The following is a 64,080-nucleotide window of genomic DNA, read 5'->3' as shown; positions in this document are numbered from 1 at the left end:
CATTTACATATAAATAGTCTACGAAAATGCCACGAATTTAGTGAACATGATTTAAGTGAAATTCACGTTCTTATTTTCATAATTCATTCGATTTTCTCTTTCAATAGAACACTGTTATGGTATTAGAATGCAATTGAACTTTGTATAAATTACGTTTACCACAAAACGACCTTAATTTTACTATATAAATGTATGGTGCATGAAAATCACACGCCTTAGTGATTTCATCGGTTTGGATAAACGACCCAATGCTCCATTAATCCATCGGAAGGATGACGGAAGGATTTGGTATGATTTAAGTAACAAGCAAACGCTTGACAATGACATGAACTCCCAGATAAGACATGTCAGCGATAGTTTGATACTTGTCATCCACTTTCCTTGTGCCATTTATAAAAAATATGCATACTCAAATTGTTAAGTATCGGCCGCGTGAATCTTACCATGAAAAAGGGCTGAAATAATATATTATTCAGGTAGATCGAATAATTATTTTAGCCTTTCAATATTTACCGGTAATTATTAACTTTTAATAATAATGTAAAGGTAGTTCACAGTGTAACAAATTTTCAAAAACGGTCACATTTTAAAAATATTGTGTTTTATGTATATGCAAATAAGCGAAATTCTGCTCTTGGCAAATAACTATGTTCAAAATATCGTTTCTTTTATTGATGATCATCAAACCACCTATGACAAATAAATAAGCATTTGTAATCTTTTTCATCGAGAGTTAAACAAAAAGCGTGAATAACCAACGTTACGTTTTAACTCCCATCACAATCAAAATAAATTTACTTACTTTTTAGATTGAGTCCATATACTGCAACGATGTACAGGTACTTACCTTTTACCGCCGTTTTTCTCCGACGCGTCGTCGGTCAACAGCTCTGTGACAACACTTTCGTCATGTTCCTCTGTTGGCGTCGTCATAACGTCACCGACGTCCTCAGTGCGTTCTTTAACAACGCTGTCCTCTGTCGCCATATCTGCACCTTTCATGCCGTCCGATAATGCCACTTGTCTCGCAAATGACCGCTCATTAACGACACTTTTTACGTCAAGTCCAGACGATTTTGCGCTGTCGATTACGTCATTTGCAGACGATTTTGCGCTGTCGATTAAGTCATTTGCAGACGATTGAGCGCTCATGCTTAACTCCGTCACATCGTTCGATAGTGCCGCAGGGTCCTCCATCTTTTCACCGAAATTCCAATTAAACAGTAATGTTAATGTTTACGTATACTGGATAACTTTCAAAGTTTAAGATAAATGAAGATCCGCTTGAAATTAAATTTAAAGTGTAAACGCAAATACGAGTGTAATATTTTTCTAATCGATGCTATTTGTCTCGAAATAGTATCTTATAATTGCAGACTTAAATGCATTTATCCCAATCTGTAGTTAAAATGTAACTGTTCATAAATGTTCGATTCAGTAATTAAACCGAACTTAAAATGAAACTTAAACATGTATTCGTTGCTTTATTGCAGTCAGTAACCATTCACGACCAGCAAACACTCATCTCGTCTCGAAGTAAGAGTTGAACAGTTTACTAACATATTACTTTCGTGCCATTAATTCCGATTGTGTTTGTCACTTTCTTTTGATTGCTATGAGTAGCTACGACATCCCTTCTTTTGTATACAATAGCTACATGAGTATTCACATTAATTAACTCGAGCATAGGCTTATCATCCCTTCCTTCCTCTGAATACAATATAACTCGAAAGAAACATCTGCCTTGAAAACCAAATAATAAAGTTGAAGGCTGTTAGCAGCGAAGAGACCGGAGTTAAGAGCATAATACTACCTTTTATCAGTTAATGACACCGCCTTTGAAAACGGCAGTAAATTGCGATCTTTACACACATACTTAAATATTCAGCAGTTGTGTGATAGCTGGCCCATCGACAAGAGCACTTTTGTTTATAGTGACACCTTTATTCGTTTGAACCTAATACACCCTCGTTTCAAATATTGTAAAAGGAAAATCAACATCGTTTTGTGTACAAATCTGGCTTTTGAACAGCTATGTAAAGTAAATTAGCTTTGAAGTCTCTTTGTGTATTTAAAGCTGTTACTCATTGAGTGAACGTATTTAGTTTGGTCTACTGAAAATTTGAAAAAAGTGCTGGATTTGATCGTATGAAAGAAAATATTATTGTTAAGAACGCAAACATTTGTGCATGGTGCCAAAAAGCACTGGTCTTCATATTTGTGTATGGCCTTAGAGACAATGAATAATGTGACATGTCTGATAAACGCGTTTAATCCTCGTATTACATTTATGACTCCACGCGCAAGAGCAAGCTCGAAGGTTTGTTTAAAACCCATTTATGCCCAGCGCCTAGAATAAAGGCCTTCGCAAACAGCGTAGAGCCAGATGAGACGCCGCACGATGTGGCGTCTTATCAGGGACTGCGCTGTTTGCTTAAAGGAATTTCTTTTAGAAATATTCTAAAAATAGATATAAATACACTAGGAATCCCTAATTTTGGAAATAAATTGATCCATTGTAGAAGGATTGGAAAGTCCACTGGGCATAAATGGGTTAACAGAAAGAGAGGTTTGTTAACAACCGTACCACACGAAGTAGTGCTTAGTTCTTGAAGAAATCGACTTGTTACATACTTTAAATGACATGCACAAAGTTATATTACCAATTAATTTGGATTAAAACGCAAACGTAACAAGAGGGCCTGAAAGGCCCAAAATCGCTCACCTGAGATTCAAAGGAACTGACCTGTTCTGTGCAGCCCAAGATGTCATTAGAACAAAATGTTCTTACCAACTTTCATGACTAGTGAACACCCTGTCAGCCACGTTTTTTAACAGACCAGAACCATGTTCATACACATCCAAGATATCATTTAAACAAATATACTGACAAAGTTTCATGAAGATTCATATGTCCATATATAGAAAAATGCCCCGCCCACTGGTTGCCATGTTTTTCAAGCAAATGCAACCATTTTCGAACTTATTCAAGATAACATTGGGACAAATCATCTGACCAAGTTTCATGATGATCGGACAATAAATGTGGCCTCTAGAGTGTTAACAAGGTTTTTACAAAAGCATGATATATAGCCATATTAGGAAAAATGCCCCGCCCCCAGGTTACCATGTTTTTTTTAAGCAACCGAAACAATTTTCCAACTCATCCAAGATACCATTAGGAAAAATCTTCTGACCAAGAAGCCATATATAGCCATATAAGGAAAAATGCCCCGCCCCTTGGCAGCCATGTTTTTGAAGCAAACGTAACCATTTTCGAACACATCCAAGATATCATTAAGTCCAATCTTCTGACCATATTTCATGAAGATTGGACAATAAATGTGGCCTCTAGAGTGTTAACAAGGTTTTAATATAGCCATATTAGGAAAACTGCCCCGCCCCATGGCGGCCATGTTTTTTCCACCGATCTGGACCATTTTCAAACTCGTCCGAGATATCAATAAAACCAATGTTTTGACCAAGTGTCATGATGATGGGGCAAAAATTGTGATTTCTAGAGTGTTCACAAGGTTTCTCTATAGCCATATAAGGAATACTGCCCCGCCCCCTGGCGGCCATGTTTTTCAACGGACCGAAACCTTTTTTGAACTCAACCAACATATCATTTAGACAAACATTTTGACAAAGTTACATGAAGATTGGGCATCAAATGTGACTTTACAGTGTTCACAAGGTTTCTCTTTTTTTTTTGACCTAGTGACCTAGTTTTTGACCCAGCATGACCCAGTTTCGAACTCAGTCGAGGTATCAATGGGACAAATGTTCTGACCAAATTTCATGAAGATCAGAAATAAATGTGGCCTCTAGAGTGTTCACAAGGCAAAATATTGACGACGCACGACGCACGACGGACAAAACGCGATCACAATAGCTCATCATGAGCACGTTGTGCTCAGGTGAGCTAAAAAGTAAATTTATCGATCCTGCGTCAATCGGGACCAGATCACAGTCGCCCCTTAACCATGGGCCATGAGGAAGAACACAAAAAGACACGTTTCCACACACATTTATTACTTTGCTCGAAGAAAAACTCTTAAATCGCTAGATACGATTTCATCTACTTGACATGTAAAATGACTTCACAAAAAATTATAGGATTTGTCGGTCAATATTATAGTACTTATTTTGTTTGTTTTTTTACACATTTACGTTGAAACGACATATTTGACACCAATTACGACCGACATTTTTTGTAAAGAGAATCCTGCTAAAAAGCAAGTCAAATTGTTATTTAAAACATCTCATATTTTTCATATTCATCCCAAGTTATCTAAAAGGCAGTCGGTGCTCATTTGTCAGTGGCGATCAACAGTAATCCGTATGGCAAGCATGTGGAGCAAAGAGATAAGACATTTTTCTAAATCTATCGTTCAGATATTCGCCATCTGACCCTTGTACACCGAAGCAACTGCCCTGTTTATACATATTATGCATGCAAGTTTAGCGCGAACTCATTAGGTTAATGGGTTACTTTTACACGAGCACGTTAACAAAACATAACCGTTAATTGGGTTCTTCTTTATCTCGCCCAACGCACCCGGATACACAATATACTGTTGTTGATTTGCCAAACACATGTGTCCGATTTGAAATCCATGCATATGCACAGATAACGCCAGCCGCAATTCGCCCGTCAATATGGGGATATAAACCAGTGTATTTCATTAATACGAACGCCTGTCTTCCATTGTGTCCTGATGGTAATGACCTGCATGCCCTTGTAGTACAGTATTATTAGCACCAAATACATCACACACAATATTGGCTAGTTTTATTAATTTCTACATATAGAAACATATTCGTAATTTGAAACTGGTATTTGACTGTTTCAAGCAGTTAAAAACAACGTTCATACTTTTGACATTGAAATCTCAAATTTACCGATGCCCATCATTATCCCCTGAAATGTAATGGAATAGCAAACATAAGCAAAACTAAAGACGAAGCGAAATCACCATTTTAAGGTGGACTTCAATAACATTGTTTAAAATGGCAGTGTTTGTAAATGCGTGTCTACATCTAACTCGGATTAAGAAGCTTTTGCATGAGTTTCACAAGATGGCCAGTCGATTTAAGTTTTTCAGTTCGGTTTGTTATAAATATACACAAAATATACATGATCTACACGAAAATAACAATAACCAACTTACCAAGTCTAAAATCATAATGCTACACGACCTTAACTCACTTATTAGATTGTAATTGGCAAAACACTTTCTTTTTCCAAAAAAAGATACAAATTTTATTGGCTTAAAGGCGATAATAAATAACTTTTTTAAATGCATATGTTATGCGACACTTTAAGAAATCTCTTACCAAAAAAACGACTGAATATATCATTTTGCAAATTTGCAAATTATCTTAAGAACATGTAAATTTATTGTCTCGTTTTTCATAAAACGTACATTTACTCTTTTCTTTCTGTTTGTAAAAATATTGTCATTGTTTTGTTAAAGTGATATAATGGGCATTTTTCACTGTTGAATTGAGCTGAAAAGAATTAACATGTCAAAAGAATTAGTTAAAATGTGGTAACTGACCAATTATCTACAACTCATCTCGCTACCAGTTGTTTATAAAAAATATAATATATTATATTATTTTCGATATTTTACATGACTCACCCAGTCCTCTTAGCCGAAATGATTCGTTTAACAAAATTGTGTCTTTGTGTCATATGAACGAATCTGCATGAAAACTACATTTAGACATACATCGTACATTGAATCATTTCTGTCGTCAGTTGTCAAAACGAAAGAACGGTTGGTATTTAAATTGATTATTTATCTCTTTCCGGGATATTGTTTTAGTATGTTGATGCTGCATTAACAAAATTAATATAAGTGTTTATGAAGTGAATACACCAAAAATAAACAACGGTTGCGATAAACACCTTTATACTGTTAGATGCCCATAATATCACTTTAAGGTCTTTTCCGTCATGGCTACATTGGTCAGCGTCAATAAAATGGATCAAACAAATGTGTGGACTTTATATGCAATTCCCCTTACACACCCATTACATTTGGCGCCCAACGTGCGACGGAAGGACCAGGTTGGCCTATGGTCCAGGTTTTAGGAGGACTGAAAGGTCGGAACCACGTGCGTTAAGGACGGGCCCAAGCTGTCGGAGCGGTGTTAGATTCGGGAGCCCGACAACCCCAAAGAGGCGCATTGACTTCCTTCCAGCTCCAATGATCGTTTCGGCAGGTCCCCCATTACTTTCGGCAAGGACAACTGAATTTGTGTTTTAACAATGCAATTTCTCGTTAGTGAAATCCGAGTGCTTCAGTGCTGTGTTTATGTTACGTTTGGTTTGCAATAAGTGACTTCCGTACTTGTAATTATTGTGAATTTCGTCACCAGTTACTTCCGTAACCGTGCTTTGTAGACGTTTTTTGTGGTTGTGTTAATGTAAATATTTTCTCAACTATGAGTAATTGTATTGATCAAGTAAGTTTTTATGAACTTATTCCTTTTTTTTTTATTTATGACACACTGCTTATCACGTGTGCGCATGTGCACCGAAAATAGTTCCTTTGGTATCGTGTAAACATTTCGTACGAAATACCTCCTGTATTTCAGATCGGTATTATTGCAGTCTTTGATTATATTGTATTTATTTAATCATGATACTTTTCTGTAAGTAATTGAGTAATTGTTTGTAGCTAATTTTCTTGATGTTAATAATTTGCAGTTCACGTTGATGACAATTATATTATATGTTTTCGTGACCGCTAGATGTCATTCTCTAGCCTTTATTTTAAATTTCAAATAAAAACCGTCATGCTATAGTTAGTTAGTGATGTTGTTAACTTGTATTTCATTTGAATTTTAATATACTTTCAATCATGTTATGGTTGAAATGGTTTGGCAATCATGAAGTTTTTTCATAAATTATTGCAGAAATAGATTAAATTTGGTCGTGACCGCTTGTCATTGTAAATTTCTATTTAGAGTTTATACGCATTATACAATTGTGATGGTATTGTTCATGAATATTTTGAGCTTGTAATGCTATAGTTTGTGGATACGGGTTTAGGTTTAACAGTTTTACAAATGCTGATTGTATGTGGAGTTTTGGTACTTATAAACATATCTTTGTGATTTAGTCATTTCCGTTCTAAGTATGTGTCATAACAATCCAGTGTCTTGATTGTTCATGAATAGTACATACATTTATTGTAAATGTTCTAAACCTAATGCTCTTTTAAAAAATAAAAGGTAATGCTCATTCCTATATTATGTATTTGTTTAGGGTGTTAACGTGTGTGAAGTTTTTGTGGTTCGCAGTGTGTGTACTTTTATTTAGTTTTTTGACTGTACTACTTTTTTCTTGTATGTTTGTTTCATGGCCAGTAATCAATATACGGGTGAATTATTATTGAAAGTTAATATGGGTGGTCATAATGCCATTATGGAATGTTAGTTGATTTAAGTATGTTTACTTACGCTTTCAACGACATAGATTTTGTGTTGTTCTCAAAAGATCAGTGCAAGCTATGATAAGGAATTGATTTGGTCATGTTTCATAAAGCATGTCCATGTTAACCGTTATTTGGCATTGGCATTTCCAGATTTAATAAATCCGAATACGTTCATAAGTAATTATGCAAATATTACTTCATAAGTAATAATGCAAATATTACATAAATATAAGGGCTCTTTACAAAGACATGTGATGTGTTATTGATGTTTGTTTTCTTTGCAAATTATTTGAAATTGTAATAGTCTATTTGATAAATGTTGAGACCAATTAAGACGTGTTTAAAGTAAGGTGTTATTTGTTGCTATGCTGTGTGTCATGTTTTTACAGTACTTTTACCAGTTGATAGCATTAATTTTAATTTAGTTTCATAGTGCCCATGTTTTAGACAGGACATAACTTTAATCTTGCTTATTTTGAAACAAATAGATTTGGGCCGTGCTCTGTGAACATAGGGTTTAATGCATGTGCGTAAAGTGTCGTCCCAGATTAGCCTGTGCAGTCCACACAGGCTTATCAGATACGACACTTTACGTCTAAACTTGCTATTTGCCAAGAAGATACTATCTTGAAACGAAACATATCATACAAGCGGAAAGTGTCGTCCCTGATTAGCCTCTGCCGACTCAACAGGCTAATCTGGCACGACACTTATCGCACATGCATTATACCCCTAATGACAGTGCACGGCTAATCTGGCACGACACTTATCGCACATGCATTATACCCCTAATCACAGAGCACGGCAAATATGGCTTCAGTAAAAAGTATATAACAAATAAACAGGCTTTCAATGGCATGTAGCAGGGAAATATTTTGCTGTGTGCATAATAGTTAAATTTAAGCTTTTTAAACATTTCATACATACAAAACTGTTTTGATTTTGTCCAAAGTTATTTTAAGATACGTAAATGATTATACAGTTCAATTTAATTACTAACGATCGCTTTACAGTGTTTTAATATTTTTCAAGGCTATGCTAATCAATTGCATAAATGTATAACGTTAATTTCAAATTTTAAGCAAATTAGTTTATTTCAAATATTTATATCAAGGGAAACAACTATACTTTCAACAAAACAAATCATTACGAGAGTTAACTGTAGTAGAAAAACGTATTAGACCAGGGCAATCTAAGTTGATACCAAAATCGATTGGGTACTTGACTAAAATATGAACAGAAGCATGTTTACATTTAAGTTATTCAAACGAAGATATGAAATTGAATATAACCGATGGATCTGAAGTTTAATTTCCGTATACATTCTTAGAAACCGGATGCCTAAAACGGTCTTTTTCACAAATGTTCAATTATCTTAAAGTTTTCTACCTAAGGGTTGAACACTGCTTGATTAACATTAAATGTTGGATTAATTTGCAGTGATTTTCATGAAAACATTCCAATACAACAGAATATTTGCATTCGTTGAGGTGCATAAATACATTTTAAACCGAGTTCGAGAAGAAAAAAAACACACTAAGAATCTGATTTCATTCCTATATCAATAGTCACTTTATGAAAATTATGACACGACATTTTTATATAATAATGTCAGGCTGTGTTCCTTAATCAAACGACGCATTTTGTCACGAGACGCTTTCACTGAGACACGAGGTGTTCAATGTGTCAAGTTGCGTTTAAACATTAAACAACATCTCATTTTATGGAAAGAAATTGCTGAATGGTTCAGATTGCTTTTCTACATAAAACTACAATCTGTGCCATCTTATTGATAAATGTGTCTGGCTTTGTTCGTTCGCCAAACGACATTCTATGAGTCGAAAATGTTTACAGTTTGCCTTGTTGTTTTTATCTTTCATCAAATGACGCTCTTTTACGACTCACTACTTTTCTATGAACTGATTTGGCTCCAACAAAAGTATATCAATTTTGTTTCCTCGATTGACACGACCGTTAATCACGGGCGTCACCTCCTTTTGCGATGCATTACTAAATTATCAAATGCTACTTCTGAGATGGCGCTTAGGACAAGGTGTTTGAAATTTAACGGATATACTAGTATCTGAAAGGGGGAATAAGTTTTTACATGTTTGTCAAACATATTTCACATTATCCTATAAAAATCGGGCGATGTAGCGTGATTAAGCGAATATTAATTCATCAAGAAATGCACATAAACATGCAATCACAACCAATATCGGCACGTGAGGATATTTATAAGTTGTGGCATGGTTGAGTTTTTGAAAGCACCTCGACGTCTTTTGCCCGTGTGACGAGCAAATTTCCACCCGATTGATACGCGAACGACATCAAACTATTGCTTTCAACATAAACAAGTTGCTAAATGCAATAACAAAGTGGCTTCTTGAAGATCTCATAGATAATTTTGCATTTTTGCTAAAGAGACGAAGTCGATGCCAATGAGGTGGTGCTAATTACACGAGGTGGCGCTTATGCACAATATATCAATTACATGACTTACATTTGCTAGATTAAAAAAAATTCTTTCTTTTAATTTTCAAAGCAAATAATTAAACCCAATCTAGAAAGAGATATACACATTTTATAAAAAAGCAAGACTAACTATGTTAATATATAATTAACCAACTCAATTAACCCTTTCCCCATCGGAAGCAAAGTGAAAATGGCTTTTGCAACCAGCATTTAACCAGAACAGCCTGTGATGAACTTGCAGTCTGTCTAGGTTTTATGCTGTTTGCTGTTCAATCTGAGGGTTTGAAATCAACCTTTTAAAACTTGAATATTTGAAGAAAACTCTTAATTTAATATAACTTTATAAGTGACGTCAAAATACGTATCTAAGTGGTAATGGGTTAAGAAGTCAATAACCTCAAAATCATAGTGCACGATATAAATCCTAAATGTTTTATATTCAATGTTGAAATTATGTACCTTCGTGTCATCTTATCAAATAAGTTTTACACGTTGATATATTTTATATGTAATATGATGTGTTCTCAACTTCAAACATGTATTATGTTGTGGGTAAAATACTGTGTACTTTGGGTACACGGCATTGATTAACTTCATAAAATTGGATGCGATGTGTTGATTTATATAGAAGCTTAAGCGAATTATGGGACTTAAGTTATAAGCAAGTCTGTACAAAACGATGTAACAAAGTTTCACGGCATCAATACCAAACACTGGTGGTTAGCGTGTTGCTATGATAATAATTAGTAAACACATCATTTTGAATGAAAAATAGTCAAATTATAAAGAACAATCAACTTCTCTGAAAAAATGTGATTTGTCAAGTCCTCATGAATAACTGCACAGAGAGATTCTATTTATAATGTGGATAATAATTCGCTGTTGTTAGCAAACGGTTTTGTTGTTTATTTTAGGCAGGGGGTGAGGAAGGGACTTTGACATTTCTGCGTATGGTGTGTTTGTTATGTATGCCCGTACTGAAGCATGTGCGTGGGATTATTTGCTAAGCTTAACCTTCTTTTATTCCGTGTGTACACATCATTTGTAATTTAAGAATGTGAGCATTTGGAAAGAAAATTAAATGCACGCATTTCGTGTTTTGCAATCACTTTGATGCGCCCTAATAGCCTTTACACGTACCAATTGCTGACTATAGTTTACTGACTAGGTCTTAGGCAACAATCCAAAGTCATCTGCTTCTAATACATCCGTATGTTTCACATCTTTGTTTTATCAGCTAGGAACAGTTTTGTACATAGCGAAACCTTTTTGTACGCGATTGATCCACATACATAACTATGGCGCACCAAAGGGGTCGAAACTTTAACTTCTGCTCGAGCAGAAAAAAATGCTGCTCGAGCAGCATTTAAATGCTGCTCGGGCAGCATATTGCTGCTCGAGCAGAAATTTACTGGTCGAGCAGCATTTAAATGCTGCTCGAGCAGCAATATTCCTGCTCGAGCAGCAATATGCTGCTCGAGCAGCATTTATTTTTAGAACAAGCCATTGAACCCGTCAGCCAATCAAATTTGAGCTTACAAACGGACGACATTAGCTATCTCTACGGAAACGAAATAGACCGGTGTAGCGTTAATATTGTCAGATCGTGAGATCTGACGATTTTCACAGTACCCCCGTGATATTGCTCCGATCAGTCGCCGTAAAAAATGTCAGATTGATGAAAAATAATATTTAACGCATTGTTGTTTCAATTCAACTTAATTTCGCGTTTTAACAGCTTGCAGTTATTTTCGGACATCTTGCTTTCGGACGTTGAACCTAAACACATTGTTCACAACAAAGATATCAAAACAGTAGTTCTAACGCCATGCAAACATTTGAATTTTAAAACGATTTTGTTTTAAATGTTATATATATCGATGATGTACATGCATTACGTTGTAAAGAAATATGGTTATGCCTAATTTACAGTCCTGAGTGTTGCAGTTTTTTAATACAAAGATACAACATTGATTTAAGAAAATATTTTCAGATTATAATATATATATATATATATATATATATATATATATATATATATATATATATATATATATATATATATATATATATATATATATATATTATTTCAGCTTAAAAAAGAAAAAAGTTAAAAACTGATTATGAACCAATATGAGCTAATTTATTACCATCAATGCAAACACTCCACAGCTGTTTCCATGGCGCTGTTTGGTGCAAGGTGGCGCTTTGAACTCTGAACTGAATTTTTCCAAACCACCTTTCACAATTTGCGCTCGTTGACACATGAACTGGCTGCAACAAATATTGTGTTGGTAAAAATCAACAAAAATCATGTGCCTATATACTTAAGTGGTACTTTATCTATACCAAATTGTTTTGGTAATCAGTTTTCAAACATATATATATATGTGAAGATATTAACACATTATTTGAAACACATAAGTGTGAGAGAAAGGACACAATAATAAATAAGAATGAACTAAGAAAGCAAGCTTAAATTTATATATAGCCTATCATTTTTAAAGTGTTGGTGGTCATTACAAGTTAATATTTAAGATAAAGATCCAAATATAGAAAACAAATAAGATTTCCAAAGTTTTTTGAATATCTTGTTTTAGGTATATTGCCTGAGGAATGATAACTGGAACTGGCCAAAAAAGCTCCCTTAATGTGACCTTTGATCTCTTGTTAACGCATGCGCTGCAGCTTCTCTACATGGAGAACATATGTGGTAAGCTATATTAAAAATGGCATATTCAATTATCGAATCACAGTTTGGATAAGCTCAGAGACACACATTAAATGCACAAACACCAACTGCTACTGTGACTGCTATATCAAGCAGGTAAGACAAAAAATGAATTACAGCTTTGAACCTTACCAGAACAAATCGAACAAGGCCTTGTTGTTACCACCCAACGAGTCATAAATGAATACAGTCCTGGACATAACACTTGCAACCAGCAAAACCCAGTGATTGTTGCCTTTACATTATGGCAGCATAACTAGATCATACATATTGAAGTCCACCTACAATTATAAATTATAATGTAACTTAAACAATGTATACATTACTAAACAGTGAGAAATTTGCTCAAATTACTACCCATGAAGTTTCATGATCCTAGGCATATGCATTCTTGAGTTATCATCCGGAAACCATTTTACTATTTCGGGTCACCGCGACCTTGACCTTTGACCTAGTGACCTCAAAATCAATAGGGGTCATCTGCGAGTCATGATCAATCTACCCATGAAGTTTCATGATCCTAGGCGTATGCGTTCTTGACTTATCATTAAAAAAACATTTTACTATTTCGGGTCACCGTGACCTTGACCTTTGACCTAAAAATCAATAGGGGTCATCTGCGAGTCATGATCAATGTACCTATGAAGTTTCATGATCCTAGGCCCAAGCGTTCTTGAGTTATCGTCTGACACCACCTGGTGGACGGACCGACCGACAGACCGACATGAGCAAAGCAATATACCCCCTCTTCTTCGAAGGGGGACATAAAACTTATGGAAACAAGATGCGTTTGTGAAACACAATGTCCCCCTATATGACGTTTGACTTTGAAGGATGACCTTGACCTTGTGAAGGATGACCTTGACCTTTCACCACTCAAAATGTGCAGCTCCATGAGATACACATGCATGTCAAATATCAAGTTGCTATATTCAATATTGCAAAAGTATTCATAAAATAAGCTTTTTGGGCCACATATATTTGACCTCTGACCTTGAAGGATGACCTTGACCTTTCACCACTCAAAATGTGCAGCTCCATGAGATGCACATGCATGCCAAATATCAAGTTGCTATCTTCAATATTGCAAAAGTATTTATAAAATAAGCGATTTGGGCCACATATATTTGACCTCTGACCTTGAAGGATGACCTTGACCTTTCACCACTCAAAATGTGCAGCTTCATGAGATACACATGCATGCCAAATATCAAGTTGCTATCTTCAATATAGCAAAAGTTATTGCAAAATGTTAAAGTTGGCGCAAACAGACAGACCAACAGACAGACCAACAGACAGACCAACAGACAGGGCAAAAACAATATGTCCCCCACTACCATAGTGGGGGACATAAAAATTGAAATGTTCATGTTTTTTAACACATATTTTTCAAAACTATACCCCTAAAAGTATTTTTTCCTGGCCTCAAAGCAGTGTATCTTAAAGTAAAAACTCAGGTTTATCAAAATATAGGATGGCCTTCAAATATATGTGAAGTTTCTTTTTTATTATATAAGAAAATCTGCAAAAACTAGCTTTTGCCAAAACTGTATACAATTTTCAAACATTTGTACACTTAATTGGGACACTTACATGACTTTTATATACAAGTTAAATAAGCAAACCATTCAACATATATAAATACTTTTTAAATTTTTTATTACATTTGACTATACAAAATAATGTTTCCCCAAATAATGTTCTGTGCTAGAAGGTCCGTTTGATGATTTAAGGTTGATGTTTAGAGATTTAAGGTTATTTGTACTTGACAACTTTAGATTTCATTTATTCTAAAAAATACCCAAACAGTCAGTAATATAGAATACAAATTAAATTGACATAAAATATTCTGATAAAATTATAAGATAAGTTACAGGGAACTTGAATTGTTTGCTGAAAGGATCTAGCATGATTTAAGGCCAAACCTGTACACTTGGGACATTTTCAAAATGGATGAAAATCTGAAGAAAAATAGAATAACTTTTATATGTATTTTATTTTAGGTATTTTTGTGGCCCTTAGTATGTTTATAACCGATGGGATATCAGAGGCATAAGGAATCTCCATAATTATGCAGTGTGTCATAGATCTGTATTTCCCATAAAAAAACACATATATTTCACAAATTGTAGATACATTTGACCTGGTTTTCAATATATTTCACATAGTTGTATATATTTGACTTTGGTTTCATAATTTTTCTTGTTCTACAGCGATTTTCCTTGTCCAATTGGGAAAAGTACCCGTACCGGTCCAATTGGGAAAAATCGAGTCGTGAAAACCTCAAAATTGGGAAAAATCGAGTCGTAAAAACCTCAAATTGGGAAATTGGTGTATTTGATTTTTTGCTCCCAAATACTTTAAAATTGATAAACAAGTGTTTTCAAGCTGTCAATATTATATAAACCTAGGTTCAAGCTATAGAGCTGCAAAGGGAAACTAACTAAATTTTTTTTTTTTTTTATAACTTTAATTGGGAATTTAAGGAAAGCAATTGGGAAATTAGTATTTTTTTCGTCATTGGGAAAGTGCCGTTTACCGGTACTTTATAAAGAAGGAGGAAAATCGCTGTTCTATATAATAAAGATCTATTTGACATTGCTCTCTATATGCTGGAGATCTATATGCTGGGCACTGTTCTCTATACAAATGGATAGCATACCTTGTTCTCTAAATATCAAATGATGTTCTCTACATATTAAACATTGTTCTCTATGGCATTGACCTTGATCTTTAAATATAAGACATTATGCCTCTTCTATATGTTGGAATTTGATATCTATATATAAGACATTGCTCTCTATACTTGAAGTTGAACTTATATTGTGTTCTCTATATATTGGGCGCTTTTCTATAAATATTGAACATGGTTCTGTATACAAAATACATGTTTATATTTTTTTATAATATTTGACCTCTTTTTCTATATAAATATGTGTCTTGTTCTAATAAAACTGGGCTAAATTCATGTGCGTAAAGTGTCGTCCCAGATTAGCCTGTGCAGTCCGCACCGGCTTATCAGGGACGACACTTTCCGCTTAAACTTGATTTTCGGTAAGAAGGGACTTCCTTCAAACTAAAAATACCATTAAAGCGGAAAGTCTCGTCCTTGATATGACATGAATTAAGCCCAGTTTTCTCAGAACAAGACACATATAATTCACTGTTCTATATTTAGACCTTGCTCTCTATATATTAAACATTATATTCTCTATATATTGGACCTTGTTCTTTATAAATTAGACCTTGTTCTTTTTATACTTTATACATTAAACACGATGTCCTCTTACTTGACCTTCCTCTGTAATACAATATATCCTCTATATATTTTGGTAATGTGTCATTAAAAATGAATGAAATAATAATAAGTGCTGTACCGTTGTTTATCGAAGGTTTTAACATGGTTTTTAGTTTAGATGTGTAGGAATTGTACCACAAGGGTGACAGTCTGCATGGTTTAATTATAAGTGTCTGAAAGACTTTGTCATCCATCATATTTGACATTTGACCATGTTCAACTTTTATTTTGGCTTTTTTTCAGTTGCTTTTGAATGCTTTATTAAATCGAAATTTAATCATTAGTTCTGCTATAATGTAAGTTTGTTTTCACTTTCTGGAGGTTTATAAGAAAAACATTCATTTTATGTCCCAAGTGTACATGTACAACATTTAATAACCAACTTCAGGCTAACATTGAAGATTATTGGAGAAACAGTTTGATTAAAATTGACATTAATTTGAGAAGAGGAAATGTATTTTTGTAATAATGTTATGGTAAAGTCAAATATACTTCCCACACATTATCATTTATATGCTTATATTTTTCTTCTGAAGACAAAATATGGAGACATACCCATATAGTAAGAGTAGTTCACCCCCAGAGTGAAGAAACCACCTTTTTCTCTTGGAGATTACACCCTTCTGTGTACTTCTTTCCAGAAAATTAGTGCCTTTGTTTATTTTTTAAAAGCTATAACCTGTCCATCAAACATGATAAAAATTTCGTACACTTGGGACAATACGATATTTGTCTTGCAAAAAAAGTTCACAGGGTTTTGGCATCAAATTTTCAGTACATCTAGTGATAAGCATTAATGGTTTGAAGAAAATGATGTAAAACCTTGAAAATTCTATCTTATGAAAAATTTAAAATAACTTTCTTGCAAAATGTACACTTGGGACAGGGACAAATTCTGACCACATTTAGTATTCAGCTGTTCAAAATTTACATGAACAAATAATTGTATAAATACCTGTACAAATGTGTAGAAAAAACATGTGACAGGTTAAAAGGACACTTTTTGCCTATAAATATTGAAGCACTTTATGATGCCACCTCTTAATATACGTGAAGAGAGTTGAAAATTGTGGCACAAAATTGACAAGAACATCATTGCTTTGAACACTTGCTACAAGAGATATCAACCTAAGTTATAAGAAGCATTGTTTTATTTTTCTTAAAGCATATGCATTTTTATATTCATTAAATGATGGCAATACCTAATATTTCTGAAAGTTTTATTGAAGTATAGAATTGAAAATTGCCTTTAACATAAAATGTCACGCAAAACCAGTACACTTGGGGCAATTTTAAGGATATTTTTCAATATATTTTGTTAATGAAGCAAGTTATTGAGAAGAATTTTCACATTTAAGTTAATCACATGGAAACACTTCTGTAAGATAAAAAAAGAACTCAAACATGCTTAATGGTAAGAAAATAAATGCATGTTTTATTTAGGCTTCATTATTTTTTTAATCACCCATAGGATATGATGCGGCATTTGTCTTTACGGAATATAAAAAAATCAATCATTTTTACCCGGAAGTTGGCGCTGTAATAAATTTGCTATTCTTTGTGTTATTTTACCAAGCTTGATTAGGAATTTTTGAAAACGCGCCATGGAGATTTTCTTTCACCATTAAAAATAATAGTTCACGGATTCAAACCATAATTCCTGATTAATATGTTGCTACAGTGGATTCCTGTTCTTAGCATACCATGTCAGCAAAAATTATGCTAATAACAGGAATATGCTATTAACAGGAACACACATTTTAGCATAAATATAGCAACTGGGGGCATACAATAAGTCAAATATGTTAATAATTGATCGTCAAAGTGAAATTTAAATTCAACATTGTATATGATTGATGTTTAAGATAACTATTTATCAAATGGAATTGTATTCTAAGGTGTTTGCATCATGTTTTTTGGATGTCAACTCAACTGCTGTAGACACAGTTTCTAACAAAATCTATAACACGAATGATTCGGCACTTATTGGCTCTTGCTTTCTTAATACGAAAAAGTTTGCGATCGGCTGATATTTTGGGCGTAACAATCTCGGACGTCTTTCGACCTCTCTCTGCTATTTTTATTTTGCATCGTAATAGAAACTGAAAGTACAGACGCTTTACAAAAACATGCACAATGAGCGACGAATTAGGTCAGATTGAAAACGCATAGCGTTTGAATAACTATGACCGTTTGCTGGGCTTGCTGAATGTAAGCGTCACCGCGTTACGATAATAATTCCAAAGAGAAAATACCTTAAATGAGCAAAGCATTTTTAATCGAAGTTTTGTATCGTTAATTTGACGAATTTGCGTAAAAGTCAAATTCATTGCGTTTTCAATACTCATGATATTGTATTTCTTTGCATTTTTATACATTTTAATAGGGTGAAAGACGCAGATACGCAGCTTATCTGGGGCACTGAGAACTGGTTAAGAGACATGATATTTTGCCTTTTGGGATAATTGTAAAAGTTAGAACAGCAGATATACATGTATGGGGAGAACGAGAAAAGTAAACAATGTTAACCAGAAAGGCACAATCACAGGCAATCGGCACCTGTGTCGGAAGCAATCATTAAGAATCATTAAGAAAGTAAATCGATAGAAACAGAGAACCTACACTTGCGCACCCTTTGAGCCATTCTAATCAGTCATCGTTGTGATTTTCGCAAAAGTTTTATGGTGGACGCACCAGTTATCGAACACCTAAGAAATAACCTTAAATTACGTTAAAATTGAAACACTTAAAATGACAAAAACCTTTTGTTTTAACAATTGACTAACAGTTTAATCATTTAATAACTTATCTGTAAAGTTTTCCAGCAAATATCCTTCACTAATTCATAATAATGATTCCCTGGTAATTGTCACCTTAAGCAGACAAAACAAAATGGCGGCCGATGTAAACATGACCTATTACCCGACACTTCATAAATACTACTCTAGCATATACAAAGTCATATGACTATCACGTGGCCCAGACTCGGCGTAAAAATCTGCGTCTGCTGCAATCAAAATTGCAAACGGAAATATGCTTTTTGTGTGTATAAATGTAAGTTTTGATAAATGCATTCAAAAAGTAATAGCAAAAAACACATTAAACCGTGTAAATAACAATAAATGCATTCTTTTAACCTGTTTTCGGCGCATTTGTTTCAAGCCAAGTAGGCAAGTAGGTCATGAACTTTATGTGCGACCATTTGGTTATCAATGTGACGTCATGCGCATTTTTGCGCATGTGCATACAGAACCAAAACAAAACGTCCGATAATAGGTGCTGTTCGATAACAGGTACTTACACGATAACAGCCGTTAGACATTTATGATCGATTTTCTTATTAAGCGAATGGCAACAATTTTTTGATCGACTAGTTTGCAGCCAAAATATAAAGCACTTACCGCGTGTCAATGTTAAAATTTAAATAGGTCGTCACATAAACTTGCACAAGATGTGAAAAAGGCACCATCATGGCGGCAGCCATTTTTTCCAAACAAACCCATTCTATACATAGATGGTGACGTCACTACGTTATTGTCAGTAAGACCGGTGTGTACACAATGAAACAAACCAGTTTCGCAAGGGAAACGGCAAATATAACAAGAGTTCTGATTGGCTAATGCCATAATCTAAAAATAAATGCTGGTCGAGCAGGATTTTTCTGCTCGAGCCGAAAAATTGCTGGTCGAGCAGTAAATTTGCTGCTCGAGCAGCATTTTGCTGGTCGAGCAGCATTTTTTTCTGCTCGAGCAGATGTTAAAGTTTCGACCCCTTTGGTATCCCATACATAACTGCATATCATACCTGCTGATATGTGGCAGAAATATGAATACTTAGCTAGATACACGAGATGATCCAATTATAAGCCTGAGGCTAATCAACACCATTAATTTTGTCAGTGCACTTACTACAATTAGGAAAGAAATGTCGATAAGTGCTATCTGCCATTTAGATGAAATAGATACCGTTATTGGCAATATTATTAGTAACAAAAGTCTAAAAATAGCTTGCGCTCTAAAGAAAACAAAAATGCTCGCTTATCGTTAAGAGGTTCGTTTATTCATGGTGTTACTTAATGTGATTGATTTTTGTTGACATTTTGAAAGGAATAGTTGATTTCTAAACATTTGGATCAGAGGGCAGACTGATAATTCTGTCAGAAAATTGAACTGGCATTAGCAATCCATGAATTTAAAAGTTTGAATTTAATACATTAGACTATTGATTCAGTCGTGTCTATATCGCGAGACGTAAGATTTTCATTTTATTTAAACTGTGGGCTTCAAATATATTCTTAGTGGACGATCAATGTGTTTCGCTTATGTATTTCTGAATATATATGGTCTTGAGATATTGCGGTGAATCATGTATCCATAATATTTTATTGGATATAATGTGTGTAGTGCGGTAAGTTGATTTTAATTTTTTATTTTACTGGTATATACTTGTTTTACTATTCTATGTTATTATGATTTAACTTTATGTTTAGTCGGTGCTTGAGCGAGATTTGACGTGTATCATATTAATAAAACAAATTGCAACTAAAATGTATTTATGAAATGTTTAAAGAAAATATGATAACGACGTGGGTAAATAATGTCCAGTCTGATAAAACCTCTCATAAGAAATGTATTTCTCTTTTTAAAACACGTGTTTGTTTGAAAAAGCGAAGTAATCTTTAAGCATTCTTCTCAGAAACAACATTGGTAAATAGCGATTTTGATCTTTCTTTTGTTGACCTATATACTAACATTAAAGGTATAAAAGTACACGTCTTTACAAGCTAGAAGCTATAGCATAGCGTTCGCATACGAAGCCAGAGGTGTAATATTCGAGTCTGTTGTTGTTGTTGTTTTTTTTTGGGGGGGGGGCATTGTCCATCCAACAAATATATAAATATATTCACTTGCTGCAACGGCAAGTATCCGGATAGTCAAAACTGTCTCACATTTCAAAACTGGTCGAATCTGACTTTCCATGCTTGACACATGTATCTACACATGATTCATTTATACACCAACACTCTTGGTGTTTCACGAAAGAATGGAAGAGTACTGCATAATCATAAGGTAAGGAATGGAATTTTAGTAAATAATTGATTCGTGTGAATGACAATTTGACGTGTATCAATGACCTAAGTACTGATCCTGAATACCCCATGGGCAGATTGACTTTGCAACGGTCTCACTGTAGCATCACTGTCATAGTTTGATACACGGTTACACTTGCCTGGGCTCTAACATTTATGCTTTTCTTAGTGAACTAAACATGTACTTTACACAGGACTTAACCACCCCAGCTTGAGTTAGAAAAAAGTCAGAGTTTAATATTGATGGCCGTAATTCCCACATGTAATTAGCCCCGTTTTATCTAACCCATAAATAATCTCTATTGCATACCGAAAGACTGTGTAGGCTCCCTAGTAATCTGCTCCAAGATCAAATCTAATGTGAGTAAACGGTTTTAATAGCATTGTAGAAGTATTGAGTACTTTCGATATGTTTTTCTGATACGGTCTGTATGAGTGAAACAAATTTGTTCAAATTAGTTTATAATAGTTAACGTACATAGTGTCCTCGTTCGCTATTATACGGTTTTATATGCGATTGAGAACTAATGAACTCCTATCGAGGTGCGCTATACAACATTTATATGGTTCATATTTGGTTTGATTCAATATAAAAGACAATCCATTAATCCATCCACTTGCCATTCACATAGCCATTTATACAGTACATACTAGTTTATCTATAACATTTGAGAATTTATAGCTTTCATGCTTCTTCGAAATATTTAAAATTTATCCTTATTTTAATATGCAATTTAAAGGTGCCTTTTCACAGATTTTGGCATTTTCTAACTTATTCATTAAATGCTTTATATCGATAAATGTAAACATTGGATCGTAAAAGCTCCAGTAAAAAATCAAGAATAAAATTTAAAAAAGGAAAAGAACATTGCCCGGAACAGGTTTCGAACCAGTGACCCCTGGAGTCCTGCCAGAGTCCTGAAGTAAAAACGCTCAAGCCTACTGAGCTATTCCGCCGAGTACACATTTTTGACGTATTTTATACCTTATATAAGCAATCTTCGTAGTTTCACAAAATTTAACGACAAAAACAGAACTCTCCAAATTATTCAATCGTTTCGCGTTGCAACGCTTTATAAATTTTAGGTTTTAAAATCGTCAAAAGATGCATATAATGGCTATATTAGACCATGGTAAATGTTCAGTATTACTGTTTCCTCACAATTATCATAACTAAATCGAAAATTTGCGAATCTGAAACAACTTTTTTCAATTTTGTCAATTTACCAAAGCGTGAAAAGATCCCTTTAACACCCTTTGATGGTTGACGAGATTAACTGTTATAGTTTCATTACATATGGAATGTGAATTAAAACGATTAGGCTAAAAACGAATTGTTTTTCGGGCACTACCGCAACGTTTTTCTAAGCCCCGTTCAAATGCAATTATTTTGTATAACCGTACACGAATTTAAGATTAAACGTGTTTATTTGTGTTTTTTCTGAGAGAAAAGTACTCAACATAAAGTAATTGGATGAGTCTATAAAACAATTATTTCATCCAAATCTCGTAATTCATTACAGTAAAACTGTTAAGACGTAAACCCGTGTTTCGAATCATTACCCTATTAACACAATTGGTGAAATGTATCTACTTTTTCATTAAATTGTATTGATATTCAGCAATATCAAACAAAAAGTCACCCACTTCCTAGGTAAGCTGCTTAACTGGGTAATTGCGTACTTGTGCAAGTAAATAACATTAAATATCGCAAATGGGTGATATATCTTGCTTTTTTGGAAACTTATTTCAGGCTAAATACATCAGGCTTTAATACATTTTCCCAAATGTTTTTGTCGTCAGCTAAAGTCTATTTATTTACTAACTGAATTATTTATATTACACTCACGATGTGCACTTTGAATGTCCCTATTTACCGAATCGGAAATACTTGGAAGGGTCGTCATGTTATGTTGTTAAAACGTGTGACCCATCCCTTTTGCTTTTTTCTATACATTCGATAACATCAATTTGTAGTATATATACTCTATGCACTATGCAACATATGTATATTTGTATGAATGCATGTACGAAAAGAAAATGCAATAAAATATTATTAAAGTTAAAAAAAAGTTAAAGTTAAAGTTCAGGCTAAAGATTTCGCTTTTAAACATTTTCATAACATGGGTTTGTTGGAACCTCTAAAAAATTTCCGGCCAAAATAAAACATAATTTATAGCATATATGTATTCATTTGATATATGCCTTTTCTTTTACAGATTTCAGAAGTTATTTTCGTCAAATAAAATAATGCGTTAATTTGGAGGCGCTGAATCAGTCGAACCTTTAAGCGCATATTGCTACCATAACACGACTTCTACTAATAACATAAATTGGATGCATGTGTACTAAAGGACTAGCTGACAGTAAATCACCACCCAAGCGTTAAAAAGTGTAAGAATAAGTTGGTAGTTTATACGCAATTAATAGTCATTTACATGTATCTTAATTTACTTCAAATCCCTTCAATGATAAGGTCATAAGTGGAAAGAATTTGAAAGAAATTCAGAACATTAGCATTAACATGATAATTTATAGAATATCTTAAATTATATATATACAGAGATTTGGGTAATACATTCTTATTGCAAAAAATCAACGAAATTATTTAGAATGAATATCGTTTGAGGGACAAATGAATAAATATCGTTTGAGGGACAAATTCTTAATCAATTTTCGAAATATTTTTTTAATGTTAACTTGTTAAAAGTCCTTAAATCATTCAATATTTGCAATTACTTTTCGCATGCAAAACCACTGTTAAATAGTTAAAACACACACGTGTCGTCGATGTTATTCTTAATGCAACCTATTTTCGCAGGGGTTTATACATTTTAAGTATTAATTTAATCCCCTCTACATGGATACGATACACGTGTTGTAATGTCACGTTGGATTTTGCGACCCACTTTTTTGGTATGTATTTGCCTATTGAACCAGAGAATCGTCACCGGTAATCTAGGTTTCATCGTATTAACTTTTTTACACTAACAAGCTTCGCACTTCTCAATAAACTAATCCCCTTGTTAGATGCACAATTATGTCTTCTTAAGGGAGGCTAAACAGGATAAGAACACTTACTTTACACTCTCTTATATTTATTATTCAAAGGTTAAGTCATGGTCAGACAAATTTGACGGATAGATTAATTGTATGCGAAAGCTTACAACAACCAAATCCACAGCAGGTTACTAATGTTGACATTCCTTTATATCCGTATTTGACACACTTTCATTCTAATCGTTATTCTTCCTACAATTGACATGCCACAAGTATCGTAGTGACGTGCTCTTGGAAAAGCTGCATCAATGCATGTGCGATAAGTGTTGTCCCAGATAAGCCTGTGTAATCTGAAAACGCTTATCTGGAACAACACCTTTTGCTAATATTGATGTTCACAATCGAGAGATTTCCCTTAAACAAAATCTACCATTAAGACGAAGAGTGACGTCCCTAATACGCCTATGAAGACTTCACCGGCTAATCTAAGACGGCACTTTACGCACACGCATTTAGCCCAGTTCTTTAAGAGCAAGACTCATATACTGTTTACGATTGTGACCTGCGTATACCAAGAATAGTTTGTCGAAGGATTACAGATTGATTATTTGATGATATCAATATGTGCTACTATATGTTTATCAAACAAAAACCCATTACTGGGGAACAACATGATGTTTGACGATTTGCATCTAGACAGTTTATATGCACAGCAAACGATACTTAATTTCTCGTGAGAAATATCTTAAATCAATATTTCATATGCATTATACTTTGACTGCACCAACAAGATGCTATCAAAACAAAATATGGTTTTCTTAATTAAGGTAGTGCATGAATATTTTGCTCATGCTCAATATATATCAATGCGTAGAAGTTAAGAAAACTACTTGTGCAATTTGACAAATCATAGCATTATAACCATATACCGAAACGTGGATATTGTACCTCACGTGCGCAGAAACATGTGCATATTTTTTGTATGTTTATTGTACTTGGATTTTTAATCAAATAACAATTTTGTTATCAAGTTAACAATCGTCATAGAAATGTTGTTTAAGCACACATGCAGGGCTCGTCTATTTTGTATTCTCCTATGTTCACTAATTTTCATTACTTGGTCGATTTTGCTGGATCTAACAAATTCACGCGTTTATGTCACGATGACCCATTATCGAAAAATGTGTGACAAATGTTTTTAGACTAAACATTTAAATCGCCTATTGTGCTCTATTATGAGCAGGCTAATTATACCATTATCTGAATCCACTCCGTAGTTTTATTACTGTGTTGGGGGTCTCAAGCCATTAGCCGTGTCGTTGAACAAGGGGAATTCCCCAATCTCATTTTACGACTGGGGAAAACTGGTTCTTATAGGTATCTGGCACGCACAATGGATCGGTTGCGACTTCTTCATTCATAACTCAATGCTTCTTTTATTTTCAGTTGAAACACATAACCATCAATGTGATGTTCAAACGCACGATCACAAACACGTACAAATAAATATCGTCTTTAAGGTTTTAACCCAGTTATGCCTTGCGTCTAGAAAAAAGGCCTTTGCAAACAGCGTAGACCCAGACGCGACGCCGCATGATGCGGCGTCTCATCAGGGTCTGCGCTGATTGCGTAAAGGAATTCTGTAAGAAATAGTCTAAATATAGACATAAATATACTAGACATCCATAATTTTGGAAATAAATTGATCCAATTTAGAAGGATGGGAGAGTCTACTAGGCATATATGGGTTAACCATATTGCATTAAAAAAAAACGTTAGCATGTTATTTTAACATCGAATACTCTACAAACATGTGGTACTCTTTGTATCGTCTGAACGAAGAGGCTAGGCAAAGTTTGATTTGAGACGCTGTTGTCATTTAGCTGTGCATAACGTAAAGCATTTTACTAAAAAATAATTATGGAACCGTATATCTCAAATTCGATTGGTATCGCATTTGGTATGTACATGTTTGTCCAATCCTGTTAGAACGAAATTCTTATAATATTTTTGCTAAATGTAAACAATCGTCGTAAGGACATTGAAAACAATTCCTGAGCCACATGCCCTGCAGGGCGAGTAGGTCTGACAATCAACTCTCCGTTCACTTTAATCTTCTCGACCTGCATTAACAAATCTCTATTGATAGTAATGATCAACTGAACATTTTTTATCAACTTAAAGTACTATTGTCTTATTGTAATAAACACACATCTATTAGTCTATACTAAAGTTGTATTTATTTTGCAAAAATATAATTAATCAATTAGTGTCAAATTGATAAATGGTTACAGTATGGTAAATTTTGACTTTAGCTTCTGATCACGAATAACTCTGTTGATAATATATTTAATGTGTCTGTTTATTTATAATTATATATATAAGAAGTATTTTATTTTTTTTTGCTTTCCGGTGGTTTATAGAGAAATATCAGTGAGTTAAAACTTATAATTTCACTGTTTCAAACAGTGAAAATTAGCAGTGAAAATTATCGATAATTGTCACTGTTTACTGTAAAATGACGTCATTTTTTAACGAAATGACGTCATTATCCCAGCGAAATTCATGAGTTAAACTCTTTTAAAATGTAAGATAGAAAAAATATATTTTCTATGATCACTCGTAAATTAAAATCGATAATCCACCGAATCCAACAAATATCCTCTATTTAATAAATCAGTTATGTATTTTTTATTTTCTTTATATTTACATTAAAATGAAATTTTATTCTTCATGGAATGACCTACTAGATAATTAACGTTTTTCACTATTAAATATTAATAGATAAGCTAAGAGCACTGACATCTACGAAACGAGCGCAGCCGATTTCTATAATTATTTTTTTCTGTGCCCCTAACGTCATTAACATTGTCAAAATGGAAGTGCAGTTTTTTGTGTACTAAACCTATTTTTGTTCGTTCGAAAAACAATCCGCAATTTGCATCGATGTGGCAGGAGTTCTAGAACTGAATTTATATTTCTCAACCGGAAAAACAGCACTCACCCCGGTCGCTGAAGTATTAACTAACTTTACTCGCCTGACCGTCAGCTTCATTCGCAAATTCGAACGGTCGAGCGGATTTTTCAAGGCTTGCCGGTGCGGCCTTTATAAAATGGCTTCTTTTTGGTTCATGTTTAAATAACTGACAATGACATAACCTACATAATATATTTTGTTTACATCTGTCTTATTGTGCATGCAGACTGACTGACATTATTTCGTTTAAAACTATTATTTCCTTTCTTAATGTTTTGACTTGTTTTGGAAGGGTAATTACACACCCTCTTCACATATTAAAAATAATTGCCAGAAATAAATGTTTCTAAGATGTTCCTGCCACGAATAATCGTTATGCAACTATTGAAGCAATCTATTATTTATTTTTTCCAGAAACGAGAATTCGAGTTTTAAAGAAACGTTAACATACACGTAAGTAAGTTTTATATATTAACATATCTATACATTTAACAATGTTTACCTAACAACAGTCGAATTACCACGAACAATGTTAGCATTTGGCATTGAAAGCTCTACAACCTATAATTTATTGTTTTTGTTCGTATCATTTTGTAGATAATGCTTTATTATACTAAACTTTATAATTTCGTGAGACATCAAAGGAATGACTTTTAAAGGGGCCGTCCAACAGATTTTGGCATGTATTGAAGCATGTCATTAAATGCTATATATTGATAAATTTAAACATTTGACCTAAAAATCTCAAGTATTCACAAACAAGAATACCATTTTAAAAAAGGAAAACAAGTAACCCTCAACAGAGCTCGAACCACTGACCCCCTAGAGTCTTGGCGTAAAAAGTCTCCCGCTCGACCATCCATACTCATACTTTGAGAGGATATATTTTTACCTATATAAGCGATTATCGTAGTTTCCAAAAAAATATAACTACAACAACAGAACTTTCCAAATTATTCAATCGTTTCGCGTCGCACGACACTTTACAATTTTCAGGTTGTCAAATCGTCAAAAGATGCATATAATGGATATTTAAGAGCATGGTAAATGGTCAGTATTAGAAAATTTGCGATCTGAATCAACTTTTTTTAATTTTGTCAATTTTCAAAAACGTTGGACGGCCCCCTTTAATATGAAAATAGCTGTGCAGTCTATGTTTGGCGCGTTTCACAGTGTCAATCTTCTCGATATCTTATCATGAATTTGTTTAAGAATTAGGAAACAAGCTGATTCTGAATCTGCGTTTGTATTTAAGTATTTTCAATTCAACCTTTTTTACGATAAGCAACTAATAACAGGCAATGTGCGATTGAATATAAATCTTGGGCAAGTCGATTGCGTCAATATAATGAATCGGTTGAGCGGGTATATGTCTACTGACATACGAAATAACTCGATTTGTGAAGACGTGAGTTCGTATTTTACCGAACCGTTTATCGCTTAACTATTCGGTTGGCATCGTAACAATCATTCTGTGACATTCTATCAACATGGAAATTTGAAGTTGAAAGCATCGTTTAACTGTTTCTAGAAAAATACATTAACACTATGTTCATAGTTATCTAGACATATTCACCATTGTGAAGTTAGTCAGATGTTTGTTAGAGCCAACTATTAATTCCAAACATAATAAACAAGAATCAACTACACTAAATAAAATAGGTATAATAATTTGTGGACCTAATCCGGTAGTATCACATTGAATGTCGCCTGTCGCCATTTGAAGTCGAACCCCATTTCAAAATCAAGGCAACACACGATGCGATATTGGACAATCATCAACAATATTGAATAATTAGGCCACGACTTTTTTTTTTATTGGTTTACAAAAATTATTTTGAAAATGGTCCATCGGGCGGTCGAAACAAAAAAAAAAAAAAAACTTCATTGGAAAAATAAGTTAATACTAATAACATCAAAACAAAGACATCATATCTTTTATAACCTTAACACAGAGACGAAAAATCAAATTATGCAATAAAACACATCTATATCTTCAAATGAAATGACTCACCTTAAAGCACCTTTTGTAACATCAGGCAATTTTAAACACTCCATTAAATGACATGCGTTCTTCTCCCATTAAAACGAAATACTGCGCTTCATTTCCGTAATTCGATGCGCACCATTACGCAATGCGATGCCCGTTGCATAAATCTTATATAAGATAAACTACTCATACACAAAGTATGTGTTTGCTCTTATTCGACTTATGACATCGTCCATGAAAAAAAATCGAGGTAATGTTTGTTAAAGTTGTTGTTGTCATGAAAACTCGTTGATTTACAACGCAAAACGTCTTTTTTGAACTGACGCGAATTAATACAATCATATTTGTCAACTTGGCTTTTGCTTTATTTTGATAATTTAATCCAAAGTTTAATGTTAGCAAGTGTTTTTACTGGAATTGTAAACAAGGAGCCAGTTAAAGTCTTCCGAAAATGTGCAGTCTGTGTGAATTGACAGTTTGACGTCATCAAAGGAAAGCCGCTTGCTGTCTGAAGCAATAAAGCACGTGCATAGCTCCGCCTTCGAATCTTTTGCAGAGAACGGAGGCGGAGTTTAACGGTTAATTGAGCTAGTATTTTACGCAAGTTGAGTTCCGATTTGCCGAAATTACTCGGCCCTAAGCATTAAAACGACAAATACATTTATCAATGATTTTCCGAGATATACCGATTTGTTCCGATTTCCAAACTTTCTGTACAGTTCCTATAAACTATGGCGGACGTGTTTACAAAATTTCTAAACACATATATCCTACCGCAACCCAAATTCGACGACACCTAAATTCGACGATCTTCTATTTGTATTGATTAAATGGATGATTATTGTCTTGAAATCATTTCAAAGTAATACAGCCGAGTTTAAAATTATTATTTTTTCCTATTAAACATTTCATTATTTCTTTCATTATTTGCTAAATATTGCTTCATGTAACCGTTACATCGTCGAATTTGGGTCACACTGGGATATCGTAAACAATGGCAGTGTTTTATTGGATTATTTATACTAATTATCAAATTGCAAGGTAATACTTTTTTATCTACTATAATATCGGGTTTGTTTAATATAATAAACATGTTAAACAATATAGTTGCGTCACAGACTCGGAAATAAATTTTGATGCGGTCGACATTTTACTGACGCTGATTTTCCTTTTGTCTGTAATTAAATAAATTTTTAGAAGTGCCCATAAAAGGACTGGTACATACTGTGTCACATTGAAAAATATCCCGATCTCTGTAATATATGTGAACCAATCGTTGATTGTACTTACTTGATTTTATTCGCAACCGTACTCAAACCGGGTCGTTTTTTTTCTCGTTTCGCTCGTTTTTCAGTGCGGTCGGGAATAAAATATATAAAAAAAAGACGATTTTCCGATTTTATTTTTTTTCCCATTTTCCAAAAATTAGGGTCGGCGGTTTTGTAAACCAAGAAATATAAAAGTCGTGGCCTTATCAATTAAATATGAACTTTTATACATTTAATTTTTCGCAGTGTAACGCTAGGCTTCAAGTTTAAGAAAAAGTGTTGCATCGGAGATATAAAATTGTTAGTCTTAATATATGAATGTCATTGTTTATTTTCGATTGTCTTATCATACGTCACGTTTAATATCGGAATTGTTGTTCGAATCCTACACATGAAAAAGTCAGGTTTCAGTTGTTACCCTAGCTGTATCGCTCAAGAACGGTGCACAAAATTCAACGCGTCAGACGACAAAAAGCATCCGACACATCATATCCCCTCCCAACATCATGTTTCAAATGATATGCTGCTGATCCATAATATAAGTAAGAATGTATTCATAATAATTATTGCGAACGTGAACGAAAATAAGTCAATAGGTCATGTACTTTCGCTTCATTTAGCAGTTACATGGATTGATTTGTGATACATTGAAACAGAATCCTGCTTTCCAAATATGCGATGTTTTCTCCACTTAAGATGTTTATGAAGTATACATTATTTTCAATATTTTTTAATAACCTGGCAAGTGCAATTTAAGTTGAACTAATAGAGTATGTAAATCGTTTAAATAGAGAATAAAGGTAAGTGTTGATTATAAATCAGGATTATCATGCGAGGCTTAGAAAACAAAAAGCACGAGCCTTGGACGTGTAAATCGTATGATAATCAGTGGTATCAATGAACGGGTCAATTAAGTACAATATTTGTAACATAAACATCTACTTATATGCTATCTGCAAAATGTCTTTTTTTTTCTTATCATAGTTCATTAACTATGTTGCCAATAAATGAGCGTTATTGCCTTACTTCTCAAATCACATTAAAATTGTTTGATAAAACTACTGGCATATATTATAACATTATTGACATGTGTATGGGGTAAACTGTGGCGATCTATCATAGGACTCGCGGCATGCTTAAATGATTCCATTTCCAAGGTCTGCGTAGCTCTATACCGCCTTCGTCTACACGCATTCAGGTCGGTAGTTACGCGGTCCTTTATTTTTTATTTTAAAAGGGACAGAGTAGTTCTTTACCAGACTGCGCGAAATACTACCATGACCGCACATATCTAAAGTCCCATTTGCGCACGACGCGTGTAACACTGATGCATTTACATCTGTTTTTATACCTCAAACATCATCATTATTATAAGCATAAGCCTTCTCAGCCAGCCCTGGGATCCCTCACTTTTCTGGACACAAATACATGTTATGAGTTAAAGAGTTGCTAAGTGTAATGGCGATACAGTTTGTGATTTACAACTTGTTTTACTGGCTATTTTAAGCATTTAGTGGCACTTCACACACTTATTCATGGCCAGTTTTCACACTATTCATATTCTTAAATTACATAGTTGAATACATATGAAGTGGTGTCAAAATGATACATTTTTTTCCAGAAAAAGGGTTTTTGATACATTTTATGTCTTTTTATTTTGTTGCTTTTTCAGATGTGCCCTTAAGCTTGACGTGATAGTATTTATTTTACTTCTTGCGATAGTGTTACTGTATGCACTACTAAATGTGATGGCAGAATGTTCAAATGTATCCGAAATCTTTTCTGACGTGTCACTGTTTATTTTACTTCTTGCAAGATTATTTCTTTGTGGGTTGCTAATATTGATGGCAGCATTTTCAGATGTACCCGAACTATTTATTGACGTGTCACTGTTTATTTTACTTATTGTGACATTATTTCTGTATGGACTGCTCATGTGGAATGCCGTATTTTCAGATGTATCCGAAATCTTTATTGACGTGTCACTGTTTATTTTACTTCCTGCGATATTATTTCTGTTTTGGCTGCTTATGTTCATGGCTTCTGAAATATTGCAGTTGACATTTTGGTAATAAGACTATCAATACCACATATACTGACCCCACGTAAATTTTGAGATTCTCCCATCAATTTTAATAAATACTGTGTCAGTTCGATGTGAAGCAGTATGAAAAACCATTGCATCCTCATATCATTAATATGAACGTCGTCTGTTTTGTAATGAAAGTACCTGCTTGTCCACGATATATTTATTGCTTATACACTCTTTCTTTTCCATCATCCCGTTTAATGCGTTTACAGAAGTTTAGATTTTGGATAAAGTTTTGACAGGCACCTTTATGTTATTTTTTGACGGACTACTTTTTCATTTGTTTTTAAATCTTTTATGTGATTTCCACAAATAATAATGAAATAATTTAATTTAAACATATGCATTGAATAACATCTTCAACGTTATTACCAGTTTATAATCTAAACGTGAACTTGCAATCCAAAATATCAAAATTATAATTCATGCACAGTATGCGAAACACAGGGATATTTAACGTTCTTGTTTAAACCATTACAATGGGAAGCGCAGTTCACAATAAACGTTCTACGCTGTAAACACTTTTAATTTAAAAGTAGTTAAATTGAATAATTGTTATATGATAACATTAACTCAATTAAAATGTATTTATTTAAAATTTTGCGGTAGATATACCTGCTTCCACAAACTAAGCCTGTGCTACTTTTAATTCATAGTATGCTAGGATTGCTCTTTGTTGCTTTCTTGTATACGGTTCTTGCTATTTGGACCATTGCTTAGACTGTTAGGTTTGGACACTACTACGTCACAAAGCTTCGAACTTCGAGTTCGCCACTTCGAATTCAAACTGAAAGGTATTATGGCCTCAATATACCAAGACACGAACGTTATTTTCTTTGTTGTAATGAATTAGATGTTGAAGCTTAATTTCATTTTGTTTGTATTAAATGTCCTTTATACGCTTACATTAGAAGAAACTACTTAAAAATGTTATTAAATTAAACCATATGTTTATACATTTCATCAATGGTTTAATACAAATAGTTGAACTTACAAAATTAGCCAAATTTGTTAAAGAAGCTCTGATTTTAAGAAAAAATATTTCTAATACTTTTACTTAAATTTAAATAGTAATCCTCCATATATAACAAGTATTTTACCTAACCTTTTCATAACCGTATACGATTCAGCTTATGTTTATTGCAACTTGGCAGCAGTATGCATTCTACTAAAGTAAAAACCCTATTTGTTTTTAGGCAACAAAATGTATTAAAATTTAACAAGTACTTTGATACAATTTAACTTGCTGTTTTTATATTTGTGTCGACGTTCTTATTATTGCTGACCAATGACGTCGTTGATTAGGGTTGATGTGCTTATCTACATATCAACTTATTCTGTTTTGTTCGATTAACATTCTTGAAAGTTTTTTTTTAATACAAGCGTTCATGCCTTTCTATTTCTTGATTATATTTCAGCCAGCCGACGACCAGTTTTAATGTTCTGGTATTAAAATGAAAGTTTTTGTTTCTTTTTAGATCTTTGTCGATTGATATGAATGATTTCACGTGACAAAGTGTTTGCGCTTATCAGGATCATGATGGCCGATATTTAAAATGAGAAACAAATGTTGATGCAAAATGTACTTGCATCATAACAATTGAGTACCAATAAGGTGGAAGAAATAATTATACTTCTTGTTAGAAAACATATATGCAAGGATCCTCAAATAACTTGGCAAACATGATTTTCGATAGGAGACGATATTTTTTATGCGCGATTTGATATTGCTATTTTGGAGGACAATGGCATTCGCGGTCGATTACGTTTAAAACTATATCAGTTGTGAACACAAACAACTCTCTTAACGTAAGATTATGTTACACTGTCTCTATGTGTGATAGGGATTGTGTGTATTATTGTCAAGGAGACTAGTGATTCGCGGTAATATTTCAAGACGACCAACGTGCTATTTATAAAATTACCGCAACTAGCAACTTGAAACCGCAACAACCTGATACGACATATTTAACTACAGTTAGTTTAATTTTGACATCGAAGTGAAAACATGTAAATATATGTATATAGAATACGTTATAGCTGTATTCATTTCAATTGTTAACAATATTCTTACAAGCTATTAGGTTTGTGGTGTACTATTATTGTTAAATGTTACTTTTGTTTTGTTGTTTTAATCCAAGTTAACGTTGTTCTATACACATATTTAAGGATATGCGGATTTAATAATACACAGTCTATGAGAGTCTGGGTGAGATATTGCTGTTAAAAAGAGCACACTATAATACAGTTGTATTGTGAACATATGTGTATAGCTTAATTTACTGTTTCAGACCTATCAAACTGTCCAAAAATAAGTATTAGATATATGTCTTATACGAAAGTATAATAATTTGAAATTCGGCAGTTCACTTGAATTCCATTCCTTCTCATTGTGTTGTGTGGTTGCTCTAATCCTGACCAAAATAAATATAAAATACATTATTTAGTTCGACATCACGGAATACGGACCGAATAAAAACATTTTTTAAACATTTTACTGCTTATTAATATTAGGCACCACAATAAGCTGTTTTCTTTCTGTCAAGCAAGCGTTTTAAAAAAATACAAAAGGTGTTCCGTGTATACACTTAAAGGACCAGAGGTACTGCCGCAATGCAGTCAGATTAACCCGTTGACATAGACAAAACACGCAAGTCGCTTTGGTAGTGTATTTGCACGTTATAAAGGGTAAAAAGCTTCAACAGAAAATAAAAAAGACATTCAATGACCTGAATATATCATAAGATATACTTAATGTTACGCCATAACATCAGTATCATCGTGAAAATAAGACACATGTAATTCGCATAACGTTTTAAGTGACCCATATGGCCTTCCGTAGTTTTAGCAAACGAACGCATGGAACTGGCCTATTCTGAATAAATTTCAAAAATTACAGAAAATGAACGAAATCAATGCCACAACAATACACATATTGTAAAATGCACTTACATCGCCAGGGAGAAGCAGTTTGAACAAATTTCGTTGACTTTAACAACCCGGGAAAAACGAGAGAGGACAATTACAACGAGCGAGGCATGGTAAAGGAGACATAACCCTAGATTATGGTTAGGATTAGGGGTCGGGTGAGGGTTAAGGTATGGGTAAAGGCTAACCCTAACCCAAACCCGACCCCTAACTCTAAGCCTAACCCTTACCCTATCCCTCTAACCCCCCCCCCCCCCTCATGCGCATTACAATACCATGCCTCGCTCGTTGTCGTTGTCCGCTTCCCGGGAAAAACTGTGTTTTTAATGACAAGATTACTACTAAGGGACACAACTTCTCGATTATAATGCACACAAACTACGCCGCACAATAAAACCGCTAAGCGTATGCAGCACACCAGTTTTCAGTAAAAAAAACTGTTATTAACACTCATCAGATCTTTATTTATGTACAAGCATCTTGATGCCAGACCAGCTATGGGTTAACGACGTACATATATAAGGAAGCTGTAGAGCTAGTATTCTCCTAAAATTAATATTGATTAATTAGTTAATAATATACATCGATCCAGTCTCATAATATTGAAACCACCTCTATTACGTATCAGCCATATGCATTACTTCCCTAAAAGGTCTTTTTTTAAAAGGGATCTTTTCACGCTTTGGTAAATTGACAAAATTGAAAAAAGTTGTTTCAGATCCGTAAGTTTTCGTTTTAGTTATGATATTTGTGAGGAAACAGTAATACTGAACATTAACCATGCTCTAATATAGCCATTATATGCATCTTTTGACGATTTTAAAACCTAAAATTTATAAAGCGTTGCAACGCGAAACGATTGAATAATTTGGAGAGTTCTGTTTTTGTCGTTAAATTTTGTGAAACTACGAAGATTGCTTATATAAGGTATAAAATACGTCACGAATGTGTACTCGGCGGAATAGCTCAGTAGGCTTGAGCGTTTTTACTTCAGGACTCTGGCAGGACTCCAGGGGTCACTGGTTCGAAACCTGCTCCGGGCAATGTTCTTTTCCTTTTTTTAATTTTTTTCTTGATTTTTTACTGGAGCTTTTATGATCCAATGTTTACATTTATCAATATATAGCATTTAATGAATAAGTTAAAAAAATGCCAAAATCTGTGAAAAGGCCCCTTTAAATTAGCTTCTATCATCAAATAATCTCAGCCAAAATAACTCAGCCAATATTGTTCTATTTTCAGAACTTGTGTGCCTCACTGCTGTGAAAATACATTTGCGATATATATTAATTATTGGGGAGAAAAAGAAGAGACTGATGTCGCATCGTCGGGAGGCTGTGTTTCTTAACCGTTTTATTGGCATTGTGCTTGCAGCGAACTGAGTGCTTGAAGATGCTCACTTCTACTCGAGATGTATTAGTTCATACGGGGCATTAGCAGTTATCTGCTACCTCGATACATTTATTATTGTTTAGTGGGAAAGGAAATAATTCGCAGTGCTTTTACGTAAATGTGAATGAACGGATATTTGCAAACAGAATACCTCTTCATTTAATCTTATACTACAGAAGGGTTGGATTTTCATACTCACATTTGCATGCAAGAAGCAAACACTAACGTGGTGGTGATGCTTTCGTTCTCAAAATATAATTAATATTAAACATTTATGAATATTGATGAATATACGCATGTCTATTCAGCGAAAACAATGGTGACTGTAAATTTCACAAACGATGTTGTAACTGACAACGACGACAAAGTCTACATAACCGATGCAAAACTAAGTGCTACTAACCTAGTGGTGCTTACAATTATTGTATTGGTTATATTTGTGACTAGTTTAGTAGGTAACTTCTCTGTGTTTGTGATATTTTACAAACGACCGATGTTTATAACTATATCAAACAAATTTATTATCAATTTAACAGTGTGCAATTCATTACAAACGCTGCTAATTATGCCATTCGTATTTGCGTCTATGGTAACACAGAAATGGTTGTTCAGTTTCATATGGTGCCAATGTTCAGGGTTTCTGATGAACGCAATATTTGCAGCCAGCACTTTAACTTTAGTTGTGATCGCCATAGATCGATATTGTGCCGTTGTAAAGCCCTTACACTACTCATTACACATGACGCAAAGACGAGCAACTGTGATGATTCTAGGTGTTTGGCTTATAGCAGTGATGTGTTCAATACCACCTTTAATAGGATGGAATAAGTATGAATTCCAGCGAGAGAAAATTGCGTGTTTGCCACTTTCGTCTAGTAAATCACTCAGTGACGTGACTTACACCATGGTTCTCGTATGTCTGTGTTTTATAATACCATCTGCTATAATTATTTGGGCATACTGTGTTATTTTCAAAGCTGCCCGGACAAGCAATGAAAATGTTAGACGAAATAGTACATTAGCAAATGGATTAAATGATTTACCCCAAGATATACCATTGCAAAGCGTCAGAAGAAACAGTTCGATACAACTATTTATCCATAAACTTAGCAGTGCTGGGAGAACAGGGACTGTGCTTTTGAGAAAGGATGAAAGAAAAGCTGCAGTTACTAGTTTCATGATTTTGTTCACATTTATCCTTTGTTGGTTGTTGTACTTCATTATAATTTTCCTAGAATGCCTTCTAAATAACCCAGAACATATTGACCCTATTTTCAAAACACTTTCTGTTATTTTAGCGCTGTCGAGTTGCGCAATCAATCCACTGGTTTACGTGTTTCGCGGTAAATTACAGCGAGTGCAATTTAAAAGCATTCTACGGTTCAATAAACCAATATTGAATTCATCACTGGCATGAATGCCAACGGCCAAGGCATATCTCGTAGATCGAGTCGTAATCCTCAATATTCACGGTATACCCCTTGCATTACACGAGAAGGTAGCCAGGAGTCAGATGTCATCGAGTTCTTGCAGTCAACACGACAGGATCGCTGAAATCCCTGGCTGTTCAGGAGAAAGAGACACATCCAAAACAATCCGTAGATCACCTAAGGCTCTGATCATTATTGTGAAAATTGTAAGCAGACAATAAGTAAACTATACATGGAAATAAGTATCCTTTTTTTATACTGTTGGCACAATTGAAATAGCGCAATTGAAAAATGTAAACTATTGATTGGCTATAATACATAGCGCCAAATATTGGAATAAATTGTTTAAAGTGTTCGTATGAGTTTTATGAAATTGAATACAAAGTTATGTTAAAGCTGTTAAATGTATTAAATTGTATACAAACTTGTTTAAATATGTTTTTAGTATTTTGTATTGATCTAATATTTGCTTACGAACAGAGAAAGTACTTAAGTACAAGTCGTACAAAATAAGTTTACTAATTCAGTCATGAAAGTCAATATAAACAAATGTATATGTTGTCATATGTTTGATGAGTTTGAAACGTTGCCTTATTGTAACATTTGATTTTCGAATAATTTGATGTATATGATTTAAAACTATTGAGTGACTCTTTATTAAGATTTTTTTCTGTATTTGGTGAATTGTTTTGGTACATTGTCCCTGTAATTTCACCGGTACACCATATCGGGAAATGTCATCGGTTTGCAGAATAAAGGAACGCATGTTTGCTATTGCGTAAAATGTGAATTCTGTCGTATAAATGTATAAGAACATATGTATTATTTGGCTATTTTGGGAAATATTGGGCATAAGCTTACGCTAAGATTGAGCTGACGTTTGTAAGATATGGTCTGAATATCAATTATAAATGCGAACATAATTGTTCTATAATTAATGATATGATTTTTGATTCAATATTGTTGCGACGTTTGCTCAAAGCGCATTTATTGTTTATGGTCAATGCTGTGAATAGGCAGACATATTTAAGAAATTCAGTTTCGGGACCCATATCCGGAAATAGAGCATGAACAAATGTTTACTCTGATACAATGTAACAAGAATTTTTTTTGCTATTTGAAGACGTCTTTTTAATATAATGAATTTTGTATATCAAACAGAAACAATAGCGTTATCGTACTTACTGTCCTCAATTTTATAAAGATTATTTATAAATAGCTTCAACTTATTAATAAAAAAAGGTGTTGAATAACACTTTTTCCATCGTATGATTATAATTTTTAAGAGCCCACATACCATATATTATTGACAATTAAAATATTATAGTTATTGTTAAATTTTCTTTTGATGCGTTATGAATAGCCGTCTTTGTAGCCCGTGCTGTATATTTCCTTAAACGTTTATCAAATGTGTTATGTATCTTACATATGTAAATGGTTAGTTATTTTTGAGTATCGTATTAATGATACAAAAGGGTATTTGTTAGTATTTTCGTACTTAAAAAATATTTAAATACATTATTTAAATATTTTTTTCTTATATTTATAATAAAAAATCTAAACCATCATTTTGTATTAATTATGATTTTCACCAGGTAAAAATACACAATTATTATTATAACATTACATACATTGTTTTTCATCAAATTTAATAATCACTAATAGTTTGGTCTCATATGTAAAATAGTTGTTTTGGCGTTTTGCTTGCCTACGTTTGTTTGACTGACCAATCGCTTTAAGTTACTTTGTTGAAATAAATGATAGGAGGATATGTAACTAACTTTCTGAATTTACCAGAAAGTATGGGTAGATATGAGTCGCGTTCTGAGAAAACTGGGCATAATTCATGTGCATAAAGTGTGGTCCCAGAGTAACCTGTGCAGTCTACTTTCCGCTTTTATTGTATTTTTAGTTTCAAGGAAGTCCCTCCTTACCGAAAATCAAGTTTAAGCGGAAAATGTTGTCGGACTGCACAGGCTAATCTGACATTACACTTTACGCACATGCATTAAGCTCAGTTTTCTCAGAACAAGGCTCATATAATTGATAGTCTTCGTTAATTTAAAAGCAAATGCTCAACATATCTTACACTAGTTACCATTACAAATCTTAATGCATACAACTCGTTCCAGAAATTCGTTAGTACAAGGCTAGCTTTCTTACGAAATTCACGAAAACGTTAAATCAAAGGAATATATACGAAATGTAGTTAAACATACTGTATTGAGCATATGTCTTCAATGCATACAAATAATATGTTTATCAATTCATAACTTTCAGTATATACAGCGACGCGATATGGAGGATGCGATTTCATTAATTATTCACAGCGTGTTATTAGATTTCTTAAGTAATTTATTCAAATCACAGGTCGTTCAATAAAAAAAACAGTAAAGATTCGTTCTGTCATTATTAAATTTAATTGAAGAGAAAATAAAGTAACGAATAAACTACTGAAACAGTATCAGGAGAACGATTCTTACACCAAGTGACCAATATTGCCAATACTTAACAGGACAAGTCATACACCACAATCCAGACATAGTATCAAGATAGAAATCGCTGTCCGCCTAGTCTAGTATTTAAGACAGATCATCAATTGCCTGTTACAGACACGACAGTTCATTCATAAGAAAATAAGTATATAAGACTTTGGTCACTACCAGTTAACGGTAAATGCCAAACATTGGAGATTTGAAAATCCTTATCCTTAGCCTATAATAACTGCTTTAAAAGGAACTTGTGGTCTTGTACTTGGATTTTTGTAGCTTATTTAGAAAATGTGTTAAGTCTCTGATGCACGTGGAAAGTATCAAGCCAATCACTGACTCAGTTGACGAGTTATTGATCGGACACGATTTTACTCTTAATGTGTAACAGTGATCTTAACCTTTGACCTAGTGACCCCAATTTCAATAGGGTCATCTACTGTCCGAGATCAATGCATATGTGAAGAATCAAAGCAATTGGTCAATTGGTTGACGAGTAATTGATGGGTTACGATGTTCACACTTACTGTGATAATGACCTTGCCCTTCGACCTAGTGAAAACAATTTCAATAGGGGTCATCTACTGTCCAAAGCCAATGCACATGTGAAGTATCAAGCCAATCGGTCATTTCGTTGACGAGTTATTGATCGGAAAAGATTTTCACACTAAGTTTGATAGTGACCTTGACCTTTAACCTAGTGACCCCAATTTTAATAGGGGTCATATGCTGTCTAAATCCAATGCACATGTGAAGTATAAAGCCAATCGATTGATTCGTTGACGAGTTATTGGAAACGATTTCAACACTTAGTGAGATAGTGACCTTGACCTTTGACCAAGAGGCCTCAATTTTAATGTGGTTCATCTACTTTCCCAGGCCAATGCACATCTGATGTATCAAGTCAATCGGTCAATTTGTTAACGAGTTATAGATCGGAAACAATTTTAACACTTTTTGTGATAGTGAACTTGACCTTTTACCTAGTGATTCCATTTTCGATAGGTTTTATATACTTTCTAAGGCCGATGCACATTTAAATTATGAAGCCCATCGATGTATTCGTTGACGAGTTATTGATCGAAAACGATTTTCTTACTTAGTGTGGTAGTGACCTTGACTTTTGACTTAGTTACCCCATTTTCAATACGGGTCATCTACTGTCCAAGGTCAATGCACATGTGAAGTATCAAGCCAATCGGTCAATTTGTAGACAAACTATGGATAGGAAACGAACGTGTCTATCAAAATTCAGACTGCTCTACCGACAGACAGACCGACCGACATCCAGCAAAACAATATACACCTTCTTCTTCGAAGAGGGTCATACAAAGTAGTAACACAAGATGAGTATTGATGCAAAGCATCAAAGCGCGTCGGGAATTTCAGTGTAAAAGGCACTCAATGAAGTTACATGGAACGATTTTTTTACTGTAAATATTAATATATTGGCCGATTATATTAAACAAAATAGAAAAAGATTCTGGTATAACCATTATCAATGATTTTGTGTTATAACCCCCAAATAACCATTATCTATGATGTTGTGTTATAACCACCAAATAACCATTATCTATGATTTTGTGTTGTAACCCCCAAAAATTTCATAGTGTATTTTCTTTATATTGGTTTCCTTTTTTTACTGGCATCCGTGTGCAGTTTTCATTAATGGAACAGAACTGTGTAAGTTTTAAAAAATCTGCTTCATCTTGTAAGCATAATTTCATATTTTTCTCAACTTCAAGGGGAGATGATTTTGAACTTATTCTTACGTTGATCATTTACGATAGGGGTTGGGTATTCATTGATATGAAAACACTGTAAAAGTTTTAATGCGTTTACGAACCCCCCTCCACCACCATCTCACACATTTATTTCATGGGCATAATAAAAACAAAAAGTAGTTACAATAAAACAGCATATTTAGTTTAACTAAAATGTCTACATCAAAACAAAAAGTTAACATAGAACACAAATAAAATAATTTGATTCTACTGGGGCTCGAACCTTGGGCATCTCACATGTGAAGCCAGTGTGTAACCACTACACTACGTTACCGCTTGAAAAATCACCTTCTAACAAAGATATTAGTAAATGACTCAACTCAACTCAACTCAACTCAGTTGATTAAGTAACTAAAGGCCGTTGGCCCAAAATACACAGTATTTGATATAAAATATAACACATGTTTTTAGTTGCGAACACATCATCTTAATACTAAAATATGTCAACATATAATAAATGACTGTAGTCTAACGGTTATCAAAAAAGCAATAAACCGTGTAATCGCTGTTGTCTTGTAAAATTGTAAAATAAGCGTTAACCAAAACTCGAACAGCAAAAGTCTGCGCTATTGTAAGAAAAACCACAAAATAAAATATTTTGATTATGTTTTGTTTTCATACAACCCAAAAAGTTTCACCGGTTCGCGTATTTTCCCAGTCCCTGTGATCTTTTATTATTGCCCAGTCCCCGTGATCAGTTATTAATTAAAAGAATAAGCTTTGCATTATTGGCAATAAATGTTTTAGAAAATGTAATAGGCACAAATGCAGTACTTATTTACACTAATTTACACAAAACATCACCACTTTGCAAGATATTCTGACAACAAAAATATATACATTGATCCGTAAAATAACTTTTCCCATAAGCATACGAGTAGCCGCTCTCCAGTGCGACGCCAATAATTTAAGCGTTACGATGACGATTATCGTCATAAGCTAATTCATTTTTATTTGATTGTTATTTATTCCCGTGTATTGACAGAAACGGCTAATTCCTCTACGCTGCCCCCCTCTTACCAATATTTGTACGCACGCATTTGTCAAACAACGTAGTCTTGTGGTGTTTGGCTCTTAAGAAATACATCTACTTTAATTTATTAGTCGTAAATTGACGTATTTTTTTATATAGTTTAAATGGGTCAATACTTTCTAATCGTGTGCAATAATTCAAAAATATGTATGTGTTTTTCATTACAAAGTACTAAAATATTGAGTTGCGCGTTTGTAGTTAGATACAGCATGCGGTATGTTGCAAAACGCACGCTTTCATGCGTTAGACTGACGATAACAATTTCGCGCTCTTAATCATTTCTATAAATGGACCTGATGAAATAAATATGTTATGAAATGTAATTGCTACCGCTTAAAATTGTGAACGGTTATGGTTTTCACAACTTAATCGTCATTAGAAATAAGTACTGTGATTCTTTGTTAATCAATCTGCTGTAAACGCTGAATTCATGAACGACGTGAAGAAAAATAATTGCAACTAGATAACACCGCCCTTTACCCCGCCCTCATAAGAAAGCAGTCTCGTAACCGATCGGACGTTGAACATCATTGTTTGGCGACTGGAAAGTTACCTGAGAATTTCTCGTGACATCTAATTCATTACATACGGAATCCGAATGGGGCCAAGTTGATTGTCGCGTGTCGACCTTCGAGGTCGACGCACGACATTCCAGCGACATACGCTATGACACTCGACATTTGAAGTCGACATGCGACAATCAAGATTTAAATGTCTCATAATATGCTTAACAAAAAATGTTGCAGAAAATCTTGACTGTCGACTGACTGTCCTACCGTGCGTCGCGATGAATGTCGCGTGTCGCTTCGCATGCCGACTTTAATTGTCGCGTGTCGACCTTCGAGCAAGACACTCTACATATGAGCGACGCACGATACGACGCGCGACATGCGATATGACACTCGACACTATATCGCGCAAATGTCGCCTTTCGACCTAAATTCCCTAGGTGTTTCTGTTACTTGACTTAAGTAAGGTCAATGTTCCCCCTGCAATACAATGTAGTAAACTATCCAGTGATGCACTGATAAGAGATGCGAGTACAAGTCTGGCTAAGGAATTGTCCTTATTTAGTTACTTAAGATGCATTGAATATGCAATGAATATGCAATGACGACCATTCAAAATGTATGTTAATTATTTCGCTTAGTTTTATTTATTTCCATTAAGAGCAAAATGTCTTCTGCAAAACATTACAAAATAATATAGATGCTGTCCACAGTTTTGATCCAAATGTAACACCCACGTCAAAACAAATTGAATATTTACAGACAATATTGTGTCGTTAAGATGGCATTGTCAATTTACCTGTTGGCTGTGGTAAAAGCCTTATTTATCAGTGTTCGCCATGCTTCTATCAAGCGGATCCAGTCCAACCAGTGTACATGTGTAAGTTGTTTCTCAACTGACAATTATAAAGAAAGATCAAATTCTGATTCTTGCTGAACATAACATAAAAGCTCTCCGTTTGCCTTTTTGTGATACGTCTGTTGTCAGTAAAGATGTTAAGCAGAAACTTTGTAATGGAGACTATTCCATTGTCATGTCTCATCCGGAATCATTACTTAACGATACCTGGGGAAGAACTTTTCTTAATCAAAGCGCTGAAGGCGCTGAAGGCCTGGGGCTAGGTTTAGTGAGACGTAAAATGGATTTAGGATGTTTGGCCGATTTTCTCCCTTTGTCCGAATTTATACGGATTGACCCTAGCGGTTGAGTGCAGAAGATCAGAGACTGCAAGAAAAGGCTATAGTTGTGTATATACTACAGTGTACATAGACGGTGGAGGACAACACGATACTGGTTGTGGGAACGATAACCTTTTGTTCAACTCTAAAGATCTGGTAGAGGTTCGTCTATATAGGCGGTGAAGATATACAACAACAACATGGCCGCAAAAAACTGTTATTGTTGGCGTCAAATAAATACCATTCAATAGCCTAAAATAGTTTTCTATTACATAATTAACAGATCAGGAAAACACTCATACTTCCTTTGTAATGTGTATACAAAAGAAAATCCACTTAAGCCCAAGTCTTATTTTTGCCGGTAGAGCCCCGGTCATTCCCGGTTTGCTACCACCGGTCGACCGGCGAGGACCATGATGATTCGTAGCGAAGACATTTTTAACGCAGTCAAACTATTTCCCGGTGCCGACCCGGTTGAAGCCGGTCAACAGCCCGGCAGAGTCCCGGTCAACCCGGATTGGCTACGGTTATCCCGGTCAAGCCCCGGTTGTCGTCGGTAGTGCCCCGAAGAAAGCCGACAGCGTCCCGGCATAGCCCCGGTTGTCGCCGGTAGTGCCCCGTTGAAAGCCGGCAGCGTCCCGGCATACCGTAACACCGCCGGCACTCACCATGTCTATACCAGCATCAGACCCCGGTAGAGCTACAACAACGCCCCGGTTTCACCCCGGTCTTCGCCGGTAATGTCCCGGCGGAGCCTCGGTGAATGCCGGTGGCATTCCGGCAGAGCGCCGGTTTTCTTATGTACCGTAGCTATACCGGGACTCTAACGGCATTCATTTAAACGAAAGAAAAGACAATTGTATGACAAAGTTAACGCTTTCTGCGCAGATTGAGGGTGTTGACATGTTGATTTTCTCTTCTTTCTTCGCATATTTCAAGTATTATGGTATTATGCATTGATCATTAAAGTTTAAATACAATTCATCGTACAATATATTTTTTTAACATTTTCAGTTATGAACCCCCCAAATTTTTTTCCTCCATTTTTGTGAACCATTTATTAACAAAATTCACTCACATTCATCCAAATGTTGAACAAACAACACTTTTTTAGTATGTATTAATAGATAAATACATAATATATACAGAAATGATAGTTTAAAACATGTGACAAAAGGAATAAAGAAACAAGGGCTGTTTGTAAAACATGCATGCCCCCCATATGGGCTGTCAGTTGTAGTGGCAGCCATTGTGTGAATACGTTTTTTGTCTCTGTGACCTTGACCTTTAACCTAGTGACCTGAAAATTAATAGGGGTCATCTGCCAGTCATGATCAATGTACCTATGAAGTTTCATGATCCTATGCGTAAGCATTCTTGAGTTATCATCCGGAAACCATTTTACTATTTCAAGTCACTGTGACCTTGACCTTTGACCTAGTGACCTGAAAATCAATAGGGGTCATCTGCCAGTCATTATCAATGTACCTATGAAGTTTCATGATTATAGGCCTCAGCATTCTTGAGTTATTATCCGAAAACCATTTTACTGTTTCGAGTTACTGTGACCTTGACCTTTGACCTAGTGACCAGAAAATCAATAGGGATCATCTGCCAGTCATGATCAATGTTTCTATGAAATTTCATGATCCTAGGCGTAAGCATTCTTGAGTTATCATCCGGCAACTATTTTACTGTTTCGAGTCAATGTGACCTTGACTTTAACCTAGTGACCTGAAAATCAATAGGGATCATCTGCCAGTCATGATCAATGTACCTATGAAGTTTCATGATCCTAGGCGTAAGCATTATTGAGTTATCATCCGGAAACCATTTACTGTTTCGAGTCACTGTGACCTTGACCTTTGACCTAGTGACCTGAAAATCAACAGGAATCATCTGCCAGTCATGATCAATGTACCTATGAAGTGTCATGATCCTAGGCATAAGCATGCTTGCGTTATCATCCGGAAACCATTTTACTATTTCGAGTCACTGTGACCTTGACCTTTGACCTAGTGACCTGAAAATCAAAAGGGATCATCTGCCAGTCAAGATCAATGTACCTATGAAGTTTCATGATCGTAGGCCTAAGCGTTCTTGAGTAATCATCAGGAAGCCATCTGGTGGACGGACCGACTGACGGACCGACCGACATGTGCAAAACAATATACCCCCTATTCTTCGAAGGGGGGCATAAAAATTGACAAACAAGTAATATCATCATCCTTCGAAAACGAGAAAAATTGCAATCTCTAGTCACGAGTCTTTTAAAAAAAATTGTCAAAATAAAACATGGCAAAAGGAAATTACAATCTTCGAACATAGAAATCTTCTACAATGTATGCTTGAATGAAAAATGAAGAAAACAAGAGCTGTCAGAGGACAGCGTGCTCGACTTTTTGAGTGCTTGACAGAATAACATAAGATATCATGGAACAATTGTTCAAATTATTCAATAAGGTCAAGGTAATAGTTCAGGTATATTTTCAACAATCAATTAAACATTTGTAAAGACATTTTTCAAGTTTGACAGCAATAGCTTGGGTGGGATGTTTGGAAGGTCCTTAAAAAATAAAGTAAATAAATATTTGTTTTTTTTAACCATGTTTCAAAGAAAAACAATTGGTGGGTTGGGTAGGGGGGGGGGTGTTGAGCGGGGGTATAATGTGGGGTGTGGTCATTTATTAGACAATCTTTCGAAAATAAAAAAGGAAAATAATTTACAAAAAAATGGGGGGGGGGTGCAGAGATTTTGGGTTGGGGCGTGGGGTGTTGTTTTGTTTTGTAGAAGTCAATTGTAATTTTCATGTAAGTTTTGTATTGTCAAATTATGAATAAAATCTTATCATGCATACTACTTTAGAATTCAAGTGGATCTAAACACAGAATTCAAGAAAATATTCAGTTACTAAGACAAAAAATGGCCATATATCTTACAAAATGCTTGATACAGTTGCCTGCTCTTGTTTATAGATTGGGGTCATGTTGGTTTAAAAAGTTTGCAAAATATGAAAGCAATATGTCAAGGGATATTGAAAATATTTGAGGTGGTACGCAAACTTCAACATAGATTTATCAATAATATGCATATTGAAAATGGGAAAAGGGTCATAATTCTTACAAAATGCTTGATACAGTTGTCTGCTCTTGTTTATAGCTTGGGTTCATGTTGGTAAAGATTTTGCAAAATATGAAAGCAATAGGTCAAGGGACATTGAAAATATTTGAGGTGGTACGCAAACTTTAACATAGATTTATCAATAAAATGCATATTCTAAGTGAACAAATGGCCATAACTCTTACAATATGCTTGATACAGTTGTATGCTCTTGTTTAAAGGTTGGGGTCATGTTGGTGAAGAAGTATGTAAATATTAAAGCAATATGTCAAGGGACATAGGAAATATTTGGGGTGGTGCGCAAATTTAACATTAATAATATGCATATTCTAAGTGAACAAAGGGCCATAATTCTTACAAAATGCTTGATACAGTTGTCTGCTCTTGTTTATAGGTTGGGGTCATGATGGTGAAGAAGTATGCAAACTATTTAAGCAATATGTCAAGGCACATAGGAAATATTTGTGGTGGTACGCATTTGCACGCTCACGCTCACGCCGACGCCGGGGTGAGTAGGATAGCTCCACTATATATATTTCATATAAAATAGTCGAGCTAAAAGTCGGGGTCACCAGTGAAAACGATAAGTTCCCGCTTTACAATCATGGTTTCCCCCCTTTTCCAGAAACGCCATACTGAATTTGAGATTTTTATATGTGAGCATAAAGATGAGCTTAATGTTCAAAAATATTATAAATAGATAAAACAGAGGAGAAGGCTATAATATTATCATAAACATATAAACATACATACATCTCGTATATCATGTGTGAGATGGAACCTACTCAGTGCAGTAAGATTTGCTTACCTAGTTTGAAATTGCACGTGAAATGCGATCTTCTATAAATAAGACTTGAAAATGTTACAGGGAAATAAGAACATTAATAATTAAGTAACAAGGCACTTTTAATCATTCAATCAAACATGTTTAAAGAAAAATAGATTTATACATTTATCAATGACTAGTGATACTAGTGATATTAAACATTTAACTTATTATGACAAACAAAACAAATACATGATTGTTATGGTAGTTCTTTGAAGAACTTCGACAGGTTTGAATAAGTGTCTCCAAAAGACGCTTGGCATTGGTGACCCAAGGCTGACCGTCAGAGTTATTCAATATAAAAATGTTCTTGAGGCCATCGCGTTCAAAGATCAGTTAAAGATGCATAAGGCTGAGTCCAGAGCCAGCTATAGTATTTATGTTGTTGCAGCATTGAACACATGACTGTAAACAAGAACACTCAGTGACTGCAAGTTCCTAGCTTTTTTCTGGGTTGAATTTGAGTCTATAATCTGTCTGATTTCATTTTCCTCCTGCACAGGTAATCAACATACAATGTATCACTGAAAAGATAACACCTTTTTTCCTTTGAAGTTGATATTTGACTAGTACATTATAGTTATATTGAGGCAGGTTCATAAGAATTTCAAAAAGTTTCAGTCGAACAAAATTATGCATAATTTCAAATTGTGTATGAATAATTTTTACCATTTATATTTATTAAAATAAAAATACTTGGTCTTTTCTTATTTATTTGGCTTCAATAAGCCTTCTCAAAGTTGTTTCTATAAATTGACAACATTTTCTTCATGTTATTTAACAAAACAATCATATACAGATGTCAAATACACAAGCACTTGTGTAGGAGTAAGAACTGACATTAGTGTTTCATGAGAAGTGTGACATAATCTATTATGATATGCGTCATCGTTTTTATTTATTCCGACATTCACGACATAGCATGTCATTACTAGTATTTTGTATGATACACCCTTTTTAACTGGATTATTAAGTAAGTGTAAACATCACATATATACATTCTTCATTCAAATGTCAATACCAAATACCTGTATTATCGCTACTGGATATGAAACTGACTATTAACGTTACATTTTATTTATTACTTAAAACATTGGTTCAACATTAACAATCACATAAATCAGTGAAATACCTACTTCGTTTCCATCTTATAAGCCTGTCTGCTATAAAGGAGATAGACGAAACTTGGTGAATGATCCTTCACGCATGTATTTCCATTTTCTTTAAGTTCAATTGATCATTGGAACACACAGTGCTGACAAAAAGCAATTATCCGTTCCTGGACCACCAATGTTGTTGATCATTGCTGAAAAGATAATAAATATGCAGCATTTTAATTTGAATAACCATTATACATATTTAAGGTAATCACACAAGTAGCAGTCATTGGCATATCATTTTCAGAATAATCAGTTGAGTATTTGGGACATAATATACTTTTTTTCGCTTTTTTTAAAGGAAAACATCATTACTTGGTCATAAAATTCAAATATGCTGTCATTGATTTCCATGCATTTACAACACAACTTTTTCCTTACATAGCATATTTTCTTTTTCAAAATGAAAGCATATATGAGCTGATTATGTGGTAAAATAACTGACAGGGTGCACTTTTCCTACACAATCTACTTTACTCCAATTATGAATAATGAAACTGTTATACTTGAAAAAAATTGCATAATCCATGTACCTTCCTGTTCCGAGTTTTTTGTTGATAGCAAAACAAGGCAATCCTTTCTTGTAAATTTGAAGACCCTTCTTTACGTGATGGGTTTTGCCGTACGATAACCCGTTAACATGGCTACAGTCATCACACAAGCATAAATCCACTTTATCCCCTTTAACTGCTCACCAACAAAACTAAATTTTGTAAGTGACAAGGGTTCTAAACGTTATTCTTCACTGTGGTCAAATTTTCAAGCGTTTGACATTCGTATTTCCAGGAATCGTTTTCTTCATAAATATCAACACTGCCATGCATTAGTTGACGTTTATCATTAACTCCAGTCACATTAATATGAACAAAAATAACACTTTCATTAATCTTTCTCTTTCAATATAGCAAATTGCTTTTTCTTTAAACGACCCAATCTGTCAGGTACAATGTCGGCCATATTTGTTGTCATTGTGCGGATACTACAGTTAGTATTTCATAGCGTATTTAAAGAATATTCGTACTTTTCAGCACATTCCCGGATAACGTTTGGAGTGACGGATATGTACGAAAGAATGCGATATTTCACGAAGTTCATGAGAGTGGTAATACCTTACAAAAATGTATCAGAAAAAAATCTTCTTACTGTCTCCGTAGACACTCGTATATTTTCGGCCTAGACCGTCAAGTGATGAACTTATTCTCGCATGAATATGCAAACAATAATACAAACTATGTCGTACCCAATGCTTAGTAATTTTGCTTCAATAGTATTTTTTAACGTTTTATGACACTGTCATGTTATATGGTTATGTTCTGTATTTACAATGCGGGTTATTGAGATCTGCGAATAATTCATTCGCAGGGACCTATTTGTTTGTATAGGTCTCTCTTTGATTGCGCATGAATGACCGCCAAGTGCGAAATCGGACTTTTAGGAATTCATTCTTTCGTGGATGTTTTGGCATCCAGCCAATTCTGACTGTCTCAGAAATTTGTATCATTACTATGGACTTAGGGCTTTGCCCAAGGCCTTAATGGGGACTTCACCAACAAAGTTCATGTTGTCGTGATCGATAATTGTAACATTGAAGATTGGTATGGTTTGTTTCTCAATTAAAAGTTTGTATAATTATATTTGATAGTGATACAAGAGCAGTATCTGTGAATCGTAGTACCTATGTTTTTTTTTTGTACACAGAGTTCTGAGCAAAAACAAGGTGTTAAGTCGCAATTTAATAATGGTCTCGGTGTCTGCTGTGCTAGTTAATTAGCAAAGTAGTTCAACGGTTGTATCAACTTGTTCATACATGTGTACATTGCAATATGTAAATTAGGCCTAAAAACATGTTTGTTTCTGCTCACCCGACCGACCGTGTCAGTTTACCACCGACTGCATTTTTTATTTAAAAAAACAGCTTTGATAACAGTTGATATTTTATTACAGTCCTTTTAATATCAGATAATCAAATACCCTAATTGTGGCACCAAGTCATGACATCATTTTCTAAATATTGCTTATATTAAGCATTTGCTTCTCAGGAGCATTCATAATTTATACAGTTGGGAGTCTTGAAGATACCAATGGCTGGTTTATACAGGTTAAAGGTTCCTATATAAAAAATTATCGAACCATTTCAAATGACTAAAGTAATCAGTTCAGTCTAGAATCATATTTCTTTCTTTGCCACCAGTTAATATCAGAACCTACAGGAAAAAATCCCTACCTACCGACCCTCATTTTTGAGCCCGGAGCCAGAAACATACCTGTTTTTTACGCCTAAGCATCTTATATGTGAGTGCTTTGCTATTCAATGCTTTGCATATTAGAGTGGTCCTTTACAAAAGTAAATTAGAGTTGCCAGCTGTTATGCATTTGTTAAAACAATGTATCAACAGCTACTTAGTACTTGTATCAAGTGTATTATGATATATTTGTTCCAATTATTTACATGCTTATTTGAAATGTTTTAGGGGAAGGGAATTCAGAACCTCATTTCAACATCTGAAGACCTTGCCATCAATATTTTCTTATGCCTCTTTTATCGCTCTGAGTGGTGCCTTTACGAAACAACAAATACAAAAAACTTCAAAGTATTTTAGGTCAACATTATCCTAAAAAACCCGACATATCTTGTATCTTCTTAAGCAAAATTCTTAAACCATAACAAACTTATTTTCACCAAATTTATGAAGAAATCTTTAGAAAGGAATGTGATTTTTTGAAAAAAGATCAATTAAATTATCCCGTTACATTAGTGCTAATGCCACTGCATTTCATTAGCCAAGCATTTGCATACCTTAGTACAGTAAACCTAAATAAATGTGTATTCAGCGTGTGATGTCAATTCTTTGATTTTTCTTATAAACAATGAACTGTGTAGTTTATATTGATCTCAAACACAGTTGCTCGCAATGTGGTTTAAAGTATGTTCTGTGTTAAGACAGTACTAGTATTACAACAAACTTAAAGGCTGGTATTTTAGAGGTTTCTTAGAAAAATATGAAACTTAATTTTACTGAGGTTTGTTATGTACTTTTTTTCTGTGCAAAGCCAATAATTCATGCTCTTAAAATAAAAAATTAAACAACTTAAAATATTATTAACAGTTACACATAATTAAGCCAAATATTAATACATAAAAAAGCTTAAAAATAAATTTGAAGAATATATAAAAACTCTTTGTTTTTGTCTCAGAAGCCTCTAGAATACCAGCCCTGTATTTCAATGTTATTGTTCCGGAGATAGGCAATATAATATAATATGATATGCAAGAAATAAAAAGTTAAATGTATACATTTTATTATACTTAATATGTTTGCATTGCATGACATAATTACCTATGTTGTTGTACTGTTAGCTGAGTAATATGATATTCAGTTGTATGACAAACTGACCACTTTTTACCTTACATGCCTTGAATATGTTTAATACATATAGAGAAACTGTGCAATAACTATGTAATGCAATACGTTTCCAACCTCAATGTTGGCACAATATGATACAATACCACCAACACTCAATAATGCACATATACATCATGCTCAGGTCAACTAAACGAAACTGTAGAACAAACAGAGGCTATTGAATGCTCATTTTTAAAACATACACAATACTTTTAATAAAAGCGGTGTGGGATCGGTGGTCTAATGGTAGGACGCTGGCGTAGGGATCGAGAGGTCCCGGGTTCGAATCCCGCCCTGACCACTGAATTTCCTTGAGCAAGAAATTTATCCCACATCTGCTCCTCTCTACCCAGGTGTATAAATGGGTACCTGTGAGGGATAAAAGTCAATGTTCCGTGGCTGCAAACTGCGCCGAATGTAAACGGACGACTGATATCCCAGTGATCGGGGGGCAAATGTCAAAGTCGATTGAATATGTATATAGTAATCAGACTATAAACACATGCATTTGCATTTGCATAAAAGCAGATTTATCCAGTGTAATGCAAACAAATGTCTTTGCAATTTCAATCTCGGATCATTGTGATGTTTATATTTTTATATGTCAACTCAAAAAGATGTACAAAGTTAAAATTATATACTTGTTCATATTTCTACAGTATATTGCTAAGTATAAACACCATATTGACATTAGATATATAGATATAATTAGATGCAAGATATTAAATATAAGAAATGCAACAGTTTTTATCATGTGTATGAATGTATTAAACAAATAAATGATGTGTCAATTACATAGCCTCTGATGAATTTATTGACTAATGATTTCAAAGTTTGATTGTTGAAAATGAACTTCAATAGAGTTTAAATTGAACTTAAGGTGATCAGGTTAAATACTAACATGCTATTCTATTTAGCAAGCATTACCAAAAGTAACCTAACAAAATTTACTTCATGTCATTATTTGACTGTTCTAAACGATTTTTGTTTTACGTTAGCAATATACATGTATACTTGTAGTGAGAACTGTCTCACACATTGGAAGCCTCATTTGTATGCCCCTTTGAAGAAGAGGTTGTATATTGTTGTGCTGGATGTCCGTCAGGTCAAGGTAACTGTCACACTATGTGTGAAAATCGTTTCCGATCAATAAATTATCAGGGAATTGGCTGATTGGCTTGATACTCCCCATGTTCATCGGCCTTGAATTGAAATTGGGGTAACTAGGTCAAAGGTCAAGGCGAATGTCACACTAAATGTGCAATAGTTTCTGATCAATAAATTGTCAATGACTTGACTGAGTGTCTTCATACTTCCCATGTTCATTGGCCTTTGACAGTAGATGACCCCTATTAAAATTAGGGGCACATGGTTAAAGGTCAAGGTCACTGTCACACAAAAAGTGAAAATCGTTTCCGATCAATAACTGGTCAACAAATTCACTAATTTGCTTGATACCTCCCACGTGCATTGGCATTGAACAGTAGATGACCAGTTTTGAAATTTGGGTAACTACGTCAATTCATTGACACATTAAGTGTGACTTCTGATTAAAAACAATGTCAACAAATTGACTAATTGGCTTAATACTTCCCGTTTACATTGGCATTGGCCAGTAGATGACCCCTTTTTCAGTGGCTTATTCATACTTATATGATAAGATTAACTCTTATGGTTAGTTTTGTTGCAAAACATGTGTCAAGGCCCTGTTATGGGGGCATAAGTCTCTGACCGCAGAGCTCTTGTGTAACTTATTTTGTGGAGATTAAAATACAAATTGTCAGCATTGGAGAATATTTTCCGCGATATTTGTATCGCGGATTAATCCTCGTCTGAACATTCTTGTGGACCATTATATTCTCCATTTCTTGTTTGTTCATAGAACAGTCTTCACATATCATTAGTGACCCTATTGCTAAAATCGTCTTTAGTTATTCTATTAAATTGAGAACTATGGATATAAGGAAGACCCAGACAAACACGACCCTCTGTTTGTTTAAAAGGCTTTAGTTACTGCAATGACTTATTCATCCTTTAAAGATTTAGAACATGCATGTTTGCTGCTTCGCTTTTTCAAAGAAAGGGAATTGTCAATCTTATCTTGGAGCAAATCTCTATAATAACATCAGCTGACCATGTTGCTCTTCATATTGCTTTGTCCGTGTTGTTAGCTCCTAGTGCTCTAATAAGATCTTTCTGATTTCTCACTGAGTTTTCCTGCACAAGATCACTTTCAATGTTCTTGTCAATACCACCTCGCAGATTTGAAAATGCGCTTTCTAGAAAATGGACTCTGTCTTAAGGACTCAATACAAACTAACATTTCATAACAAATCTAGACATTCCTAAAAGTAGTTTGATAATTTTGAATGAGACAATAAGAACTGCATCCTGTACATTACAGAAGGCACAATTCTATATAAGTCTCCCTCCCTTAAAACATCCTCAAAGTTCAATAAAAGGACAACCCAGTGACAAAGATTTGAATACACTGTCATTTTCCTGTTGATCTGCATCAGTGCAGTTTTTCAAACATCCAAGCTCTGCAATTATGTTATTCCATCATTTCAAATATTTGAATGCGCTTATCTGAAAGAGTTTTTTTTACGATTGGCATGTTTTTTGTTGCTTCAGACTCAGCATTTTCGATACCAAAATATTCTAGGAACTGCTCAGTATACATAGCTGTTCCGACAAGATACAGAAATTCATGGTGTGCCTTGAAGCCTCCCTTCACATTTCCGCTGATATCTGTGCGCTGCAGATTGGACTAAAAATAAAAGAGTGTACCCGGCTGTCGTACACTAGAGGCACTGAACAGTGCTTGGAAGCATTTCAGAAAAGTTAATTTTAAACAATAATTTAACATGCATGACATCCTTACCTGTATAAGGTCTTCTTAAAATGTTGAGATTATTCTGTTATTTTGAAGTAACCAACGCAAACGTTCATGAATAACTTTGGTCATGGTCAAAATATAAATGAGATATCAAATTCATTTTTTTTGTCAAAACGATGTTACTTTTAAATTATTTTAGCTATATACATGAGGTGCCAAAATATAAGAAGTGTATTTTGTATTTTTTTATTTTAATGGGAAAAAAAAGAAAACATTCAAAAGTATTGTTACTGATTTTGAATAATTTTCTCAGCGCAATACTATGACAAGTGCACAGAATTTTACCAACAATGACTGCAGCAACATTTGGAAAATTCAGTTATTTTTATTTATTATGTAATACTTTTAAAGCCCCATTACTGCTTAAAATCAACGAAAATGTTGTACAATATTTCGTAAAATAAAGTTAAACATTAAAGAAATCGGTGTTCCTTATGGCAATTGCCGAAATTTCAACGCCAGCTGTGGTCTTATAAAATAGATGTTTGTGGATACAAAATGCTCATTTTTATTGTTGTTGTGCATATTTAATTCGATTTAAATTTCCCGCAACGATTTCTATTCATCAGAAACATGAACACTTACATGGTACCATTTTAGTGTTCGTGTGTCGTATGAATGGAATTATTCGCGGGAAATTAAACTGGAATTAATTGTGTCACAAATAAATAAAATCAAGCATTTTTTGTCTACAGAAATCTATGTAATCATACTACATCTAGCGTTGAAATTGTGGCTATTGCTATAAGGAACAATGATTGTTTAGGTGTTAACTTTATTTTACGAAATACTTTACGAAATTTTCGTTGATTTTGAGAGTCATAGAGGCTTTAAACAAAAACTTTAGTCTGACATTGGCCCGGGCAGATGCAGACGTTTGGGAGAATTCAATTGTTTACAATTTGTTTCCAGGTTGAGCAAATGAAACTTAAGTGTCAACCCTCCTAACAATCTTGCTTTGTGTGCAACAACTCAATTACACATGGGTGCAGATATGCGAATCGCTTTTTGGGCGTAGTAGCCAATGCGCGGAAATTTTTGGCTTCTTCAAGTCGAACTTTTGTTAATTGGTCTCCCCAAACGGTGACGCCAAACATGTGAAAACATCCTCGGAGCCTTAAACAGTAACATTGTGACGTCACATAACTGACCTATACCCAAAACAAGAACTGTCTTCAGAGGATGACATATGATAGTGTTTTGACATTTCAGATAAGGACCGTACATGAATCTAATGCACGACGCTTTGCCTTAGATATTTTTCACATTTGTACAAAGTAATTTCCATTGATGTATGTCAGATAAATGGACCAGATTGTTATCTATTAACGCATATTTCTTAAAAGTCTAAGTGTGACCTTAACCTTTTATTAGAAGACAATATATATAAAAAGGAAGACAATTCAAGTAAATTATGTGCTATAGTTATGTGTCTTGTACACTGCACTTTCCCTATATAAGATTTATCCATATATAAAGTTTCATTTGAAAAGCTCTTATAGTTTAAAAGTTATACTCCGGACAAAAAAATGATCACAAAATATGTCCCTTTTTAAAAAAGGCATATAAAAAAGAAAATGTACTACCAAAAGCCCTGTGATAGTAATCTTAGAAATGCCTCATAAGTGTCCAGAATATCAACACAATCTTCTTGTTTGGCTTCGTTTTTCAGCATAATTGGCAGCTTGAATATATCTGACTTCAGACTCATTTCATGCTGATATGGGTGGTGGATGTGATCTGGCAATGCATTTGCCATCCAAGAAAATGCTTTCAGCTCACCAAGAACCTTTTCTTTAACAAAAAAAAAACAACGACAGTCTTTATTACTATCAACATCTTTAAAACAAAATGTTTGGCAAATTATATTAAAATCAAAACATAAACAAGGGCTGTTTGTAAAACATGCATGCCCCTCATATGGGCTATAAGTTGTAGTAGCAGCCATTGTGTGTATACGTTTTTTGTCACTGTGAACAACGGTGGTGGTGGTGGTGGTTTTGGTGGTGGTGGTGGTGGTGGTGGTGGCGGCGGTAGTGGTGGTGGTGGTGGTGGTGGTGGTGGTGGTGGTGGTGGTGGTGGTGGTGGTGGTGGTGGTAGTGGTGGTGGTGGTAACGCTAACGTAGCATTACAATAACAATACTTAAGTATGATCAAATGGGAAAAGGTAACCTAGCACTGGCAGTAAATATGGGGCTCATTTACAGTATAAAGAAGTGAAACTCCAGCTGCTGGAGCAGTATTGAATTTTCATTAAAAACAATTAGTTGGTCCTTTATTTAAGGCAAGTGACCGATTGCCCAAACAGTACAAAACAGCACAATACAGCACAATACAAACCAACATAAACACAAAATATGAATAAAGCTGGGATCACCGCCTTGGAACGGTCAATGCAGGTTAGATTTGGAATCTCTGCTGTAAAATGAGATTTTAAATGAATTTAAGGGAGGCAAATGCAGTAACTGTGACCTTCATCTGTGACCTTGACCTTTGACCTAGTGACCTCAAAATCAATAGGGGTCATCTGCGAGTCAAGATCAATGTACCTATGAAGTTTCATGATCCTAGGCCCAAGCGTTTTTGAGTTATCATCTGACAACCACCTGGTGGACGGACCGACAGACCGACCGACAGACCGACCGACATGAGCAAAGCAATATACCCCCTCTTCTTCGAAGGGGGGCATAATAACAAAGATATAAAGCGGACCCACACTTGTGACAGGCATAATGACTGACAGACCGAAAGACAGTAAAACAATAAAATAAATGCCTCCTTTAAGTTGCATATAAAGCATTAATTTGTGAACTCATGACAATTTTTTTTACCAAAATTACATAGGTGTTTTCGGTTATAAAAGCCATATACTATTATATTAAACACATTTGACCGGTATTCTGGAATCTTCTAAAAGAAATCCTAAAATAAATTTGTCGGTGCTCCAAAAATGGAAAATAAAACAAACTGCTTAGAACGATATTTACAGCTGCATACCATTATACCAAAAACCCAAATAATAAAAAGATTGTAGACAGATTACTCAGTATTACACAGTAGCTGTTCACAAGCGTACTCCTGTAATTGCTTTTAGCAGATACATTTCTGCCTTAAGATCGCGTTCGGGTGGGCACCACACTATATTTGCCTGGACTGGCAATCTGTATGAGACGCATTTGGTAAGTTCTTGGCTAAAAAAACAATATTGTATGATCAACTGTGTTTTCATTCAATACGTTGGGAATGGGCACCAGTACCAGTCCAAATTGGGACAAGTAAATACATTAAATTGATATCTCTCGCCAAATAAAAAACAACTTAAGTTTTAAACAATTAAAGGACACAAGTATTAACTGTCCAATTCATCCTGACGTATGTTATACAAGAACCACCTAAGCATGATAATATACATTTAATTTAAATTTCATTAAATTCCATACAACAGCACAGCCAGAATCGATTCTTTATTTCAATCAATTAAGGGAAAATAACAATTTAGCTGAACTCCAAAAAACTTCCAAGTGAACCGCCACAATAGGACATTTAACATTAATTTTCAATTTCAATACATTTCATACAATAGTTATTGTGAAACAGTTAATGGCAAACATAATCAATTTTAATCAAATACCAAGCCATATCCGAACAAATATATGAATGCATCACCGCTGTATGACTATTCATATTTATATTTAGTTTCATTACTTTCCACGTAATTGTTACGGAGACACAGCATTATACTGACAAAATTGCTTGAATTTCAATTTATTAAGAGGGCATAACTCTAGATTTACGAAGGATGACCGAAAAGAACTCATGCGTACAGCACCATTCTATGATGATGTATATTTATGTAAGATTTAGAAAATTCCTTGCAATAGTAACTGAGGAACTGCTCCGGACAGAAAAAAACCCTAAATTTCCATCAATTAGGAGGCATAACTTTGGAGTTACCATGACTATCCATATAGAATTCATGCGTGCACCACAGTACTATAATAATTCATAATTGTTTCAAGTTTTGTGAATTTCTATGCAATAGTTACTGAGGAACAGCTCCATATTTAAAAACGCTTTCAATTTCAATCAATTTAGGGGACATAACTCTGGAGTTACCAGGGCTATCCAAAAAGATTCTATGCGTGCACCAACGCAGTATCAAACTAAACATTTATTTTAAGTTTCATGAAATTCCATGCAATAGTTTATGAGAACAGCTCCGGATGGAAAAGCGTGACAGACGGACGAAAGAACGGAAAACGCCAAAACAATATCCCTTCACCTTCGGCGGGGCATAATTTGCGTTGTTTTGTACGAAACTGGATACTTTCTAATATGAAGCAAACATATCCAAAACTAAACATCCTGGAATATCAATATAGAAAACTTCAAACATTGTTCTGGGCTGTCTGGCTAGCGCAGTGGTTGGAATATTCGCTTCTCACCTAGGCGACCAGTTTCGATTCCTGCTCCCAGCGCATGTAATTGTGCAAGCACCTGTTAACATTTTGCTGGTGACGCTCGTGGCATTTATTTATATAATAATACAAATATGAGGGTAATATAAGATGAATTGAAGTCAAACTTGCTGGAATTGTATCTGAATATACAGGATATATACACGATGTGACTATGGTAGAAAAAAAATCCAGTTACTGTACCCTGTTGTACAATTCATTAGAAGCAAACATATGAAGGTCTCTATTTTACTTCTCTAGAGACTTCTGGCCTGTTCTTATGTACATGTACAAGTTCTCTCCAGTTATTTTGACTAATGAGGACTTCTGAAATCGGCTAACGATGCACTTTTCCATGATACCGCTGGCTTCATCCAACAACCGCATCTTAGTTGAGGTGGACGTGGTAACACCAAGGCGGTTGAGTCTTGTTAACGCTTGTCGATTCAATGCAAAATCATAGCATGCAATATCCAATTTCTATCAACTAAACAGAGATGTTAAGTGCTTTATTCGTGCGCAAAGCTACACATGTCATTTTAATTACAACGTCAGTAGCATATTAAACACCAAAGAAAAAATGTGCAGACTCCAGCAGAATAAATTGAAAAAAACAACTTGTTAGAGGTCCACTACACAATTGTTCATGCCAAATATCAATGTTCTAAAACGTGTGGTCTTAGAGAAGATTTTTTTAAATATTCAATACTAACATGTATGGAAAACACATTTGGCCCATGGGCAGAGCTATTTTTACCCTAGGGGAATAAATAAAACAATATGTGTAGAGGTCCATAAAGAGAATTGTGCATACCAAATATAGATTTTTCAGGTTATTACTATTTAAATATAAGAAAACATGTTGGCCCCCACAGCCAGGCTACTTTTGACTCTAAGGAAATTATGGAAAAATCTTAGTAGAGATCCACCAGATGGTGGCCAATGCCATATCTTTAAGCTCTAGGCTTTTCTGAGAAGATTTTAAAAGTTGTTTCTATGAACATATAAGGAAAACACATTTGCCCACGAGGTGCGGCCAATTTTGACCCCAGGGGCATTGTAATTTGTTTTTGGCTTGTCATATTTTACACATCTTACAAGACTTATTGAATAAAATATGCCAATACAATCATAATCTTTCAAAGTTTGGAACTTTTTAGGTTAATTATTTGTATATTTTATGCCTGGGATAAATCATATTAAACTTATTAAGGAGGATCAAATAATTGTTTAATTTTGACAAGAGTCTTGTGGTTAAGCTCATTTAAGAGGTGTACGGTGAAGGAGGAACGAGAACTCTACTTGTTGGCATTGTTTTATGTAACTGTCTAAAAACAATGAACAAACCATGGACAGATAAATTCTCATGCATAATAATACAAAACAGTAAACTTCCAAAAGAATCAGGCATTTCACCATATATTTAAGATGCAATAATTTAAACTAATAATGGACCTATTGGTTTAGTAATACTTGTAGTTTCTGATACCCTTCCATAGGTATACTATTATCGTTGTAATATGGTTGATTTATTATATAAAAGTAAATATGTTGAATTGATTTCCCCCGCCAATATGCTTCTAGACACAAAAGTGTTATATTTGACACTCAAAAAAGCATTTTTTCAAGATACAAAGGGCCATAACTCAGTTATTAAGAGATGGTGTGCAATGCCATTTGGCATGACTCATCCTCTGATCCATATATATATATACTCATACCAAGTTTTAATGAAATCCGCCAAAGCACTTCCAAGATATGGCTCCGGGCACACAAACAAAGCATTTTTACAAGATGCAAAGAGCCATAACTCCGTTATTAACAGATGGTGTGCAATACCATTTGGCGTGCATCATCCTCTTATTCATATATATACTCATACCAAGTTTCAATGAAATCCGCAAAAGCACTTCCAAGATATGGCTCCGGACGGACGGAAAGACGGACGGAAAGACAGAAGGACAGAAAGACGGACGGACGGACAACGCCAAAACAATATCCTTCCGCCTATGGCGGGGGATAATAATACAGTCATAATAATAACAAGTTTCAGAATACTGGCACTAGTGTGATAGAAAATTTCCGGTGTTTCATATTAATATTGAATAATGTCCATTGTGTAAGAACATTGATAAGGGCAAGGCCTATTATAAGTTGCATTATCAGGTCTTTTGTATAACACCTTTAGGGCGCTTACGGAATTTGACTGATTATCAGCAATATTGGAAGAGCTGATGACCACGGTCTCATCTTCTGCCGGTTGACAATATTGGAATATTTCAGATCTTTTATTCACACGAACATTCAAAGGTTTTGAACAATGATGATCTTTATTAGTTTGTGCTCAACATTAAGTACAGATTTTTATTCTGAATCAGATACATTGTCAGGTCCAAATGAGTTTTGGGAGCTTTTACGGTTTTGAGCTCAACTGTCCGAGTCTTTTCAAAATTGTTCAGTGTCTTTATATTAATGAGGACTCGAACCCCATTGAAAATGGGTTACATCGGAGTAAAAAGTCCAGAATTATCTCCCCTTGAATTTGAGAAAATTGTAAAATAAAGTCCACCGTTTTCATTCAATCATTTCCCAACTTGCATAGTGTCTTTATCTGAATAATCAGTCAAACCCTATTGAAAATGAGCAATATCGGAGTTATAAGTCCAGAATTATTTCCCCTTGAATTTGAGAAAAAAAATGAAAACTCAGTTTTTTTATGTGATAAAGTCCATAATTTCATCCACTTCTTGGCAAACTTGCACAGTGTCTTTGTATCATTGAGGACTCAAACCCTTTTTGTGCCCCCTTCGAAGAAGAGAGGGTATATTTTTTTGCACATGTCGGTCGGTCCGTCGGTCCGTCCACCAGATGGTTTCCGGATGATAACTCAATAACGCTTAGGCCTAGGATCACGAAACTTCATAGGTACATTGATCATGACTGGCAGATGACCCCTTTTGATTTTCAGGTTACTAGGTCAAAGGTGAAGGTCACAGTGACTCGAAATATTAAAATGGTTTCCGGATGATAACTCAAGAATGATTATGCCTAGGATCATAAAACTACATAGGTACATTGATCATGACTGGCAGATGATCCCTGTT

The 64,080-nt window shown here is 34.5% G+C and overlaps 1 protein-coding gene across 1 annotated transcript; it reads left to right on the top strand.

The window, feature by feature from the left end:
* Positions 1 to 20,089: 20,089 nt before the first annotated feature.
* Positions 20,090 to 39,589, top strand: LOC127866339 (G-protein coupled receptor 161-like). Its single transcript, XM_052406816.1, has 3 exons — positions 20,090 to 20,362; positions 27,436 to 27,474; positions 36,539 to 39,589. The coding sequence occupies exon 3, from the start codon at positions 36,963 to 36,965 to the stop codon at positions 38,103 to 38,105; it is 1,143 nt and encodes a 380-aa protein (XP_052262776.1). The 5' UTR covers positions 20,090 to 20,362; positions 27,436 to 27,474; positions 36,539 to 36,962; the 3' UTR covers positions 38,106 to 39,589.
* The last annotated feature ends 24,491 nt before the right edge of the window (positions 39,590 to 64,080 follow it).

This window comes from Dreissena polymorpha, chromosome 1, assembly GCF_020536995.1.
Source record: "Dreissena polymorpha isolate Duluth1 chromosome 1, UMN_Dpol_1.0, whole genome shotgun sequence".
In the NCBI taxonomy this organism is placed as follows: domain Eukaryota; kingdom Metazoa; phylum Mollusca; class Bivalvia; order Myida; family Dreissenidae; genus Dreissena; species Dreissena polymorpha.
The sequence above is the reverse complement of the archived record's forward strand: the minus strand, read 5'-3'. Positions and strand labels throughout refer to the sequence as shown.

Bases quoted from the DNA above. Each gene is read 5' to 3' on its own strand.
- LOC127866339 (XM_052406816.1), top strand. From the start codon at position 36,963: ATGAATATTGATGAATATACGCATGTCTATTCAGCGAAAACAATGGTG.